Below are 67,910 nucleotides of genomic sequence, written 5' to 3'. Positions count from 1 at the left end.
TGAAGCTCCTCCCTCTGAGCATCCGTGCAGCCGCTGAGACAAACGTAGACCGTCGGCGCGTAGCTGTTGTTAGTGGCTTTATGTTTCTCTGCAATGAGGGAGGCCATGTGGGACACTGTGAGGCCGGAGAAGCAGCCCACCATCAGAATGTCTCCTGTCTCCGGTAAGAGGGAGCAGGCTGCATTGGGGCCAAGGCTGCAGGACTTATCCTACAGAAATATGAAGACAGTTGTGTAAAAACCAAGAAATTGCTCCTTAAAAGAAGATCTATGCAGGTTTAAAACACTTTGAGAAGATAAACTAGGTAGGAAAGTCACAGAGGAAAAGAAAATTCTTTTGAAAAAGCAAAAAAAAAACAAAGTGTGATTGAGACTCGTAAAAAGAGAGAAAAAATGGATGATTAATAAGAAATCAGTGTTGAATGTTTGATTAAATTTGGTCAATACTTCCAATTTAATTATGTTGTGGTGGTGTGGGTTATTTACAGTTTGCGTGGCAGCTTGACTTATAAGCAATAGAAATTTCATGATTAAACTGTCGCCTCTTTTCCAACAGGATCATTCTTTATGGCTCAAAGTGAAGTGCAGCCATTTGAGTGGAAGTGATGTAAAATATTTGCATCTGTGGAAAATAATCTCAGCTGGTGTGTGGACAAAGTTTTACAATCAATGTGAGCTTGTCCAACCAACACACATATCAAACCGTAAATACTGGGAAGACTGATAGGGCAGGGCAAAGTGCCACAGCTGCATAAATGTCTACAGAGAGGAAACAGAAATGTCCTCTTTCTGTACAGCTTGTACCTGGAGGATGAGTTTGTGGTCGCAGAGCAGCTTGGTGGTATACAGCTGAGCTTTCAGCTGAGCTGGGAACACCAGAGTGTCCCCGCAGTGGGGATCCTGGCAGAAAGTCGGACCCTCCAGTTGTCCAATCGATTGTACCTGCGAGAAGCCGGCACTCCTCAGTACACTCTGGACCTCATCAGGACTGGAAGCAAAGGTGTGGGGGGAACAATAAGAGCAGATTAGAGGAAGAGGAGGGATAAAAGAACAAGGTTGCCGCGAGGACAAAAGAGGAACACTGCTATCATAGATAATATTAGAGTGCAGAACTTACTTTTTGATCTTTCCAAAGACTTCAATAGTGTAACTGCTGTAAAATCCATTATCGAGCACACACACACAGAGAACACACAGCATTTGTCCCAACAGGTGACCTTTACAGTCCAGGAGCTGGTTGAGAGGTGTTGCTGATTAAATCTGTGCACAGGAGCAGGATTTACACCTACCTGAATCAGTCTTGTTGGAGCATATTCCCACACACACTCACACAGACACACACAGCAGTTTAATTGGCTGTCAGCTGAGCACCTAGTCAGTAAAACACTGCGCAGCACCACAAGTTAGAGTTTGGTGCATGTGTGCTGTAGGTGAATTCCCGTGTTTCGGTGCAGGTGTGCGTTTGAAAACGATCTGTTATCTGTATTTGTGTAAGACCAGCTCACCTGCACTTCAGTGTGTTGACCCAAGCATAAAGAGGCAGGTTGGCTGACATCCTCTGCTTCTTTTTCACACTCTCTGGCAGGATACACTCTATGGATAAGAGGTTGTTCTTGATCCTGCAGCGGGCAAAAGAGGCTGCCAGCTTGGTTTTGGACCTGCAGGCAACACAAGCAACAGAAACAAATTAAACAAGACAGTCAAAGGCATGAATTAATTTTTTCTAAGTTCTGTAAGGAAGTTAGTAAGTTTTTTTTTTTTTACTGTACCTAAGGAGAAAATTCTCCACATCTCTAACTTCCTGTATGACCTCCTCTTTTCCCTGGCGTTGCCGGGGGAGAAACTTCCTGTCCTGGAAGTCGTAGAGCATGACGGCGAGAAGGCTCATCTGATCGTCTGGCTGGATCACGAGAGCAAAAAGTACAATTAATCAGTGACTTAAATGACCTTTTACAAGAAAAGCACAGACACAACAAGACTTAAGCCTGCATGCCTGATAGACAATTTTCTCGCTTTAATAATGTTGGCCGGGCCTCTGCTACAACCTAGGAAATGGTTACACCACAAAAGTCAATTTATTCTTTGAGTTACTGTTCGTATCTAAATTTGGTATGCACGTACGTTTGTTTGGTGATTTTGAGACAGTTGGTTACCTAATATGAGACACTCTGCAGAGATAGTACACATCTGTACTAATTAAGAGGTTAGATTGTTGATTTGTTTTCAGAAAATGACGCACAAAATGGCTCAAAGGTGTCCTTACCTAACCCCACAGCTGCCACTTAATTAAACCAAGGAGGAAGTCTGAATTACGTCTCTATCTCTCCTCTGCACATACTTCTCTGCCTCCTTTCCTCCCCAGGCCTACGCCCTCTCTCTATCCCCACCTTTCCCTCCCTGAGGGTTGGAGAGCATCAGCCACATTAGCAGCAGATGGTGTTCCATAGCAGCAACAGCTTGCCACATCCTCACTGCTGGGATAATGGGCAGAGACGCCAGAACGCTACAAGGGTTTATGCTGGAGCCAAGAAATTAGCAAGCACTTGTTATTCATTCCACGGGCTTCAATTTCATTTTTGGGAAAGGTCAATTTCTCAGACAGGTTGTGGCAATCTACTTGTCCTGTCTAATCCTCCCTCGCCACATCGAGTTCTGCCTGAACTTTTCCCAGATTTAAACCCTTGAGTGGGGAGATTCCCAGTCACAGAACTCCCTGGCAACACTGTCCCATACTGGAAACGTGCTCATTTATTCAGTTCTGATCCACGTGTCAAATGTGGAAAATTAAATAGGGCACTGATTCGAAAATCTTCAAAAATTAACAAACCAATAACTTATTTAACAGTTAAACTCAGTTGGGTATAACGATACTTGTGGTTCGTAGCATTCCCACTGGGAACCAGCCTAGATTTCAGTGCAAATTTCTAGTAAAAGCAACAAAAATATAAATAAAATGATTAAGTATTTTTAAACAACCTAAATGAAGTTGCAACATCTTGTCAATTTTTTTAAAATTATATTTCATTTTGTTTTGGGTTTTGAGCTGAAGGAAAGACAACATTTATTATTGTAAATGTTTTACTCCAAAGTGAATTTGTACTTGTAGATGAAATGTGTGGAAACTGGAACTTGTAGTAAAATGGACTAAGTTTAATTAAGGACGGACAGAATATCTGGATAATTTCATTTTGGGTGTTAAGTCACTCCTAATCTCTTTAGGTAACCTCCACCCTAACATGTTAGGAAGAAGGCTGTATTTTTCTTGGATTAGCTCTAACCTATTACCTCTGTTAGAATCCATGTTTTGTTAATCGTGTTGAAGGATGGGTAGTCAGCAAATGAAAAATTAAACAATCCAATCTCTCTTGGCAATAACCATTGTAACATGGATAAACCAGTCTGTCAGGAGATTTTATTAGCTTCAGCACAAACACCATTTTTTTAATTTGGGGGTTTTTATTCACCATTTGCAGTGTTCCTTATACCGGCCACTGGCATCGGGAGATGACAAGGGTTTCATGTTCAAGTTGAAGCAGTCTGATTGTGTTGGGTACACTTCATACTGATGACCTTTGACCGCATAGTCAAATAAAAATGTAAAAAATCAACAGTAAAGTGGATTCAGTACAATAATTTCTACACAGGGCTCCTTTAAAGTTTTGTATGGCTCAGTTTACAGAGCCTGAATCTGTCAGGTGTGCTTTGCACCTGATATGTTTGCTTTGCCAGATTTTACATCATCACTCAGGCTATTTCTACCCTCCTCGGGATTTAAACCTCATTTTCTCTCTCCATTGTGATTGACTGGGCTGCAGGCTTCAAAGTCTATCTATAGCTTAGTTTTTTTTCCATGGCACTTTATTTCCAATACCCTCGTGCACTCCTTTTTATGGCCACCTTGTTCTCTCTCATTCACCCCTTCTCCTCTCTCTATCAAGGTTGAACTTTATAGAAGCCAGAAGTGTGAAAGAAGGTGAAAGAGAATTTTAAAGACTGCCTCATTGTCTCCAGGCTTTATTGTTTAGTAAGAAGGATGCAGAATAACGACCTGCCACTGACACACCGACATAGGGAGAGCCATTCATTTCGACCAAGGCCGTATTTTAGAGGGCTGCATGGGAAGTCTTACATCGGTGTGTGTGTTTATGGGCGCTGCACTGCAAACACAAATCTGACTGCTAATGGGTCGGTATATGTTCAAACTTCCACTACAGTTAAAACTGTTTGTGTACAATCTTTTACCCGTGACAACTGTTTTCCATTTTACAAAGTCGCCATCTCCTGCTGCCATTACCTGACATTCTCAAACGGCCCACTCCATGCACAATAGCTCTGTATTCTGTGCATGTTTTATCACCAGCCAGAATGTTAGAAGAAAAAAAAGCCCCAGAGGTCCTCCCCCTTTTCTATAGCTTATTTTATTATGGAGTGTTAGGAGTAGGGCAAAAGTACACGCCAATCTCCCCCAGAGGATACCTCTTGACTTAAGTAGCAGGGTGTACCTCCAGAGTCTAATGGCTGGTTCGTGGCCCTTTTGGGACATTTTCTTTTATGAAAAAGAGAGCAGAACAACAACATTTAGCACATTGGCTGTGGGACAGATGTAGGGTACAATTTGCAGAAAACATTTAAATGCTACAAACAAACACTGCTCCTTTTGTTTGCTGCGACATTTTGATTTTGTAACTGATAGTTTAGAGCCGGGTGTGAGCACACCAGGTGTGCTCAGCCACATGTCCCGGAGCTTAGAGAGTGTTTATCATTGACTTAGGGACAAAACACAAATGAATCGGTGGGCTTTTCTGAGTTTATGAAAGAAGCATTTTACTGCAAAGGTGCCAACAAAATACAAGGAGTATGTGGAGTATAAATATTCAGAGTGATGTTACCAAAATGTCCAACGTGCCACTATCCAGCAGCATGTTGGATCTGTGTTACATTACACAGATGAACACAATGGATTAAACATCGCAGACTGATGGACTAAAAAACACGGGGAAATTCACTTACCATTGGTTGAGTGAGATAAAAGCGGCTGTCTATCATAATATCCTCCAGCAACTCTTGATCTGAGCAGAAACAAATTAAGCCAAGGTTAGGTGGAACGATAACTCAAGTTATAATGAGGCTTTCACACACTAATTGTCTGAATGAGTAATGATGCTGCAAATTTGTGCATCTTTATATCAAAATCTAATCATCTCGAGGGAAGGAAAATTATATTTTATTTGCAGAGGGTAAAAGAGGAAAGAGGCAGAAGACATGACTCTGATGCAGTAACTGCTAAGGTAAGTTTAAAAATACAAAAGGACAATCCCACATCTAATGAAAAAAAAAAAAAACGGGTTAGAAAAACAGATAAAAGACAATAAGAGAAGCAGCCAAAGCGGTTCCTTGAAACCCCCTAAATGATGGTAATTCCACTTTGAAAAGATAATGCAATTAAATCGGGCTTTAATTTGCCATGATTAAATGCTTATTTGATGCTTAATTAAGCTAATCTGATTCTTCATCTGCCTCATTTCTTTCTTTCATTTGTTATGTCTGAGGCGAATGGGTGTGTGAAAAGGACTGATTACACTCGGGGCATTAGACTTAATAAACCGGACACGCCAAAACTTTATCAGAGAAAACAAATACAACGAGCATGAATGTCAGTTAGAATAGGCTAGAAGGAGTTAACGTGCGTATTGTGATAAAATTCTCGTTGTCCTCCATATTTTTCCAACACATACGTACCTGTATTATGACATTATATTACACAGATCTGTTATCTGTTAAGTCTTCTGAGGATAGTCCTTTTGTCATGAACCCACAGAGCAGCAGATTTCATTTTACAATTGCATCGGTAAAGCCTGTGAAAACAGATGCTGGAATTTCTTAGATACCTATATCATATTCTTTAAATTACATTTGAAAAATATAATAAAAATGCATAAAACATATAAAGGCTTACTATAAGCACTGCACATCCCCCTCATATACAGCCAATAATGAGGCTTGATTCACAGTTTATTTGTGGTGAAGTGGTTGCTACCACCACATCCTGGCACGTAATTATATAATATAAGAAAAGTGACATAAAATTACATTTCTGCCTTCTTTTTTTGTCAATACGAGCACCCTGAGCTTGTTGAAGAAAGGAATGCTTAGAAGCCAACTCGTGAGTTCAGTAACTGCAGATAAGGGTTGAGCGATGTGGGGTACACTCCCCAATCAAAGTGAAAACAGAAAAAAATACTAAACATTATGTTTTTAATCAGCATCTAACAGTTATCTGGATCTTGTTGTATCAAATTTTGCTTTGGTAGATCAGGACATGGGTCTAAAATGGCTGATAAGAAATTATCTCAACCAATTCATTATACCTATCTGATTTTAGGGGGCTTTATTGCTTTTTCCTAATTGTCATATCACTAAAGTAGAAATTGCCTCGTAAACGTTTTTTTGTTGTTGTTGTTGTTGTAAAAATCGATTTTTCCCATTTCTGAAAATCTAGTTTTCCATCTTGGAGTAGAAGAAATAGCCACATTATCTAGTCCATCCTGTTTGGATGAAAAAAAACAAAAAAAAACAGCAGCCTTAAGTGGCGCTTCCAGAAACGGAGAAAAAAAGGAACAATTTCTCTAATCTGTGTGTCTAGTGAGACAGAAAAACAGCTCTCCGTGTTTCTGTTAAGCAGCAAATAAAAGGTGGAAATGGAATTCATGTGTTTCTGTGAGTGTGAAACCACAGTCACAAAATGAATAAATGCGCTCGGCGAGCCTATTACATGTGTGGTCACCTTGTGCTTTATTTCCAACACAAACCGCATGCGGCGAAACACCATGGAAACCGCACACACTGCTGTTAACCTATCACAACAAATCACGGCAAACTGTTTGCTGGTTCCTGGCCAAATGTACGCAGGGCATCCCCAAAAGGGCAAGACAAACAGTCGTATCTGCTTGCAGGTAAAAACCACATGCACACACACACACAATAGGGAACCAAAATGTATGTTTCTTTGTGATAGAGCTTATCTTTAATTGAGGACACACAGGCATATGACATTAGCAGTGGTCTTTATGGCTGCTAAGGTTTAAAATTCTGCAGAAGGTCTTAAAGATAAGCTTTTAGCAGATAACCACTCACTGCCCGCTGCAAACCAGACCCCAAAGGGGGCCTTGACAGTTGGCTCTGTGGAGAGGTCAGTGGTTATCCACACGCTATAAATCACACACGGCAATTTGAGGGGAAAAACAGAGAAATTTCAGCCATAAATCACTTACAGCGGACATAACCAAATAGCAGACACATTGCTGGGTTTTACCTGAATGCAGAATATTTTAACCGTGTCAGTGTAGTGCAATGGTGCCTCAAAAAAAAATGACTAAATAAAAATGGGGGTGCCCTCCGATGTCAAGTTGGGGGTGAGCAGTATTCACGGCAGGGCTCATTTCGAGTTTGTGTGTTTTGTGGCTTCCATTCAAGCCTGGAACAATGAGGGGTGAGTGACTGATGGCGGCTGCAGTCAAACAAATTCTTAGTGCTAGACTGAACCTGAATCAGGTCCCCGAGTTTTTGTCTCGCAGCAAACCCAACTGAACATTAATCTGACTGTGGGGCAGGCTAAGAAAAGGTCTTTGCTGTAAGTTACACATTCCCCATTGGGCTAAAATGCTCTATGTATTTAATATTTGCTGAGGCATACTTGTTTTAAGTTCCGCGATCCAAGGTCAAGGGCAAAAACAGTATTTCTCTCTCATGCTGTAAGACCAGCATAACATAAGAAAAAAAAACTGTTGTGCTCAGACAGCAGCAGCCTCAGTAACTCTGCGGTCTGGCAGCCCGGTTGGACAGTATGGACAATGAAGCTGAAATACTCTCAGGGGCAGCGGGCAAAAAAAAAAAAAGAAAAAGGGAAGAAGAGAAAATGGAGGAGGGTGGCTTTCATGGCTAGAAACAAGGTCAATTAAATTTCTACCAGCAAAGACTCGCCAAAAAGATGACTTTACAAAGCCGAACATCAGCATAAACGTCACACTGCATGAGCGACTAATAAGATATGAAGACTTGACAATATAATCTGCCCCCTGGATCATTGATCAAAAAGATGGCTGCTCAGGTATGAAAAGGGCTTTTTTAGAAAGTCAAAAGAAGTCAAAAGTGTTTAAAAAAAAAAAACACAGAAGATATAAAGTACGGAGAAAAAAAATCACACATGAGTTGCAAAAAAAAAGCCTTCACTGCTAATATTAGTCATTAGGCACATTCAGCTTTGCTTTTGCACATAAAACGTCACATTTACAGCAGGTTTAACAGCCTCACTATGTAAGCACTGGCAGATAAGTAGAGCAGTGCTGTCAGCCCACAAGATTGAGCTTACTGAGCAAGTTTTTGTTATGAGCGGATAAGAGTTATAATCACAAGATCAATACCAGAGCTCATTGGCATTTTCCTCTGCATGTTTTTGCTGCTGAAGCATTTCCTCTAGACCTCAGCTCAATTTTGGATTAGTCACTGGAAGTGGCACAAGTGACACACACAGTTTACGCTTTGTGTGCGCGCATCCACCCCGCGTGGCTGTCAGCGTGCATACGTGCAACCAGCAAATCAATTTTCACACCAGATGGTGTCCAATTTTTTGTAGGAAGAGCAGAGATCGGATCGGTCTATCTTGTTTCATCAGCCGTTGAATGTCACCACGCAACGCAGCAAGCACGAGAACAGCGGCACGTCGTCAAACTAACGCACATCTCTGTGACAGACCTACAGTTACTTTAAAAACAAAAATGCTCGTTGCACCCGTTTTTACTCACTGCGTAGACTGGACTAAAAGGTCCCAAACTGTAGTACAAATCAAAATATGTGCAATTAGGAAAACTCCAAAAAGAAAAATAAGTGTAATGATTTCTCAGTTTCTCCTCTTTTGCCTGTCTGACACGGAACATAACATTTAAATAAAAAGAACTATCTTAAAGGGATAGCCCAGATAATGTGAGGTGGGGTTGTGTGGAAATAATATTAACAATTAATAGCTCTACTAACAACCTCGGTTTGAATATATACTGATTGATTAGCTGTGACCGGACTGCCGAGCTAACAGCTAGTCAGTGGTGGTGAGTGTACACAGGCATCCTCTCAGAGACAAAAAGGCTTGAAGAATAACAGTAAAGTTGTTATATATAGATATATTTAATGTTTAGTAATCTGCTCACTTTCACCTGCTGATGTAAGTATTATGACCTACAGCTGTAAAAGTCATCTAAGCTACTCCAGCAAGATGCTGGAGCTTGTGATGATGGATATTTCCGAGGTGAGTCGCATTAACGAAGGAACATGTAGGTCTGAGGCTTATCTGGGTTTGGGCGGATGGATAGTGAGTACGGAGAAAATCCTTCAAGGCTCTGAGGGTCTTCCTGCTACCTGACCTCTCTATCCACTGACAACACATCAAATCGATTTCTTCCCTTCCTGCAGTGGCAGTTGGCTCGCTTCCCCTCCCTTATCACCATGGTGATTACACACCCCTGTGACTTCAGTCACCCAGACCCCACCCTGGTTCCAGTAAAGAGATTATGTGCAAAATTGATTTGCAGCCTCACACGTTCCCCCACCCGGTCAGTCAAGCATTTCTTTTCTTTTTCTTTTTTTTTTTTGTCTCTTCCACATGCCCTTCATCAATCTATCTGTATTCAATTCAGCCTGTCAAATAACTCTGCCAAAGCTATTAATTATCATTTGAAATGGCTGTTTTGTCTGCTCGGAATCAAATAGGTTTAATCAAATAGTTCAAAGTGTTGCAGATAAATCAGGACAGGGGGTGATGAAAACCTCTTACAAGTGTCCTCACGCCCAAGAAAACGCACAACGCTCCAAACCCAGAACAGATCAGTAAAAAAAAAAAAGAAAGGGTTAGCGAAGTGACTCGCCTCTGGACCCTTTTCCATCGCTGTCAAGCTTGAGGGCTAATTTAGTTTTACAGACACTGCGTCGATGCAGTTCTACATGTTGTCACATTATATTATTCACATTTTTGAAAGGTGTGTTTATTTTTAACTTCAGATAAGACTGTAAAGACTAATAACAATAAAAACAATGAAAGAAAGCTTTGACTGTTATGAAGTGGCAGTTAGTGATACATATTATACTCCTCTACAACTGTGCTGACATGTGGATGTAGATGTAGATGTGTTATACTTCGTAAGCAGCTGAAAATAGGAGTCAGTAATAATGATTAAAGGTGCAAGTTTCCCAAACAACCTAAAGCTGACAGACACTTACATTTGAGCGTATTGAATGCCAGCTCGTAAGCCATTCGCTGCGTCTCCTCATCCCTGACCTTGGGCAGCGGGAGCCCCCTGTCTCTGCTGTAGTTTACCAACCGTTGTGCAGCGGGCTTCTCCAGGTGGTTGTTCTGGAAGACGACCGATGCCAGCAGGTAGACCCTGTCGGGGAAGCCCCGCTGACCCTGACTGGTGACCTGGGGCTCGGGTGGAGCACAAGGCGGGTCACCGACCCCTGGTCCGTCCAGCGGAGTCAGGTCCTTGCCGCTGGCAGCCTGACGCTCTCCCCTGGCAGGCTTGCACATGAAAACAAGACGTCCTCCAACTTTTTTATTTTTCACCATCTTTGTGTCTTCTCTCTGACACCTGGAAACAACAATAAATCTTGAAGAGCCAAATATAAGTGTAAACCATCCTGAAAGCCAAAAATAAATAAATAAGTAGCTGTGTAAGTGACATTTGTTTACATTGTTTTGTAACTTATTTGCAAAGTAGATTAAAAAAACATTACATAATAAGTGCAGCCACTGAAATTAACATTTCTGCTTTGAGTATAAAAGAGCACATTTACATTTTTTGTTTTGTATCCCCACTTTCAATTACAAACATAGCTTAATTTAAAAAAAAAAAAACATTTAATTTGAAAAATTGGTGTCTTGTTTTGCCAACTATGTAAAGTTAGCCCTGGCAGTGATTTAACTAACAGACGTGAGTCGTCGAAATATATTTTAACTTACCTTTTGTTACCTGTTTTCAAAAAAATAATGTAAGCTAGGCTACTCGTCTCCGCGTGCCTCCATTCTCCAGTAGGCTAGTTTACCTGTGGTAACGTTGTTGTTTAATTCGTTATTTGTAGTTTCCACGGTTCGTTAACAGGGTGGTAAAGCGCCCCCCGAGAACTTATTCAAACTGAAGAAGAAACTCTGCAAAATAAGGAAAAAATTAAAAGTTTAACTAGCTTGGTAAAATTCGTCCTAAAGGCAAACTCGCCAGAAGTCTGGCATTTTGGAACAGCGTGCTTCCGTCACCATGGCAACTGCACGCTAATTTCAATCTCTCCCTCTCCTCGCGCATCAAGAAGTAATAATCTCCTCACTGATGGAAGTCCTCTGATAAAAGTGTAGTTTTACTGAGCATTTCAGAGAGCTGATAGCCACACTGGCGAGAAAAAAAATCTGCTGCTGTTGTCCAGAAACTGAGATTTATTTATTTATTTATTTTTAAAAGGAGGCTCGGCCCTGAATGCAGGGGAGTGCAGGAAAAGTTTCGGGCCCAGGGCAGAGGGTTTGTACAAAGCCCCCCACCAGCCGGGGTCCACCCTTCTGTTTATTCAACCTCTACGTTAATCTATTTGAGTGCAAGCCACAAATTATTATTTGGCCTCACTAACATGGAAAAATTAGACAAATTCATATTTCCATATTTACTCATTTCTAAACAGGCCATCAAACCTGTAAACTACAAACATCACCTCCTACTGGCAGAAAACAACCCCCTTGTTTTTTAAATCAAAACAAGTCAAACTTCAAGCTAACCAAATGTTTAGGAAATGTCAACAAAGCAGCACAAGGATCTTTTTCTCCCCCTAATTTATATGTTTGGTAAAATTTGGTCTAAATTGAAAATAGACTTACAAGCATACCCTGGATTGGAGATAAATTATGATTTGAGTTGAAGAAAGGGTGAATGCCGAACTCTGTCTTTATGGTGCTCCTCCGCCCTTTCTCTGCTTGTCCGATTCCGCCATATTTGTTCGCCTACACAGACTAAGGCGAGCCTAAAGTAAGTCATCCGTGTGACTCAAGCTTCCAGGAAGTTTTCGGTGGATTCTAACGAGCGCTTCCTTTTCAGTGGGGGGGAACCGCATTTCAGAATTGCATGTCAATATATCTGGGGGAAAAAAACCACTGGAATAAATGCTTTCAAACTGCACCTTTTGGTATAGTTCAGGGTAATCTTTTTAGTTCTGTTTGATTTCATACTTCGCAGTGAGTAGCTTTAAGGCAAACTATGAAGAAACTGGATTAAGTGGAAGCAATATCGTCAAAAAAAAAAAAAAAGAAAGAAAGAAAAGCAAACGAAAGTAGGGCTCATGAAAAGATAAATGGTTCTCATAAAACTGCAACATCACAAAATTTATCTTCCCAAATATGATGCATTGTAGGAAATGTAATTTTCTAGAAGTTCTCAAAATTAGCTCAAACTTAAAAACTGACAGTAGTGAAATCCAGTGTGCACTTTAATACAACAGGATCATATTTTATCATAAAACACAAAACGGGACGATTTTAGTGCACGCCTGCTTTAGAAACACACGTTCTCACTTAAGTACGGTAATAAATGTATGAAATCTGCCTTTTAGGGGTCCTGTAATTTGGGGATGACCAGGCTAAAGCAGCATTACACCATTTATGAGATTCATTTGCACCAAATATGATAGTGTTGCAAACTGGACTTTGTGGAACATGCTCAATAACACCAGTATTTATTGCTATGAACACATGATTACGCTCTAAATTATAGCTGTGAATCAGCGGAGAAGAGCATTTATGCTCTGGCCTTGTAAAAGGATGTTTCAAAATCCTCCCAGGGTCTCTGATTCATGGAGCTCATGGCTGTAAATTCTGGCTTTACAGGTTTGTATTTGTTACAAGCAAAAATAATAATAAGAAGATGCTTTTTTTTCTTTTTCAAGTGGTAATTAAAAAGATAGTCCTGGGCTTTGGGGTTTTAAGGCTGTGCTCGCCAAGGAAATAGTAAATAATTAATTTCAAATGCCAAGTTCAGCATTTTAAAAACACCCATTGTTTTTACCCGCCTGTTCCTGTTTAGGGTCGGGGTGGGGGGCTGGTGGGTGAGGATGAATATGCCGACAGGTCTTTAGCCCATCACACATTTTGTTTCCATGATAATAAAAAAAAGTAAGTAAACAGATGAGGAAGATTAATGTACCTGGAGTCACGCTGCTCCTCTGTTTCAAAGACTAACATTACTGTAGAAAAATAAACCTATACATTATACATATAAACTAATTTTCTGGCAACCTGAAACCAAGGATGTGATGGGTGATCTCCTCTCCACATGTCATTTGTAAACATTAGACAAAGCAGAATATCCAAGAAATGTGCCTGACTTGATTAAAGAAACAGAGCCGTTTCTTCTCACCAACTATATTAGTTAACAGATTCTGACAACTAACCCTAAAGACAACATCAAGCATGTAGAAAACATTGTTGAATTCTTCGCTAAAATCCCACCAAAGACTCTTTATCTGTCGGCCTGAAAAGTAAAACTGCAGCCTTCTCAGCGATGCTGCCATTTCATAGGTTTGAAGCTGAATAATACCAGACAATGGAGCTCTGAGGAAATTTTTGCCCAGCACTTGGTAATTTCCCTAGTAGACCGTCCCTCAGAGCCCAAGCTGCTCCGCTTGTTCAGATCACATAGTTCAACGCCGCTCGTGCTTCGGCATGGCAATCACTCTGGAGAGCCGGAGAAGAAAACAAACAGCTTCTCCCCCATTTCAGCCAGATTACTGCAGAGAGGAATCCACGGTGGAGAGACTCCAGCACAATTAAAAGACATTCTTCCAGCTCCTCAAGCCTTTTCTTTCTTTCTTTTTTTCTTTTTTTTCTTTTTACAGCCTAACTCACTCTAAGTAATAGCTTTTATATTTAATTATTGAAGTATTGAGCACTGAGTAAGATGGCTCTTGCCATAGAATAACCTCCTGGAGGAGTGAAGGAACAGACAGACGACATCTTTCGTCATCTCTCAGTAATGAAATGCCATGAATGGATCACTTTGGAAGATAAAATGGCATCGGGAGCAACTTTAAAGTGTAGATTTTGTGCTCCTATGGTGCCACAGAAAGCTTCAAGCTGTAAGCCTTTTAGGCAGCAGAATAATACACATGAAGTGGGCGCCCTCTACTGGAAGATTATGGTACTGTAGTTATTACTATAGGGACAATACATCTTTTCTATCTAAACATAAATCTGATTTATATCATATCCAAACATAAATCAATCTGTTGATTTAATCCACATTTATAGACTTACCATATATGGTCAAATAAAAACAAAAATATCTAAATTTTAGTGCAAGTGCAGTTTAAGTGAGGTGCATTTAACTCAAAACTTAAAACAAAACAACTTGTTTATGAACAAGATTTGTATCGTTTATCTCTTTGTTGTTTCAGTGCTCCATTTGTCCTCAGGCCACTTCTTTTTTTTTTCCTTTTCAACCCTTCATTTATGTGTGCTTACACATCCCAGGAACACTTTTTAATTGGCTGTCAGAGTCCAAGGTGTGCGTGAGGTTTTCTACAAAAAAAAAAAAAAAAAAGTAGGGGTGCACTTCCGTTGCATAATTGATGCTCGCTATTAACTTACATTCTCGCTGGGCAACAAAGAAAGCTGGCCCATTAACTATTCACCGGATGATTTGAAGAGAAAAATGATTCGGTGGCTCCACTGTGCCTCTCAGTCCACAGGCATCTGATTTCACACTTGTGAATAAGGCATGTGCCGTCTCCACTGGCCATATTTTAACAGCAGAGCCCCTCGAATTTATTCAGTGGTCAGATGATTAAAGTACCAACACATCGATACCACGACTGACTCAACACAGGAGCACCATCAGTAGAAGTACGGGATAAATACTTATATAATTTATGTGTTACCTGTTGTAGAAAGCTCTTTAAATTACCTCACTTTGTAGAAATGGTCTGACTGGACTGATGAGCTAACAGCTAGTCCGAGTGCAGCTAAGACCAAAGTGGACTACTGTTGTCTAAAAACGTCTTCAGTCTCAAAAAAAGAAAAACTACTGGAGCAAACTCTTTGAATCGGCATCATTTGATATAGTTCTACATAACCTTTTGTATGTTTTTTTATAGTTTGCCATGAGTACCTTTAAAATTAGAACGCATTTCTTTAACCACCCATAAATATTGTCAAAGTTTGGTGCATTTAGCTTAGTTTCAACAAATAGTACGCCACATGGTACATTAAATTAAAGAAGTAATATTCGTTGTAAGTTTATGGCCAAAAACAACAAATGCCATTTGTTTATTTTCTATCCATTATGATCATCAATGCACCATGATTAACAAAGAAAACCCACATCGCTCATATATGTTTGTAACTACAGTATGTTTATAAAAAAAAAAAGTCTGTTTGTTGTTTTGTATTTGATCAATAAGTTTTCAGTGTTTCAGACGTGAAAAAAAAATCTGCTGCATCATTTCTCGCTCACTTAGCCTTGCCAATGATGAGGATGCTCATGAGGAAAACCATGATGAAGAAAATCCACATGAAGAACCTGTCCATCACCTTGGCCACCTTCTTCCATTCGGCCCCCTTGGCGCACGTGGCCCTCTGCTCTCGAAAGCAGTTAGCGATGTACTCCACGTTGCGCACCAGCTTCGTGTCCACATTGGGAATTGCGCTGGCGTAGCTGCAGAATACGCAGGGGCCGAAGGTCACGGCGGGGCCCTGAGGTGGGGGCTTTTTGTCTTCAGGGCAGCACGGGGGCTTCTGGTCCTCGGGGCGAACCTTTTGCTCTTCTGAGGAGCAGTCACTCATAAGGACTCTCCCGTTGGAGACGTCGTACTTTCCAGGCGCGAAGCTGTTCAGGTGGCTGCCCTCTTCTCTCGTGATGTGGTGGTGGACCCTCACGCTGTGCTGCTGCCTGGAAGGCTGAGACTGGAGGTGTCTGTGGCTCTGGTGGCCATCTTGGCTGCTGTGGCCTCGGGGCTTTCCGTTCGTGTGAACGTGGGAGTTGACTTTTTGGTGACTAGCATCCTCCTGGAGGCAGCTAGGCGAGGAGGAGGAGGAGGAGGAGCCAGAGGCACAGTTCTCCCCCACTTCGTACACAAAGAAAATCTTGGACATGTAGTCGATGATGAGCACTTTAGCCCAGTGTGGGACTGGTTTGGCCTCTGCGCCACAGAAGTGAATGTTCATGATGAAGATGGTGAGAGCTGTGGAGGCTGTGACCATGGTCATGGTGGCTATATAGTACTTCCCTGTGCAACAAATGAAGATAGAAGGCAAAAAGCTCTTATATTAGAAAGCTAAGAAGCCATGGTACTTTTCTGCTCTTCTTTGAAATTATTGCCAAAAAGGCCAATGATGTTTTTGCCCGTGTGCACGTGTTTGTTTGTCTGTACCCTCTTACCAATCAGCGGCACGCTCTCTGAAGGTGGCATGCTCTCGGCCACCATGAGCTGGAACACAGTAAGAGCCAGGAGGACCGTCACCCCGAGGGAAACCTTCTCCCCGGAGTCTGCAGGCAGGTAGAAACCCAGAGGAGCCAGGAAGGAGATCAGGAAGCAGGGCAGGAGGAGGTTGAAGATGTAAAAGGAGGAGCGGCGCTGCAGGAGCACCGTGTAGGTGATGTCCGGATACGGGTCAGAGCAGCAGCCGTACATTATGACATTCTTAGTGGCCGGCATCCCGTGGCACTCCCACTCCACGTTTTCCACAAAGTCCGACAGGTCGCCGCTGTCCATGCCCATAATGATATCTACCTAAGGGTTGGAGGGAGCGATGAGGCAGATTCTGAAATTCTTTTTCAATTTACGGGCAGATGTGTGCGAATGATCGTGGCGGGAAAGTGATTGTCAACATGTCTACCTGGTTGCCGTTGTAGGTCCAGGAGCCAAATGTGAGGTTACACTCCTGACTGTCGAATGGGAAATAGGAGACATCCACCACACAGGAGCTCTTAGTGATGGCAGGCGCATCCCAGGTTATCTCTCCATTGTAGCGCAGCCTCACGTTGGTGTCCATCGGTCCTGAGAAGTCATCATCGGCTCTGGAAGAGAACAACAACAAAAAAAGGCTCAAAACTCACCTGTGTGTGTGTATAATCGTGGCTTCAAACCGCTCCTATGTTTTGACACAACACGATGTCAGTGTGCAGTTTCTTCAAGCAGTTATTTAAATGATAACATTTAAATAATTGCTATATGCTAACAAGAGCGTTATTCGCCCAAATTCTAAACTGGCGGCTTGAACGTGTGTTTGTGTCGGGTGACGTACGGGCATACTTGTTATAGAGGACGAGGTCGGGCCTCCACACCAGGCTGCTGGGGATGTGGATGACATCCAGTCCGTCATAGTCTTCTTTGTTCCAGCGCAGGTAGGCATCATGCCAGGTCTGCCTGATCCACAGGTAGGCGATCAGCACCTGGTTCCTCTCATCCTTCACACACACACACACACACACACACACACACACACACACACACACACACACACAGTTACAATCAGATTCATGACAATACCTATTATAAGCTTTGTCTTGTTCATATATTGTGGATTAAAATGAAAAATATAGATCTTTGCTATTTCTTTACACTGAAGGAAGAGTGTGGAATGTGTGAAAGTTGAAGAATCCATTAGTAATCCTTTCAGCCAAATATTATAGCATGTCAGCATCTGTTTATTGTTGCATTTTCTAGTTTCTGGCACACCTTTGAAGCTACAGGTCATTCCAAGTTTGAAGATGTTTCCGAGCTTTCACAGACTTAAAACAGTTTTAAACTCTTGAGAATGGCAGGAGAAACCTAAAATAGAATCTGCTAGCGTTCCTTGAAGCAGTTTGTGGAGGACGCTAAAATGTGCTTCCAGTCGGTGTCCTTTTTTTTATAGACCGGTCTCTAGTTTAGCTTTACTTCTTTGACTACACAAGGTCTGCATGCAGAACTCTCTGTTCCGATAGTCCGTGTAACTTATTCGTCCCTTTGTTATCGCCGGCCACCATGAAAGGCCAGCGGTCATGTAGCTGCCTGTACCTGCGTGCATGTCTGAGCAAACGCACTGGATTATTTTCAGGGGTTTACATGATACTTTCATTTAAAGTCAGAGGCTCTGCAGCTGCCATCAGCTGACTCTCCATGCTCGACCAGTTCACCTCCATTACAAACTATAAGCAGCCACAGAGGAGTTGTGATAAAAGAAACAAGTGTCTGATTTCCATGTAAAGCTTGTTGTGTTTTCTCCAGACGCTTCATGAGATGCAACGCTGTGCCTTCAATGTAAAGCTAATTGAAGTACAATATCTATTAGGATTGTTTGTACTTTATTTTTTAATTAAGTCTCCGATTAAGCAAAGGGGAGCTCAGTCCATTGCATATATTTGTATATCTTCGAACAACAGACGCTAAATGTAGATTTAGGAGAGCGCCGTCTCCGGATCTCCTTTTCTGCTGTTCACCTGCACGGCTCGGGCAGACAGGCCTCAGATTATCATGACAACTGAAATCCAGACCCGTCTGTCAATATCAGGTGAATGAAGGCCCATAAACAAAGAACACACAAGAGCTTTGGGTAACAAAACACCCAGACACACACACACACACACACATCTATGGTTTGGTTCTAATTTGTGTTAACTCAAACGTAACACTGAAAATAACACACGTCTTGGTATGAACGCAGAGATATCACATTCAGGCGGAGTACAGACGCATGTTCACTGAAGCGCTGCCTCACTGAACCTGAACGGGAACCTGAACCACATGAATGACAGAAGACCTGGTTTTAGTTTTATTTTTTTTTACAACTAAAGGTCTGCCTGTCATTCATGAAGATCATCTGTTACAAACTCAACAGAAATCCAGAGAATAGTTGGATCAAAACTCCACATCCATGTTAGTTTGCGTTCGCCCTGGCCTCAGCTTACCGCGTTTACTTGAGTTCTGCCAAATTCGTTTAACCAGAGTGTACAGCTAGCAAGTTTTAATGAAGTGCAATTATTTGCCTAATTAGGTTTGTGCTGACTATTAATTTTGTTCTGCTGCTGTAAAACCACAGTGGGGTTGTGGTAATTAACAAAAACCAGTTACACGTTTAGCATCGAGACAGTAGTTATTTGATATTTATCGCCCACTACTGAAAAGCAAAGACAGAGCGATAATGTTTTTGCCCATGTCTGTTACAAAAAAAGCTCTCACCAACCACTGAACAAATTTAAATGAAATGTACTGGATATACATCTATAAGTAATTAACTTTGATGTGTATTCCTGTAAGGAATTACAGGCCTTTAATCACTTTAAGCTTTCGGCATTTAGGGCGTCTTTTAATTAAAACAAACAAAGAAATCTTCTCTCTGGAGATATTTTATGTTTAGGAAAGTGCTAATGTCTGATATTGTGTTCCAGTCTTCTCATCACTTCGAACAGGGTGTCCGACACCCTGAGCCGAACTTATGAGCTGGCACACACCATGTCTTTGATCTGAGAGAGGGTGATCTGTAAGGTGACGTTGAGAGGCTGGTCTGTGTCGTCCACGGGCCGCAGGGCGCTCGAGTAGTTCTCCATCAGGTCATTTAGGAGCTTGTGGGCGAAGTGGCCCTGAGCACAGTGAGCCACTGGGGGCAGGAAAAAAAGATTGTGTTATTTTACCATTTCAGGTTTGCAAACGATGCCTTTTTAATGTCAAGCTAATGTAAGTCTAGTTGATTGAGATTAGCTCATGTTAAAGCATTGAGGAAGATAGGAATATAGTTTCTTCTGTTCGTTTTCTTTCTTTCTCTTTATTTCGAACAGACAAAATAAATATAAGCAAGGAAAAAAAAAAAAATTTATATATATATATATATATAAATAATTACAATAAATTGTCTTGCCCAATTGACATGTAATCTTACATTATCTGTTCGAAAAAAAACAAACCTAAATCTCACATTCTCATCTTTAAATGTACAATTATTTAAACATGTTATATCATCAGTAGCATTATTGGTTATTGAAACACTCATCTTACATAACATATTTCCCAATAAGCTCCTTTTTAAACAGTTTTTTAAGCTGGTTTATATTTTTGGCAATCAAACTTTATTTGAACCATTCAAATATCAAAACCATCAGACTGATCAGGCCATGGCTTTTGGTGTTTCTAACTTTTACATTTTAACTTTATTTACAAAGAATCTCATCATATAAATACAGAGATTTCAATTGGTTCAACATAGTTCTCTTTGAGATCTGCTTCAGCGCCCTTGCTTTGTTTTTGTCTTCTTGTGCTACTTTTAGATAGTTTTGCTCACTTCAACTTTTACCAGGGGTTATGCTCATTTTAGCTACTGTTCTGCTTGTTTTAACTATTAATCAGTTTCAGCTTCTTCAATAAATTTAAGCAAACTCATTCATCCCTCAGCATTCACTGCATTTTTGCAGAAAATGTAAAATTCTCTAGTTAAATCCTTGATGTTATTTTAAAAAGGAAATTACTGTAGCCAAATCAGCATTGCGTTTGCCAGAGCAGACTGTTCAGCTCGATGGTTTAAAAGTCATGCAAAATTTAAGAGTTGCGTAAAGGCTGTCTTCTTCAAACCTGAGGCGATTTGAGAACCCAACCTTTGTCATTAATGACTTAAAATCTGTTTTATTCCTCAACAAACAAGCCCAACTGAAGACTCACCTTCAGGAAGCAGCATTGTCAAACAGATAACCTGGATCATCTTGAACATTTCTGGATATCTCATCGACAATCTAAAGGGTAAGTGGACTCCGTTGTCCTGAAAGTCCGGCGTTTCCTCCCCTGAAAGCTCTACATGATGTCCGTTGAACCCCAGTTGAACTCGGCTGCAGATAGCGGGGTTTCATCTGGCCCAAGTCGCCGCTGCTATCGCCGCTTGGCAGGGGAGGCAGCGTTGTCTGCTGGCCGGGAATAAAACTCTTGGCTATCACGTAGCAGGAGGAGGCTGAGGGGGAAACAGGATGCCCTCGACTCGTCGCTTCAGCACACACACACACACGGCACTTTTCGCCTGTCAGACATGCAGCCTGAGCTGGGGCCTCCGGGCGGCTTCTATCAGCAACCAACGGAGGAGGAAAAGGCTGGAAGTTTCAAAGAAAACATTTGATCAAACTGTTCTCTCAGCAGCAGCTTGATCTGTGGTAATAAAAACAAAATGAAGTGCATCAAGACATGCATACATGTTTTGAACAGAGACAAAAATAATTAAGCCAGTTTAAGAGCATCTTATCAGTCCTTTGAAATCTTCCAGACCTTAAAAGTTTCTGACTCGTGACGTGTGCAGCTTTGGTTTTCACAGGATCCACAAATTCGCCTTCAGTGGCATTACAATCGTTTTAATTTTAATTTCTCCTGTTTGGACGCCAGCTCCTAAAGGGTCATCAGACTTTTTGAGCAGCTGTTTCTAACATCACTGCGTCAAATATGCATCCACACCCAGTGGGAAGACGTCACATTAGTGTTCAGAAGCTGCAGCACAGAACAACAAAAAAATAAAAAATAAAAACCCAGAAGGATTTTTGGAACTGAGTAAAGTGAAGCGATGCTCAGTTTACTGCCAGAGTTTCTTGGCCAGATTTAACACAGAAGAACATGCAGGCCATCTGTAGCTGCGCACGTTCTCAGCTTACACAAATAGAAGAGGGGGGAGAAAAAAAAAGACCTGATAATTATTCTGAGCTTACAGACGCTTACTGAGGATCCACCTGTGCTTAAAAAAAGCTTCCTTTAATAAAAGTTAAACACATTAGCAGTTAAAGCACAAAGTACGCCTATAAAGAGAGAAAGTCTGACATGAATAGCCCGTACACATTCATCAGAACCGGTCCGCTCGCTCCACTTTTATTGCAATGTAAATCCCCGTCGGCTAGATTCCCGTTTGTCTAAAGTTAATTTACTGCCTCGTTTTTATTCAAATGTATGCAGATTCGACTGTACTTCCAAACAAACGCTGGCTCCGACACAACAGGAAGCACAAAGAGGTGCACTATTCATCAGCACTGTAACCGAGGGTAATCGTTCAGGAGGCAGCATTTTGATGCGGAGAGATTTGAAAACTCGGCACAACAGAGAACTCGTTGACGAGGATAAAAAGGGGGAAAGAAACGGGAGGGACAGTTTAGATTAATTTACACAGACTTTAATCTTTTTATTTACAGATGAATCATTGACATTTTATCCGTTGATTTAATTAGGATGATGCAATATATATATTTTTTTTCTTCCCCAGACTTGTCACAGGTCGTGTTACTACAGAACAACATTTTTCTTTTGTTTCCTTTCGGGTTTTAAAAAACAAGAATCCAAATGTATCCCTGTTGGCGGCCAAAACCAAATAAAAGTTCTCTCTCTTGTATTTTTTGTTTTGTTTGTTTTCTTCGTGTTTTTTTTTGTTGTTGTTTTGTTTTGTTTTAAATGCGAGGGAGAAGAACAGGTGAAGAAAGCCATGTCGAGCCACGTTTGGCGGTGGGAAGGTTTTTTTTTGTTTTTTTTTTTGGGGGGGGGGTGTCTCCTGCGGGAGCTGCCAGATGTTGACGGCTGAGGGGGGGAAAACTCGGGGGATGATGATGAAGAGGATGATGGCTACTGTGCGAACACCTTAGACACTTAATGAGCCGCTTTCCAGAACAAAGAATAAGCCGACCTAAGTAGTGCACTACGATACATGCTCGATTCATGCATAACAGCACAAAAATGTGATTATCTTCTCTTTTGATACCTATTTTACCTAAAAATGTACTATGCTCACAATGCAATACTTTGCTAGCAAGATGTGTTCGGATATCAGCATCTTGCCGCTGACGTCAAAAAATTGTAACTCTTTCAAACTAAAGTGCCCTATTCTGTTAAAGGCGTAACCCCAATACAAATGAGTGAGTGACTTTTCTTTATAGAACTAAAAAAAAAATGCATAAATCCTAATTTAAAAGGTTAGGACTTGACTTAATCCCCATTTTGAAAACAGGCCCAAAGTGTTTCGAATGAAAACCAGGTGCAAAAAAAAAAAAAAGCCCTCCTAAAAGGCTGGATTCTCTTCAACATAAAGGTCATAAGAAATAAAAAATAAATGCACTGCATAGGCAAAGGTACGCCGCTGACAGCAGCTTCTTGGACGAAGCTGGGAGAAACGGTGGGAGGTGTGGGTGATGCTAGTTAGGGGGGGACGGTGTGGATTGCTGATTTTAGCACTGAGTGGAATGTTGAACTGACTTTAAAAAAAATTGAGGTAAGAGCTGACAGCAGATGATTGGAGAGTGGTGCAGCGGAGGTGACGGAAACGTCGCACAGAGGGGATAAAAGGGGGGGCTGGAGAAGTGGTGGAGTGTGTCCAACGTAAAACAGAGGGAAGGGGAGGGGGGGTAGGATCGAGCAAGACACGCCTTCACACAGCAGGAGTTTGGAGGAGAGCGAGTGTGTGTGACGAAAGAGAGATGGACCCGGGGGGATCGAAGAGGGCGTCGAAATTCAGTTACTCAGCAGGAGCTCCGTCGCCGTCTCCACATCCCAGGATTTTGACGACAACGCCACTATAACTGCATTCTGTGGGCGAAGACAAAAACATTCAGTAGATTATATCTGCAGCAACGCTCAGCAGTTCAACGCACAGCGGGGGGGGGGGGAGAAAAATGTTTACGAATACGTACTTTTTCAAAGCCCATGGCACAGAGTTTGTCTATTTTGCGTGTGTACTCCGGACTGGAGACGGGAGCGCCTGCGTAGACGTGAGACCAGAGTCTCGCTGTCTGTTTAAACATCTCTGGATTCTGCTTGTACTGGGTGATGAGCAAACATGAGAAGCAGAAGAAGGCTTGTTGAAAAGGAATTCAGCACACTACTATCAACAACTGAAAGGTGGCGTAACTTTGTTTAGGCTGAATCAAGCTGTCAAGATTTGCATTTTGCCTTTCTTTTGTTGTGAAATGAACAGAAATAAAAATCCTAAATAAAGATTACATTACTGCCAGAGTATTTGTTACTAAAATAAGAACCTTCACAACAAATATTCTGAATGTAAGAAACAGGGGTGGGCAGTGATTTCTGTGTTCAAGTCGACAAAAAAAATGGGGAAATCTGAATAAATTAACTGATGTATAAATGTGACATGGTGTAAAAATATTGAATGGTTTTTTGTTCAAATCATCATGGATATTTCTGAAGTCTGAGTTGTTTAGGCAGTAAAAATTTCACTTTTTAGTATTTGTTCTGAAATGTTACCTTAACTCATGAAACTCGTCTAATTCTCCAAACTGAGATCACTTTTTCTGCAAGTAAGACACTAACTCCACACAACCCTACTTTAGGAGAAAAACAAACACCCTTTTACAGTTAATGGGTGCCACTGTAGTAAAGAAAAACCATACCAAACTAGTTTTGGTGAAAACAGATTGTATTACATGCGTCAACAGAGAGATATACAAGCAGTTTTAGATCTCATGTGCTTTTACTTTTTTGTATTTTAGGATTATTTGCTCATGTTTGGAATATTTATCATTTACTTACGTTAGTGATGGCCTGTCTGTACGTGTAATAAAAGCAGGTAAACTGCTTCCCACCTGGGACATTTTAAATTGTTTGCTGACAGTGGCGCGTCGCTGAATGGTATTGGAGTTGAAACGGTGATCGGTGTCCTTCATGGAGTAGAAAGTATTATCCACCGGCCTCCGCAACAAATAATCTCCAATGACTAATAATCTGAAAGGTGCATTCAAAACAAATGCTTCATCTGAGTTCTGAGTGACGCACTTTTGGTGACGTTATAATTTTAGGACAGCGCCTGTTGAACTTCTCCAGGTAAATGTTACAAGGTCTGGGATGTGAGGAAGGTACCTCAGTTTTTGCTACTTCAGTAAAGCAAAACTGTATGGCAGTGACATCATATTAACATATTACTTATGCATACAAATGTATGTGAAGGGCTTTAATCTTCTAATAGTTTGTATTATTAATTAGTCTGACAATTATCCTCATTTGTAGGAATGTATTCTCTAAATCATGGCACAAATAGGATGTAGGAAGTCCATGACGACCGATATATTTGGGCTTTGAGATGGCAAACTTCCAATATTTAGTAACTCCACAGTGCAAATGAGAAAGCATAAATACTTATGCAGACAAACCTGATTGGCTACCACTGCATCCTGTGGATCGTCTGGTTCTGCGGCTGCCAGTAAGGCTTGTAATGACAAAAGAACCGTCCTCAGTGTCATGGCTGCTGCCCTGAAACAACATATTAGGAGGGTGGAAAGTTAATGAGCCAAGAAAGAAAAAAGAATTCAAAAACTAAACTTCCATACTGGCAATTAACATTTGTCCATGCTTTGTGATGTGTATTAAAAACACTGAACAAGCCCATTAAATTTTCTTATAAATAAGATGTAGAAGAGATGACCTGACTGACTTGTAGAGAAGATTTATTGTTGGAGTGCAGATGGAAAAATGTGCAATTAGAGAGAATTCCCTAACATTTCAACAGAAATAGTGACTCGAGTGACGCCTGCTTATAGATCTAAGGGAAAGGCCTCCGTTAATAAAGTTAAATATTATAACAGAATGATCATGCTCAATAAGCAACTCATTAAAAAGAAATATGTACAGAGTGATGTTGTAGGAAGGTTGCAGCGCACAAACCCCTCTTTACAAAGATTACAGCACATCTGAGAGTTCAGTAAGGAGTGATCTGTAAAGTTCCAGCAACAGGATGAGTCATTTTTCATTATATTCTCAATTAACAGCCAAGTGCCTGGGAACGCATGTGGCATTCACCAAAAGTGCTAAATAGGTCTGAATTTTAAACCCCTACAGCAGGGGGGCATCTCTTGGCTCTGCCTGCTGCGAGGGCGTGGATATAGTTTAACCTCAAAAAGGTTAAACAGGAAAACTAATTAGATAAACTTAAAAGCATTGCTTTGGGTTCCTTTTGTTGACAATCGACTGAACTCACCTTTCCTTAATTTTCTCGAATCATAGTTAACATTTGAGCTCTAGATTATAGGAAAAATGTTGTTTTTTTTCCCAACAACCGGCCAATAAGATTGATCCCTAATTCCAATTAAAGGCTTTAAATTGCCTGGGAAGTTTGGGAAAAACAAACAAACAAACAATAAAGAATTTCTGCACTTCTTGACAGGAGTACCGCAAAGAAACTCCACAGCAGAGAGCCAAGAGAAACAGATGTCTAAAGACGCATCAGACGATCCTGACTGCCGGCTGCGAGTTTGGAGGATCAGCATCACGTCCCTCAGAGAGAAGGGTCCGATAAAAACAAACAAAGATTTATCATTTCAGGGATAAATGTTCACTCGTTCAAATATATTTATTTATTCAAATCGGAAGCTTTTACTTGTTTTTCTTCAACAGATGAATGTCAGAAGTTCAGTGTGGCTTTGGCCACTTTTGTGATCATTCAGCGCATATTTCTAGATCCTTGCGCGCAAATTAAACGTGACCTTTTCTGCTGACAATGCAGAACATTTCGCCACTTTCTTACCTCAGCCACGGGATCTCTTACTTTTGTTTAACCTCGTCATCATTTTACTCGTTTGTCTTCTTTTGTAAATGTCAGCCATTTCACTGTGCTTACTAAAGGACCTGCAGGCACTAACCTGTCCCGACATTTCACAAGTCAACTATTACTGTTTATTTAAAAAATAAATAAATAAAATGCTACTGAAACCTGCAAAACACCACGGTTGTGACCGTGAAATTCATAACAAGACTCGACAAATCTATTAAAAAAAAGTATGTTTAAACAAGGTAAACAACGGTGGAAATAAGGGTGAAACTTCTACAGTGGAAACCACAGGAAAAAAAGGAAAAATTTTGGATTCGATGTGTGATTTTCAGTCTTATATAAGTGGATAAGTATGGAGTGGGAACAGGGATGTTGGGATTAATTTACTCACCACTGATCTTTAAGAATGTCCAGACATATTGCACCTGTGACTGAGCTGATGTTGGGATGCCAGATCTTTGTGATAAACCGCACCTGAGACAATAAAAGGAACAATTTGCGGATTAGCACAGAGAGAGGGACTTCTTAAGCCAAAGGGGTATAAAAAAAAAGAGATAATTTGTTGCATCGAGAAATAATTCATTCTTACCTTGGGTGGATTGAATGGATACGTTTCGGGAATTTTAATTTCTAGTTGATATCTACCACCTGCAAAAACATAAATACAAGATTACAGAAATGTGACAGGGATTTTTCAAGTCTGCTAAACAAAGTGTTTTGAGTATTTTAAGCTAGCACGATTAGGTGGTACATGACATTTTGACCAGAAGAAGCCCCTTACCTTCATATGGCGTGTCAGGGGGTCCCGCTATCTCCCCTTTAAGTTCTGTGAAGTTCTCATCCACCAGATCTACTTTTATCTGGTTTTTGCTCGTCTGAAATGGCAGAAAGGTGGGGGAACATCGCTTAAACTAAGTGTACTACTCAGGTAATATAGCACACTGTCAAAACACAAATCTGCCTTTGAGGCGTGAGCTCCAAACGTATAAAAAGTTGACCTCAGCTTGCTTAAAAACTTACAGATCTGTGTGAAATTAGTACTCGAAAGTATGTTCACGTGAGTGCAGAGTGGCGATGACAGAAAGGGGGGCAAGTACTCCAAAACTACCGATGCTAGCAGCTAACCTAGCAACCACAGAAACCATGGCTCGTTTAATTCCATTAAAACGCCTATAGTATGTTAACCTGCCTTCAAGCAGCAGTTATTTCACGGCCCTAAACCTCATTATACTGGCATACAGTTAGCCAGCGTTAGTAGGTATTTGTCAACACAACCCTTTCAGGGAGTTAGCTAATGCTAGCAGCAGCTTCAACGGTGAGCCATCGAGTCGTCACCCTTCATTCAACCATAAAAAAGAAGAAGCGACAACAGCCACCCCTCGGAGAGCGGCCAGCGTGGCCAAACCAACCTCCTCGCTTTTAAGGACCTCCTTGAATTCCCGTTTTATCCTCTGAACTGCGATATTGGCCATGGCTTCCCCCGTGTTCCCGTCCGGTTGCGGCCTCGGCGCCGTCCGTCCGTCTGACCAGCTCGCGAGCGTTAGCTTCACTTTTGAAACGCGGCGTCAAAAATAAGAGCCTCGGGGTTTTCTCGCCGCTCGTCTCGTTCGTCCCAGTTTTTTTGACGGGGAGGTTCGATTTTGGAACGGGAAAACAGCTCAACGTGTGGCTGTCATGTCAAATGTGCAGCAACACAATGGTTGGTACCGAAAACATTTTAATACCAAACTGCATGCAGTCTGGAGGAGAGGAGGTCATGTGATCCGAGCCACCCTGAACGCCTCATCCCATTGGTTGATCACTATTCAATTTATTATTATTATTATTATTATTATTATTATTATTATTATTATTAAAGTATGTCACAAAACAAAAGTGGCGTCAATGCAAAATTATAAGTAACAAATAAAAGCTATAATAAATATTAATGATTATCATATGGTATTGTTTTAGATTAAATGCTTGAAGCTGTAGTTACACTGCTCTGGTAAAGGTGTCACAGAGTTAATGTTTGTGTCATACTCAGTTTCATAAAAAACTCAGGTCTTTTCTACTCAGATATTTATTCAGTAGCAATTTACATTGCATGATCCTGGTTAAAACAGTGCGCTTTGTATCTGTCATATACACTTCACAACAATTAAATGCTCTTAAGATGCAATTTTGAGGCAACACAAGACAAGCAACTACATCTAATTCTACAAAACTATAAATATGTGGCTATGAATATGCATTTCATTAGTTTCGCTTTGCTGGAGTCAGTACTGTCATAATGATGTTTTTTTCACACATGAGCTTAATATGGTTTTGATGCTATTTTTATATTTTTAACAAAAGATAGACTAGCAGAATTTATTTGTCCCGTCATTGCTTCACATGGTGTCACTAGGTGGCATTATTGTCCTGCACTTGGAGAATTACAGCAAGGTAACTGTTCAACACATGCTTGAATAAAGTTGAGATTACTTAAACAACTTACAAGAACTGGTACCACTCACCGTTAATATGAACCTGAACTTTATCACAGTTACACAGCACGCTATTAACATTGATAACGTTAAAATGAAATGTGCTAAAGTGAAGTTTTCTCTGGACTGAAGCTTTCAGGCACAATCAACAAATAGGTAATCCTGACTTCTCCTTTAAAATAATCTGTGTACCTCATATTAATATTTCTCAAGATTTGTGAAACAGCGATAAGTAAACAGTTCAGTACTTTTGCTATAAAGTCAACCCATTGCCATTTTGTGATCTCTGAAAAATACAAATGTCTTAGAATCTTTTTTTCAGGTAAACCTATAGGAAACGCAGCATTGTGCAGCCACACACTGCTTCTGCTACATGTTACTGAGTCACTTAACAAGTGGACACAAACACACTGGTGGTGCTCCCTTCCTTCACCTCCAGTTCAGCCTGCTCCTCTGTCTCCTTCGCGTTCGTCTTCGGTTTCTCCTGCTGGCGAAAACAAAGACAAGCGCAGCCATCACAGCGGCTGTTGTGAGGACGCAAGCTCCAAAAACCAGTTTCACTTTGTTCCTGTAGATCCATTCATCTGCGCTGCACGGCTGTGTCTCATTGTTGGCAGGGAAGCCACCGAGAGTGATGATTTTATTGAAGGCTGCGACGGAGGCCTTGGCTTTGGGTCGGTGTTGTGTTGAGGTGAAGAGGCCGAACAAGGGGGAGTGTCTGTCCTGGAGCTTCCACACATAGAAACCCTGCAGGTTGACCCGATCAAGATGGTAAGCTGAGAACGGAAAAAGGACATTGTCAATCAGCTGCAAAGAGACATTTTCTTATTCTACAACATGAGAAATTGCTTAAAACTCAAACATTTTTCTACTGGATGGCTGACTTGTGTAAGAAAAAAACACATTAACAAGGAAAATAGGGCACACCGGTTTCTCAGATAATAACAAGATCTTCAAATCAGATACCCATAATTCAAGATTTCCTTGTTTAAGCATTTCAGTTATCCAGGAGGCTATTTGTTTGTGTTTCAGAAATCTCAAACATCATTCTTCTTTAAGCAAATGACATCGCTTTTTCCATATATGCACATTGGACTTTCAGCTCCAGATATTAGTACAGCCTTTTTATTGAGAATAAACATTGTGAATAACAATTTCATCAGGGATGTCCAGTATTCAAATTGTAACCATAAAAAAACTATTTCAGACATTAGCAGTTAGAATAAAGACTAGCAACACATTAATCACAAATTAAATATTTATGTACTTTGGTTGTTTATTTAAAATGAAAATTATGACTTGTAAAAACTAAATTGTACTTATCTAAAATTGAGTTTTTCCTCATAAGATTTCTATTTCAAATACATGTAGTGTTTTTTTTTTGTTTGTTTGTTTTGTGTGTGTGTGTGTGTGTGTGTGTGTGTGTGTGTTTAAATTGGAAAAACATGCTTGAGTTTATTTGAAGTTGAAAGTTCAGCAATGGAAACTCTGATGTCATTTGTTCCAGGAAGAATGACGTCTAAGAAATGTGAAATGTTGACAGTAGATAGGACAGGTGACGTTTTGAACAGCTGAAATGTTTGTTTTGTCAAGGAAGACTTGATTTATGAATACGGTATCTGCCATGTGAAGCCATTAAGTGTTTAAATGGCTGCTTAAACATTTTAAATTTATCTTAATTTTCCTAATACAATCTAAGTTGTGGAGACCTTTAATTATCATTCTGACTAGGAGAAAAGCCGTTTTTCACAGCTATAAAAGTAATTAGAGAAGGGAGCATGCTTTGATTATATGTTACACTGGCCTGCCATATTTAAACAGGTAAAACATGAAAACACTGAGCAGAACTGCTCTTTATTGTTTGCCTTTCCCTCCTTTTTATGCCTTTATTATTTTCATGCCTTCTCATTAAGTCTGGGTTTTACTGTACGAAGAAGTAAGGCAGTTAAACTTGCATTATCTCTGTTTCAATATATACTCTTGTGTGATTACTCAACACATCCTGGCTACCCCTACCTTTGAGCGCCTCCTGTAGGTAACTCTTGAGGTAGTGCTGTCTGAATTTATCCTCAGCAGGAGCTGGATCATCGGTCCCGCTGCCTGTGACAATGATAGGCAGAGTCCTTCCGTACCGCTGGCTCACCCAGTTCAGCATTTTTCGCAAGCCCCAGGGGACCAGAGCCTGTCCCAGACTGGAGGATGGCCAGCTGGGGTCAGTGAGTATCGAGCAGTCATGGTCAGGGGCGTGCTCCTTCTGAAAGGTGGCCTGTGTCGGGGGAAGAGGAGAAACTAGACGAGTGGTAAAATGGCTCAGGGCGATAAAACTCAACGCTCCTCTCAGCTCTTTTCTCTCTGCGTCAGTGAAAGTAGGGAGAGGCGATTCAGGGAGACCCATAATTCTTGCTCGTTCCTCCAAGTATGCCATCATCTCAGGTGGGTATTTCCCCTCCCTCTGTTCCTCCTGGTATCCAGACCCCAGTAGGGGGTCCAAGAAGCGACCGATTTCAAACAGAAGGAATCTTTCTGCTGCCAGTGTGTGCGATTTTAGGAACGGGTTGGCAGGTTTGGCCCAGTCAGCATGTAGTGCAAGAGATATGAGTGCTTTCCGTTTACTGTATTCCCTCTCATACAACCTCCAGGCTTTCGCATGAGCCAGAAGGAGGTTATGAGCTGCTTGATGCCTCTCTGTTGCATTAGGGTAAATATCTATCAGCCTGTTTGGTTCATTAATGGTGATCCAGTATCGAACCCAGGTACCCAGCTCCTGATAGCAAAGTGCTGCGTATTCTTGAAATGCTTCCACTGCGTTGTTTGTTAGCCAACCTCCAGAGGCTTGCACCGGTTCTGGCAAACCCAGATTTGGAGCTCTGTGTGTTGGGAAATACATGACGACCACAGCCTCCAGGTCCAGCTTCTTGAGCTCCATAAGAAAACAGCGGTAGTACCTTTCAGAAGTACAGACGAAGGTGTTATTCTTTTGCAAACAAAGAATAAATTAGAAGACATTAACTTGAAAGTATGAATTCAGATCTTTGGAAGTGGAGTTTAGTGAAAAGGTTATGAACAATTAATATCTTACCTGTTGTAGATATCGTTTTGAACAACTTCAGTTTAAAGAAACCAAGTTTAAATCTGACTGTGCTGATAAACTGATGGCTATAATCTGTGTGGGACCAAGATAAAAGTGGATTGCATTTTCTTAAAAAAAAATACCCTGATCTCAAAAATGTTGCTGTTCATTTAATAGTTATTTGCAAGTGCAAACAGAAGTGGCTAGCTGTTGCACTTCTTGTGCAGCTTGGGGCACTGCTGCAAGAAAATCAATATATTCCTGCTGTAAAGACCATGTTAAGTAAAATTGTCTGCGGTATAAATGTTTATAAAAAAAGGTTCACATGAACAGCTATGAAATCTTTTATACTGAAGTCATCTTAGGATGACAGAAATCCACTCAAACTAGCCATCAGCTTGTCAATCTGGTCAGAATTCAACATTTCTCCAAATGAAAACAAAGAGCTATCTACAACAGGTAAGATATTAACTGTTCATAATCCTCTCACAAAACTCCACTTTAAAACATCTAAACTATCTCTTTTATCTGAGTCTCTGTTTGAAATCAGGTTGGATTTTAGCAATAGAATTCATTTTTATAACCTGAAATAATCAAATTCATCTGAATTAAGTTTGATTTTGAGATTGCCAGTGTGTTTGTACCTCAGAGCTTCAGTGTTCACAACTGAGCGGTCTCCCTGGGGTAAAATCAAAGACCAGTTCAGAGCGAAGCTGTAATGAGTCGCTCCGGTGGACGCAAACAGGCGAAGGTGATTTTGGATCGCCAGATAATCAGTGCACTGCACTGGTCTGGTGTGGAGCTTCACCCCAGGGATCAGTCGCAGCGATCCGTCCCCTGTCAGGTTCCAGCTGTAAACATGAGGGTCAGTAAACTGTGGGGAGAAAGGGAAGAAGCGGACCTGCAAAACAAACAGAATCAACTCGAGAAACGTGCACTTTTGCAGAAAATTCAGTGTGAATGCTGAGTGCTAAATGGTTTCGGTTAAATTTGTTAAATAAGCTGAAACTGACTTTCTATGAGAAAAAAATAAAGCTGTAAATACGGTAAAACAATTCAAAAAGCATAAGCAAAGTCATTGCCAGCATGTCCTAAAAAAGCTGAATTTTTAAATATTTGAATGACTAAAATAGCTGAAGAACTTACATTCCAAAAAATGTACAAAAGAAACGCAAACAGGAAAACCGTTTAACACAAATATTTTAGGCTGTTTTTTTGTTTTAGGCACTTCTTAGGCTGTCCTTCTCACATCTTACCTGCATGGTAGAGTCTGCGATACCCCAGTGAAATTTGCAGGGAAAATGGCCTTTAACCTCTATGGAAGATTCGTCAGAAGGGAAACCATTGTCAGTGATAATCTGCCTGTAATACTGTGCCGTGGTTTTGGGGATCCTGGTTCTGTTGGGTTGGTTAAAGTCAATATAGAAAAGGCCCCGTCTAATACTGTAGCCATAATTCCACTCAAACCCATCCACCAGTGACCAGGCTGAGTATCCAAACACCTTCACACCATCGAGCTTGATGGCTACAAAAGAAACAAAGGGACTTTTTTTGTTGTTTCATTATACTTTAAAGGAGTTATGTTACATTTTTGATTTCACTGGTTGTACACTTACCTTGTAAGACTTGGTTGATAAAGCGCTTCATCAGATAGATTGCCACAGTGTCTTCCCTTCCCACACTGGCATCGGAGTACCAGCTTCCTTCGGCCACCAGCACGTTCAGGTTCCCATACTCCAGTTTTATCCAGCTCAGGAGGCGGCGCAGGTCTGGGGTTAAAGTCTGCCCGTTGTGGACAATGTTCCTGCCCAAACGGACATTGTTTGGCCCAAAAGACAAAGCAAAAAAGTCTGCTGTTTTCTGTACCCAGAGCTTCTCCTCGGGGGTGAACGTAGGCATGAGATCTGTGTGCTTCAGCTTTAGAGACACTGGGTAGTCTCCTTCACCAAAGATGGGGTTGGCAAACCAGCCGAGAACAGCCTCTATAGACTGCTGACAAAGTGGAACACTGGCAGAGGTGGCTTGGCCTTTCTGAGGTTCCACCCAGTGGGAACCTAAAACAATGGATACTTTCCCCTTCTGAGTTGGACGGAAGTGACTGTTGTAGGTCTGCCAGGCTTTGGCGTGTGCCTAAAAATGACAGCAAACAAAATTTAACGGTTTTGCAAAATTACAATAGATTACAGTCTGTCTCTTGCATGTTGGCTACATTCATTTTAACTTCATCAGCTTTGGAATACTGTTACTCAAGATGCATGTATGTGGACCACACCACCATTTTTTACCTATATATAACATTCATAATTTCTGCTCTGACAATGTCAGTATATAAAATGTGAAATATGTCTGCCATGACTTCAAAATACAGCTAATTATTTGATATGTATTCACTCACAGACAGCACATCTCTGCTAACAATAATTCAGTTTCTTTTTTTATCTAAAGGTCTAGCATTGCTTGAAGGAATGCATATCGGACTTTCATGTTATAGTTTTAAAGAAAGATCATCTCATGATGAGAAATGATGGCGTTATGGCCATTTTGGTCAAAACTCATTAAAAGTTCTTGTGATGTTGTGAAATGTTGTTATCACTGGGAGTTAGCATGTTAAAGATGAGTCTCAGCCACTGCCATGTAATCTTTGGGTCATTATCTGACAAACTGAGTAAATTTTAGTCATTATTTGTGTGGTCAAAGGTTGACCATCTTGAATTGGATTTACTCCAGAAATCAGTAAGTTATAAATGTCAATCCAATAATTACTTTCAGAGTTTCATTAAAGTTCGTGCGGCGGTTCCTGCAACATTTTACTAACAAGCGGTGTTGATTGAAACAGTTAATTCTAAAGTTTTAAGCAAAGATGTTGCACAATGTGTTGTGCTCAGAGTATGTCTTGTGTATGCTGCTCAGCTACTACCACACCAAATGTTAGCTCAGTATCTGTTAAACTGACTGAAGGCAAAAGAATAATTACAGCATAAATATTACTGTATTTCTGAACCCAGATATCTGGACTGAAATGTGCAGCGAGAAAAATAACTGCTTAAAAGAAGTATCGAGTATTAAGTATTGCAGAAATTAAAAGATATGTTTTACGAAATGTAACTGAAAACTGTTTATAGGTTGTTTACCATACCAACAGATCCATAAAAAGAAGGCATTTAGATTGAGGCAAAACAGAAGCGTGCAGAAGAAACAGAGAATTAATGAGACCTTTCAGGCTGGAGCAGGAAATCATTATTTGCTTGTTCCACCTTCTCTGTGTTAGCTGGGAGCCTACCATCTGTGCCTGACAGCATAAACATAAGTGATTATTAATGAGGCGTATCTCCCTGACTTCCTGACACACACAAAAGTGCTGATGTGGTGGACTTTGACCTCAGTGTCTCTGCAAGTGTCCTGTTAACTTATCACAAACCTGTCAATAGAAATATGGCCAACCAGTCATCAAGGAGATAAAGCACCAAGCGAGTGGAGATGTTTGGTGTGTTTTCAGAGAAGCTGCATGCTGAACAAACGTTGGGTCAAATAGGACAACACGACTTATTGGAGCGCTGATGCGGTCTGTGTTTACGTCACCGTCCTTTGTTCCAACAGTCTTTTTTTTTTTGCACATATAAACATTCACTGACCATCATCATAAAATGATAAAGCTGTAGGGGTTCAAAGTTTGCACACAGTCTGTGTCTGTGTGTAATTGAATAAAATGCACAAAGTGGTTAAGAAATTCCGTAGGACTTCAGGGCTCCTGCACATTTTCCATTTTTAAAACTTCAAAATGGTTGGGTTTTTTTCTGTTAATTTTAAAGTCATTTTAGCTGTTTCATTTTAGGGAGTGTGTGTGTGTGTGTGTGGGCAGTGTTGTTGTGAGCGTGTATGAATTTGTAAGAGCCAAACACTCATATGAAGAATATCATAATACCAAATGACATATGCAGTTAAATGCATAAACACAGTAAATATGCAGTATGTTTTAGACAACAACAATCTTGACCTAAATCTAATCTGCCCACTTTTAGGGGGGTTTAAGCAGTTGTAAAATTTAGCACACACTTATACAACAACTGTGCTGGTTTATATGTCTGATTTACAAAACTCAATAATATCCAAACATTTTTAGAATTTAAACATGCACAGTATTAAATATATTGTTTGTTCTTAACATTTTCCATGAGTTTTAGAGCTCAAATGCTAAGTTATAGCTGTTGGGTCAAAGGACCAAATATTGTGTCAAAAGGCTGGACCCAGTGGTTGGGTTCGAGAGGAGCCATGTTTTTCACAGTCCACCATTTTAAACCAGAAGCCGAACAAAGCTGGACCTGACTACAGCTCTGCTTTACAATGTAATAAGTAAAGGTAAGACAGTAAAAACAACTTGTTAGATGTTTAACCTGGTTGGTTTTTAACAACTTTAGTTTGCACTAAATGTTGAGTTTGGGTCCTTAAACAACAATCGTTGGTGCTAGCTAGCTGACGTTAATAGCGGTTAGCGCCAGCAGCTAGAACCGACATAAGTTGTATTTAGTCAACAACCCAGATTTTGAGGATGTTCTTTTTAACTATTAGTAGCTCTAATTCAACAAAATAGTCAACACAATTTTGGAGTAGAAAACTCGACCCAGGATACTGGGTCAAGCACCCTCCATACCCCTACTTCCCACTGCCTTGTATGCCTTTTATGTATTAAAGTCACTGCATTTTCATTAATTACGTTGTAAAACAGTACATATAGGGTGTCACAACAAGGATTTATCTGTATTCCTGTGGTGACGATGTTCATTTTATTATAAAGTCAAGGTGAAAAATATTCTGCTTGTTTGAGCAACTTTTATAAAAGATGATTGCACTTTTGCTGCCTTTCCACACTTATCCAAAACTGGAAAGTACTAAAAGCAAATGTTATACTTTCCCATACTCTGTTGGAGCCCTGGGACTTACCTTGATCAGGTTGTGGGCAACAATTAAAGAGCCAGAAAGCCCCCCTGTCTCTCCGGGAGCGTGCACTCCTGTCCCGTACCCCTGCACAGCCACCAGGTATGGATTGTGCATCGTGAGCCAGTATTTAACACGGCCCCCAAATGCACGGAAACAAAATGCAGCGTACTCCTCAAAAAGCCCCACCAACGTGGCGTTTTTCCAGCCGCCGTATTTCTCCTGGAGCGCCTGTGGCAGGTCCCAGTGATAAAGAGTGACAACAGGCTCGATTTTCTTTTCCAGGATCCTCTCTATGAGGCAGCTGTAGTGCTCCACAGCTGCTGCGTTGGGTTCCCCCGTGGCATTGCCGTCAGGGAAAAGTCTCGGCCAGGAGAGAGAAAAAGAGTACGATCTTACACCTAAATATTCCAGCGCTTCCACATCTTCCTCCCAGCGATTGTAGCTGTCACTTGCCACATCTGCGTTCGCTCCGGTGTTCTGACCCCTGACAGAGGAGTGGGTGAAACTGTCCCAGATGGAGACACCTTTCCCATCCTGGTTCCAAGCTCCTTCCGTTTGGGAAGCAGAGGTCCCCGAGCCCCAGAGGAATCCTGGGGGGAAGTCATCATGAAGGAAAGACTGGTTTTTGATGAAGGGGCTCGGTTTAGGTTGCTGCCAGATGCTGCTGCCCTCCCCGGGAGAAGAGGCCACCTGGTTCCAGAGGAGCACCAACAACAGGAGGGATAAGGAGAGGAGAACAGGATGGGAAGGATGGTTCAGCATGCTGAAGGAGCCCACGCTGTCCCAGAAATCTACTTGTGGGTGACAGCAGGTGTCGGTCAGCTGCTCCTTTTTATCATAATAAATCCTTTTCCAGTTGACAGGGGAGCCATTGTGGCCAGAAGAGGAGGAATAATGAAAGGCAGTGAAGACGCATCAAGGTGCAAACTGGTTTTTTTTTTTCCCTTTCCCTCCCTCTGAGTACTTGTGCTACGGCTCAGCCCCTCCCCGCTCCATGTTCACATACAAAGGTTGACTCATATCTGTGCGTGCTCATATTACTGTACTACAACCTATCAGGCATGTGATGTTTACTTCCATTACTACGCTATTGATTGAGTATGTCGCTAAAAATGAAAAGACATATAGGGGGGGGGGGAGGTCACGAGATTTCTGCCTACATCAGGGAGCTGTTTTTAATGAGTGAGCACAAACACGGTAACAGAACTGACAGGCACAGTAAAGAAAGTCTTTGGGTCAATAATTAGCTTGCACTCTGATCTCAGCTTCATAACTAAGACGTAGACACACACACACACACACTGTAGACTCTTCATTATTCATTGGTCAAACCTTGAAAGTAACATTACGCACTGTCTGAGTCGACATTGTGTGATCTCGCATGATCTGTTAGCACTTAGCATATGTGTTGTGAATGACTATCAGCTACTACCAAGCCAGAGTTTAGCTCAATATCAGCAAAATAATTGAGTTATAGCCTTTTTTGTGTGTGTGTTTGTGCTTTCTCAGATCAGTTAGCTGTGGCAGCCATCTTGAATTGGGTTGACTTTAAAAGTTAATTGGTTGTAGATGTCCGCTTTTACCTTCTGCAACGAGCAAAAACTAGCTTTGTACATTAGATGACGGCGTATAGAAACATCAAGCTTTTTTTCCCCCTGTTTTAATTTGTTTTTATGCTTGGAACAGCGCTAACAACATTTGCAGTGTTCCCTCCAGATCTGATCAAATAAGGCCAGGTGAGAACAAACACAGCAGGTTATATGACCTTATTCAATTTAGCTCCCATTTCTGTGTGTGACCCAGTGCGAGGCTGAAAAACAATGCTGGGAAGTGTCCGTCTGTCTGTCTTTGACAGTCTATCATGAAAAATATTTTTATTCTCCTTCAATAAAGCTGTTTGTCTGGCAGGTAAACAGCGCAGTTAGCTACTACGCTTCAGGGCATCACAGAGATAAGTGAATTAATGAAGACAAATACTTGGATTGTCACAATACAAAATGAACCCCAGAAACTGTGCTGAGTGATGTTTCACCTGCTTATTCACACAACTTATGTTGCAAAGCTTTTAATCTTACAACTGGTGTGCATTTTTTCTGAAAAACTTCAGTTAATAAAAAAAAACAAAGAGACCTAAAAGTGAACTTAAGGCTGAAAAATCCCCCAACAAGTTTCAGTTCTTTTACTCCACTTTATCAGTGTCTTTTCTTTATTGGCAGGACTGGCTCTGCAAATAAACAGGAAGTGAAAAGAGGAAGTAAACATTAAACATAAATGTAACGGGTAGAAGATTTCGCTTGTCTTTTTCCTCCCAGCTTTCTTACTTGGTGCAACAGATTTACAGCAGAGGCAGATCCTTTCTCATAGTTAGGATTTTTCTTTACCATTTTTAATAGATTTTTTCCCTTTTTAGTGGAATTCAAACGTCCTCAGCAGAGATCTTTCCATGTTTTATGTTCTCTTCAAACTTCAGTCAGCCATGTATTAATCCTAAAACATCTGCTGGGAAATTAAAAAAAAAAAACATCCGTTCCCCACTTCAGGTTGGTGCACTCTTTTCTCTCTTTGGATTTAAAGTCTTGCTGAAGTAGTACTTAAGTGTTATTCATATACACTGTTTCAAGATTTAGGTTTTGTTAGTTGTCATAAGTAGAAGCGAATGAGCTTCTACATACATGTTAAAACTGCTGATTTGAAAACACTTTGTTACCATGTGGCAAAACTCTGCAGGTCAAATTGTTGCACTTACATTAATTAAAAAATACTCAGATGGCTCAGTGATGTGAACCACAGGTAAAACTAAAGCATTTCTTTTATCACTTATTATGTTATTTATTATTTGATTTCACTAAGTCTGATGTTCTGTTTCTGTTAAAATACTTTTGGACAGGATAAGTGAAAGTAGGCTGAATGTGACTTCTCTACTTTACTGAAGGTTATCAAAACAAACCCAACAAAACATGTTTTTTCTGTATTATTTCAACGAACACCTCTTGTAACCAGTAAAAAAGATGGATTTATAGCAGAGATGTTGTGTTAGATTTTATTACTGTTTGCTGGGAGTTTCTGGTTAGCTGAAATGTATCTGTACCTTCTTCTTTTCTTCATCCAGAGAAACAATGAGGCTTCCGTCTCTTGTCTTCTGGGCAGCGGTTGTTTCCGCGGGGCTCAAGATGTGTGCTTCATCTCCCGACAGCATCGTAGACCGCTCGTCCAAGAACCTGTCGTCCGTCCCAACAGACCTGCCACAAACAGCCGAGTCCCTCGACCTCTCATGCAACCGCATACACCGGCTTCACAGAGGAGACTTTAAAAACGTCCCCCTCCTTAGGGCCCTGAACGTGTCGTGGAACGGTTTGGAGCTGATCGATGCGGACGCGTTCCTGGACACGCCACGTTTGAACCGTCTGGATCTGTCGCACAATAGGCTGATGAACCTGTCAGCTCAGCAGTACCTGCTGCACACAGGAAGCCTTGTGGTGCTCAGCTTAGCCTGGAACAAGTTTCTGAACATGACACTGGGAGTGGAGTTCAGTTTTCTGAAAGAACTGGAGAATCTGACACTTGGAGCAAAGGACATCCGGGTCGGTGATTTTAGGAATCTTGCTGAGCTAAAGCTACAAAGCTTGACCCTTTCCCTGGAGGAGGAACAGGATTATGAAGCAGGCAGCCTGATGGATGTTCATGCTCAGAGCCTTCATATCCTCTTCAATAAAGGGGAAATAATCCTCAGTCATCTGATTGCTGATGCTTTGTCTCTCTTTGTTGACGTAGAGTTGAAGAATCTGACAGGAGGCTACAACATTCTAACCACGCAGCTCGGTGAGGTCGCAGAAATCCACACAGCTCGTCTTTTTCTCAACAACATTCAGATTGACTGGAAAGACTTAACTGAATGTGTCAATGCTGCCCTGCGTACATCTATATCCCATATGAGCTCCAGTGATGCCGCTATCACCAAACCGCCCTTTTTAGACACCAAAGAGACCGAGACGTCCAACATGACATCCTTCACTGTCAGAGAGGGAGTTGTAAAGTCCTTCTTCTTTGTGCAGGAAACCATGTACAACTTTTTTATCAACCTGCCAGTAAAGCATCTCACAATAACAGAGACTTCAATCATACACATGACTTGTCCAAAGAAACAGAGTCCTATCCTCGAGCTGGACTTCTCGTACTGTGCTATGTCTGACTCCATTTTTTCCAGAGAAGAAAGTCAAACAGTTGTTGAATGTGAGACTCTGAGCAACTTAACAAAGTTGACCCTTCGAGGAAACAATCTGAAGAACCTCCAGTTACTGAGTAAACGTCTGAAATACATGATTTCACTGCAACAGCTGGACATTAGCGTCAACTTTTTTGTTTACGATGGTTCGACCGAGTGTTTGTGGCCACAGAACATCACGGTTCTGAACATTTCCTCTGGAGGTTTGACAGACTCTGTCTTCAATTGTCTCCCAACAGGCGTGGTGATACTGGACCTGCAGGACAACCAGATTTCTGTGGTGCCAGCAACCATCTTGAAACTCAAAAACCTTGCTTCCCTGAATCTAAATGCTAACAGGCTACGAGATCTGCCCACGTGTGATAACTTCCCAGGACTGATAGAGATTCTGCTGAAGTCAAACTCCCTCCACAGCCCCTCCCTGAGCAAGATGGAAAGCTGCCCCGGCCTAAAACTCCTGGATGCCAGTCACAACCCGTTCACCTGCACCTGCACTTTGAGGGATTTCATTAGCTTTGGCATTGAGGCCGAAAATAACGTAGGTCCCACAGGTATTAAACTGCTGAGTTGGCCACATGGCTACAATTGCTTCTACCCAGAGGATGTCAGAGACTCCATGTTGAAAGGATTCTGGATCTCTGAGGTCTCCTGCAACGCACGCGTCCTAGCAGCCACCATTTTGGTTCCTGCAGTGGTGCTAATCAGCACGGTTTTCTTTCTGTGCCAACACTATGACGTTCCCTGGTACACTGGCATGATCTGGCGATGGACCAGAGCCAAACACCGGGCGAGAAGGAGACAGGTTCGACCAGAAGATCTGATTGGAGTCGAGTTTCATGCTTTCGTGTCCTACAGCCAGCATGATGCCGACTGGGTGAAGAATCATCTCATTCTCAACCTTGAAGGTCCTGCAGGGGGGCTCACAATCTGTCACCACGAAAGGAACTTTGTGCCAGGAAAAACCATCGTTGAGAACATCATCAGCTGTGTGGAGAAAAGCCGGCGCTCTGTGTTTGTGCTTTCTGCAAATTTCGTCAAAAGCGAATGGTGCCACTATGAGCTGTACTTTGCCAGCCACCAACGTCTGGCTATGGGTCTGGACAACATAGTGCTGGTGCTGCTCGAGCCTCTGCCCCAGTACCTGATCCCGTCCAAGTACCACCAGCTCAAGGCCATGATGAACCGCCACACTTACCTGGAATGGCCTCAGGACAGAGGCAAACACCGGCTGTTCTGGGCGAACCTCAGAGCTGCCCTACAGGCCGACCTGCCAGATGCAGCAGATACACAAACATTGGAGTGACTGAGACTTCCAGAGGAAAGGAAATGTAAAATGGACACTTAGAGCATTTTGTAAAAGGAAACCAGAAAATAAAATATTTGTATGTTCTGGAGACAAATCAAAATGTGTAAATTTGCTGTACAAACAAAACTTTTGAATTCTAACCACCAGCAGCAGTCATAAGCAACACTGCCACCTCCAGGTCGAATAGTCTGATGGTTTCCTTTGGTTGCACAAATCATCGACCGATTGATATTTTTATTGAGTAATTAACATTAGATATTAACAAAAACATTAACCAAATGTGTATATGTACAGAAAAATCCATATGTGTAAATACACACACCCTATAAAAACATCTGGACAGAATTTATACAAAAATAAACATTTAAAAGTGAAGATTTGACACAATCTGATCCTTTTCTTAGATTTTATTTTACTAAGTGGAATTTTATAACATAATGTGCTGTATTATAATTTAACTGAATTATCTGTGTTTGAATCAGGATTTGTTTTTGTCCTAATTTGGATTTATGGTTTGATCTTATTCCTTGTACACTGCACTGAGGTGACCTTTGGTGTCATTTGGCACTATGTAAATAAAGTGAAGTGAACTGAATTCAATCAGACTGCATTGTATATGGATACATTTGGTTTACTGAAATGTCAACAAACTGAAGAACTGTGAATGAAGCGGGGTCGTCACAATGCTAAAGAAAAAACCGTCCCAGAAACTCGCCTGGCTGATTCAAGTCTTATCCACACAAGTCATGTTGCAACACGTTTCTCTGAAAAGAACTGAGCTTTCACTGTCATAGCACACACACACACACACACACGCAAAAAGAATATTTATAATGACAATAATCAAAGAGAAATTTCACGACAAATCTCAATAATAAAAATAAAAAAATGACAGAGGCTTACGAAAAACAACAACAGATTTTAAGTCTTTTAGTCCCCTTCGACAGAAACTTTTTTTTTTTCAATAATAAGATCTGTTCGGTTAATAAAAAGGAAGTGAAAAGAGGATATAAACATAAATAAAACAAGACTGATGAGAAATTTGTTTTCGGCCCATTTCCTCCCAGCTTTGCAGCTCAGTGCAACAGATTTACAAATGAGCAGAAGCAGAACCTTCCACAGATCGCTGCAGTTTGTCTTCTGGCAAGAAATGCTTCTTTTTTTAGTGTTGTACATTTATATTATTGTTTGAACAGGGTTTATATATATATAATTTCTCTCTTTCTCCTCTGCAGTTTAATTCAAAGTTCTGTTTTTTTTTTTTTATTGTTAACTTTAAACCTAAATCAGAAATACATTAAATGGTAAACTTCTGCTGAAAAATCCAGGCAAACATCTGGCCTCACCAGGTTAGTGCGCTCTTTTCTCTTTGGATTTAAATCTTGAAGTGACATTTATGAGCTGCTCATGTGAACCATTTCAACATTTAGATTTTTTTTTAGTTGTCAAACAGAAACGAAGGAGTTTAAAAACCTTCAAAGGAAGCTTTAGTTACGTTCACATTAAATCTGACTTATGACCGCGAAAATAAAAAGGAAGTGGTGGAAAATACATGTAATTAATCTTGTTGCATTCAAGAAAATCATATAAAGGTAAAAACTTATCAGAGGACATTTACTGACCAATAAGTCTTTGTTACCAAGTGAAAGACACTGCTGGTTAAATCACTTTTACATTAATGCTCTGGACACTCAGCTGATTCAGTCTTAGCTGAACCCAAAGTGTTCCTCTAACAACTCATGATCTTGAAACGTTCGTAACATTTTGTTTGCTGAAAAAGTTTTAAACAGGATATGAAAGTAAGCTGAATGGAACATTACTCCTTCAGAGAAAATTATCATAACAAAGTCCCAAAATGAGAAATAATCATTAAGTTCAGTCAACACCTCTATGGCAGCAGAGATGTTGTGTTAGATTTTATTACTGTTTGCTGGGAGTTTCTGGTTAGCTGAAATGTATCTGTACCTTCTTCTTTTCTTCATCCAGAGAAACAATGAGGCTTCCGTCTCTTGTCTTCTGGGCAGCGGTTGTTTCCGCGGGGCTCAAGATGTGTGCTTCATCTCCCGACAGCATCGTAGACCGCTCGTCCAAGAACCTGTCGTCCGTCCCAACAGACCTGCCACAAACAGCCGAGTCCCTCGACCTCTCATGCAACCGCATACACCGGCTTCACAGAGGAGACTTTAAAAACGTCCCCCTCCTTAGGGCCCTGAACGTGTCGTGGAACGGTTTGGAGCTGATCGATGCGGACGCGTTCCTGGACACGCCACGTTTGAACCGTCTGGATCTGTCGCACAATAGGCTGATGAACCTGTCAGCTCAGCAGTACCTGCTGCACACAGGAAGCCTTGTGGTGCTCAGCTTAGCCTGGAACAAGTTTCTGAACATGACACTGGGAGTGGAGTTCAGTTTTCTGAAAGAACTGGAGAATCTGACACTTGGAGCAAAGGACATCCGGGTCGGTGATTTTAGGAATCTTGCTGAGCTAAAGCTACAAAGCTTGACCCTTTCCCTGGAGGAGGAACAGGATTATGAAGCAGGCAGCCTGATGGATGTTCATGCTCAGAGCCTTCATATCCTCTTCAATAAAGGGGAAATAATCCTCAGTCATCTGATTGCTGATGCTTTGTCTCTCTTTGTTGACGTAGAGTTGAAGAATCTGACAGGAGGCTACAACATTCTAACCACGCAGCTCGGTGAGGTCGCAGAAATCCACACAGCTCGTCTTTTTCTCAACAACATTCAGATTGACTGGAAAGACTTAACTGAATGTGTCAATGCTGCCCTGCGTACATCTATATCCCATATGAGCTCCAGTGATGCCGCTATCACCAAACCGCCCTTTTTAGACACCAAAGAGACCGAGACGTCCAACATGACATCCTTCACTGTCAGAGAGGGAGTTGTAAAGTCCTTCTTCTTTGTGCAGGAAACCATGTACAACTTTTTTATCAACCTGCCAGTAAAGCATCTCACAATAACAGAGACTTCAATCATACACATGACTTGTCCAAAGAAACAGAGTCCTATCCTCGAGCTGGACTTCTCGTACTGTGCTATGTCTGACTCCATTTTTTCCAGAGAAGAAAGTCAAACAGTTGTTGAATGTGAGACTCTGAGCAACTTAACAAAGTTGACCCTTCGAGGAAACAATCTGAAGAACCTCCAGTTACTGAGTAAACGTCTGAAATACATGATTTCACTGCAACAGCTGGACATTAGCGTCAACTTTTTTGTTTACGATGGTTCGACCGAGTGTTTGTGGCCACAGAACATCACGGTTCTGAACATTTCCTCTGGAGGTTTGACAGACTCTGTCTTCAATTGTCTCCCAACAGGCGTGGTGATACTGGACCTGCAGGACAACCAGATTTCTGTGGTGCCAGCAACCATCTTGAAACTCAAAAACCTTGCTTCCCTGAATCTAAATGCTAACAGGCTACGAGATCTGCCCACGTGTGATAACTTCCCAGGACTGATAGAGATTCTGCTGAAGTCAAACTCCCTCCACAGCCCCTCCCTGAGCAAGATGGAAAGCTGCCCCGGCCTAAAACTCCTGGATGCCAGTCACAACCCGTTCACCTGCACCTGCACTTTGAGGGATTTCATTAGCTTTGGCATTGAGGCCGAAAATAACGTAGGTCCCACAGGTATTAAACTGCTGAGTTGGCCACATGGCTACAATTGCTTCTACCCAGAGGATGTCAGAGACTCCAAGTTGAAAGGATTCTGGATCTCTGAGGTCTCCTGCAACACCAGCCTTCTAGTAGCCACCATTTTGATTCCTGCAGTGGTGCTGATCATCACGGTTTTCTTTCTGTGCCAACGCTTTGATATTCCCTGGTACATTGGCATGATCTGGCGATGGACCAGAGCCAAACACCGGGCGAGAAGGAGACAGGTTCGACCAGAAGATCTGATGGGAGTCGAGTTTCATGCTTTCGTGTCCTACAGCCAGCATGATGCCGACTGGGTGAAGAATCATCTCATTCTCAACCTTGAAGGTCCTGCAGGGGGGCTCACAATCTGTCACCACGAAAGGAACTTTGTGCCAGGAAAAACCATCGTTGAGAACATCATCAGCTGTGTGGAGAAAAGCCGGCGCTCTGTGTTTGTGCTTTCTGCAAATTTCGTCAAAAGCGAATGGTGCCACTATGAGCTGTACTTTGCCAGCCACCAACGTCTGGCTATGGGTCTGGACAACATAGTGCTGGTGCTGCTCGAGCCTCTGCCCCAGTACCTGATCCCGTCCAAGTACCACCAGCTCAAGGCCATGATGAACCGCCACACTTACCTGGAATGGCCTCAGGACAGAGGCAAACACCGGCTGTTCTGGGCGAACCTCAGAGCTGCCCTACAGGCCGACCTGCCAGATGCAGCAGATACACAAACATTGGAGTGACTGAGACTTCCAGAGGAAAGGAAACAGAAAAATAGACACTTAGAGCATTTTGTGAAAGGAAACCAGGCATTAAAGGGATAGCCTGGTCATCATTATAATTATGTTGTCAAGTAGTTATCAACAGCTAGTGACATCAGTCATAGGAGTATTTAGAAAAGGGCAAAAGTCTTCATCCAGGATAAGCTAATGACTAGTGAAACAAGGGACTGTTTTACATAAATTTTTCTATCTTGAAACAACTCCTTTTTAAAAAACAACTTACCAGTGTATAAGAATGCTCCCATTAAACCTCGGCACTTTCACACTGGTCTGTTGTTTTTAAGCCTGACTAACCTCAGGCGGCCTCATTTGGCTAGCCTAACCTGAACAAAGATATGCCCTTTATGAAACCTGGACAATATTACTTCAAAAATGACCAGACTATCCCTTTAAAATCATTTGTTGCTCTGGAGACTAATAAAACAAATGTGTATTTTTTGCTGCTTCTTTAACACTTTCTTCTTTCGAGCTACAGCATCTAATTTCCAGTGATTTCTTTATGAGCAGATAAGGATTTGATTCTTGTACAACACACATATCTCAAATTACCATTTAACCATTCAACTGACATTTAATGGAAAAACATAAAGTAACAATTTGATCAAGACTGTAGCAAAAAACAAACTTTACTAAAAGAGTATTAATATGCATTTGATTCTTTTCTCGACAGCAACTCGCAAACAACATGAAACGTTGGCCTAAAGCACATTACTGTAAGTTAACACCTCAAGATTGTTCTCTCAGGAAAGAAAGCAAAACACAAACAGTACTGAAAACAAGCAAAAATCATCATAAATCCAGTGTCATCCCAAGCACTTTTAAGACAAGAAGACTTGGGATTTTATTCCATTAAAGAGTTTGATGACATATAATAAGGACAAGAAAACTAAAAGTGTGTTCAGTTCTTGGAGTTAAAAAAAAATTCAGTCCAACTTGATTAATACTGTACAAATAAAAATAATTATATCCCACCGGTCAGATGTCAAGGAAGGGACTGGATGATGATTATTTTCTCGTTAATGCAGAAACGGTGGAGCACATTGAGCAGGTTCTCCCCACAACGCGACACCTGCCTCTCCATGGCCAGACGAAAATCTTCCTTCACTCCTTTGGTGATCCCTCGAGTCACTGTGTGGTGTCTGCAAAAGAAAAAGAATTGAACAAAAACATAATAAACACGACCACGAATCTATATTTCCTCACAAAAGTGAGCTCTATCTGACCTATGTAGCAAAGACACAGTCATGGTAGCAGCACATTACTTTTGCCTTCCACACATAAATCAGCCAATTTAGTTTAAACAACATGTTAAATATAACAAAGCAAAACCATAAAAAAAAACATGTCCACAAATGAAATGAGATCAAGTGTCATGAAACAGCAAAAAACTAAATTGACTGTACGACAACACCAACATCAGCCTCGTATAACAACAACAGTGATGACCACAGAAAAAAGGAGCAATGACTCAAAAAACAAACGCCAACAGGAAATCAAAGAACAACTGACTCTTGATGTAAAATGACAGGCCCAAATTAAAACTGGGGGGGGAGGGGATGACAAGCCTTGAAGCTGGGAATGAAGGAAGGGTGACTGGTGTGAGGGAGAAGGAGGGGGGGAGGAGGAGATGGGGACTGTGGAAGGAGGGGCCTGGGGTACCTGTCCATTGTCTGCACCCCTTGTAGCAGAAGGGTGTTTAACTCCACCCCCAGGGCGGGGCTAGGGTTCCTGAGGGACAGCAACATTTAACAACTCTGTCAGTGACGTTTCATTCAGGAGTCTTAACTGCTACAGCAAACGAACCGAGTTTCACAACAGCGTTATTTTGTTTTCGCCAAATACCCCTCGACCTTACAAGGCCCGCTCCGTTTACAGTTCATTCACGTTGGAGCTAAATTTTCCCCACAGACCAAGTCTATGCAGATCATCAAAAAATAGCAGTGTTCGCTTTAAAACAAAACAAACACGAAAACTGAACAGGAAAGTGCAGAGTTACCAAGCCGAATGCAAAAAAAACAAAACAAACAAAAAAAAAAAAACGATTCAACCGTGGTTTGCTTACTTAATCAGCATGCCCTGGTTCGGCAGCAGCTCCAGCTGGATTCGGCCCCCTTCTGGAGTACGCAGGTAAGCAAACTCCTCCAGCATGTCGATGTCTGAGCAGAGTCATGAGCGCACGGAAACAAACACCCTGGACGTGATAGCACAGTTGGGTTTATGGGCAGTCGGTTTCCACTGCATTGTGTTCGCGCGAGTGGTTACGAGGAAAAAGAAAAAGGATACTGGTGACGTAGTTGAAGAAATTCTCGTATTGGAAACTGCCTTGCTGACAGATTTTATCCACCGCCTTCAAAAACAGCATCTCGCCCTGCGGCCAGTCATGCTGCAGGAGCACTACCACGTGGCCGAGAGACAGGTCGTCCCGATTGTCTGCGAAGGCTCGGAGCTAGGAGCGAGGGAAAAACAAACCAAGACACTCAAAAAAGGTTCGCCGACGAAGACGGAACTGATGCGTTCTGATGAATTACACAGATGCGACCTATTAAAAGTACCTTGAAGCAAGCAAGCATCAGCTGGAGACAGAAAGGTAACACAGCTTTGCTGGTGCAGGGGAGCAATCTCAGGTCATTACCTGGTTCAGACGAAAGAAAACTAATTAGACCTTTCTATCACTTATAGAATACTAGAAAACCTTTAAGTTATATATTCTGTATGTAAGAAAAACAGGTATTGCTTAATCTGGAGCATCTATGTTTTGAAATTACTGAGTTAGTACAAACATATTATAATACCATCTTCGATAAAGATAATATAGATTTGTATAAAATACTGAGATGACAGAATCAGAGGGTGGAACCAGAAAAGTGCACCTTTCCTAGTTTTGGTTTTCATTCTGCCCTGATCGTCTGTGGATTTGATCGGCTCCTGGGTTGGAGGAAGCAGTCCGCTGACGACATCAAGCAGCTTCTCACAGGCCATCTGTTTAACACGCACAGTTCAACACATAACATGCTTGCATGGAAGGCTTTTTATAATACAGTCCAATAAAATAAGCTGATTGTTTTTTTTTGTAATGCGACTTATGAACATCTTTTTGTTAAGATAAACCCTTTTTAGGCAATGGCAATGACCATTTTTGGAAAAAAATAAATAATTTATGCCTAAATACATGAGAACTGGATGCTTGACATAGTGCCCATTTTTGTTTTTTAATCTAACCCAAGCGTTCAAAAATTCTAACCAACAGTGTTGTTTACAGCTGCAGCTGTAAACAACACTGCCACCTTCAGCCCAAATGATGTGATGTTTCCTTTTTGTAGCAAATAACATATTATTCCCAAAATTGCCAAAAGTGTGTTTGTTTCCTGTAAGAACAGCTGAAAACAAACAACAGTACAGAAGTAAAGCCTGATGCACTGTGTGCTTGGTCTGCACTCAGAATAGAAATCCTGTAAAAGCATATGTTTACCCTGTACTCTCCCAGTGCGTAGTGGCAGGATGCCTGCTGTATGAGGGCCCTGTGGTGCTCCAGACCGGCCTGACCCGAGGGGCTCTGCTGGCCAGGCTGAGGCTGCTGTACTGCAGCCATCTGATGCAGGCTGGAGAGGGCCTTGCGATACTGGCCCTGCAACAAGAAACACACAGACAGTATTCGTAAGGCACATGTGCAGAAAGATATATAAAAAATGCATGCAACAAGCAGAGAGTTGTATGTAATTTTTGTTCCTGCCTTCCAAATTAGATAAATAAAAATCCATCTCTTTATAAATCCCAATCTTAGCAGCATTTCCTCCCTAAGTTTTCTATTCAATACATCAAAACATTATATATTTTGACCTGAAAGTAACTCAGTGAAAGATATGCAACTATTGATAATTCATTCATTAATATGGTAACAACTCACAGCATAACCCCCTTTAGAGCACTCATCATAGTAGAATAAGGATTTAAAATATAAAAGTAAGAATTCTGTTTGAGCAAACACTTGATTATCATAAAAAGCAGAGTTAAAAAGGCCACAGGCATCTTCTCACAAAGACTGAAAACAAATTGTGACCCTTACCTGGTATATAATCATGTCAGTGAGGAATATTCTGAACCACAGCCAGCTGTCCGTCTTCCACACAGCACAGATTTTTTTAAACTCTGAGAAACATCAAGAAGAAAAGTTCATCTAAAGGAATAAATATGATTTCATGTTGTATTTGTAGCAACTTAGATAAAAATGAACGGCACAGAAAAGTGTACCTACAGCTTTTGTAATTGTTGTGGTAGATAGTTTATGACAGTGTGATGATATGACTAGAGTCTATCAAGGTGTCAACAGTAAGAAAAAAAAAAAAACATTAGTGGCGCTTACCAACTTCCAGACCATCATGGGAGTGAAGGAGGTCCCAACTTTCTCTCGCTGTGCGGAAACTCTCCAGAGTCTCTGACCAGCTGGGCATCTCCATCTTGTTCACTAAAACGTGTCGGCCTCGGCCTTTCCCTAAACCTTCCTCATCGTCTGAGCTCTACGAAAATGCACACAGGAAAAGTAACGAAAAGTAAAGAAGAATACAATAACACACATTGTGGTCATTTAATATGTGCATTTAAAAAGGTATATGTGCAATGTTTTCAAAGAAATTTAGTCATTTTGGGGAAATACAACATTTTTCTACCATCGTCTTCTCTCTCCCATCAGCCAGTTTGCGTTTCTTATGTGCATGTTTCAGAGCTCCTCGATCCATCTCTAGATCCCTGTATACCGAACTCAAATCCTCCACCAGGATCCACGGCCCCGAGTTCATCGAACTGACCCCTACAAACAGAAACAAAAAAACCTTTCCGCTTAAAAATGGTAGAATTGGGGAAAACATGAACAAACTGTGAACGGCGCATGCAAAGACAGAGTCTGACCCTGGAACAGTGCAGGCTGTACGGCTGAGACGTAGAGGAAGGCGCTGCGGAAGAGCACGAGCGCTGCACAAATGACCACCTGACTGCAGCAGTGGGATCTGGTCTCTCCTTCCAGACCGGGCAGGTACCGACACAGCTCCTTCACTCTCAGCAACATGTCCACGTAACTCCTGCAGAACACATGCAAACACAAAACATACTCCTTTTCAAAAACTAATGTCTAAAATTAGAATAAAAACTGTACTACATTGCCTTGTTTATGGCTACATTTGGTTTTTGGTTTATTTTCAGACTTGCCTCTGACAATAACAACATTAAGAAAAGCAGTAACTGTGACAGCAGACTGAGTTTACCTCTGTCCTTTGTCTCCCTGCCACTCGCAGCGTGCACCAACCACAGTGACGATATCAAGCAGCCTCTCCCAAGGTTCTGCTACCACTGAGGATTTTTCCGACAGGCCATCTATGACATACCGCTGAGAGCCACGAGAAATGCCGGGTGACTTTAAAGTCCCACTGTCTTGGGTACCTAAAAGACATTTGGGTAAAATCATAAAGGCGCTGAATAGGAAATGCAGGAGGGTGGAACTCTTGAAAGGATCAAACTGGGTCAGACGGGGGAAAAAAAAACAAAACATAATCAGCAGTTTCAGCGCAGTGTAGATGTACCTTGTAACTGCCCATCAGGTGATGGTCCACGAGTAACATATCCGATGTAGAACTCAGCAGCTTTCAGGATATATTTCTGCATTAGGCTTGTTGGCAGGCGCATGTCCATGTTGTTTATGACCAAAGGAAGAACATCACACACTGCAAAAATAAAATTAAAAAAACAACACATGAACAGTTGTTGTTTGGTTGTTTTTTTAAATGATTACATTTAATAGAAAGGACAATATTCACTGACCAAAAAGTTTCCTGAAGCAGTTGACAGGTGTTTCCACACTCTCTGATGCCTCTGCCTCCAACAGCGTCTCTCCTAAATTAACCTGACAATACAGCAGATTGTTACCATTTAATGAGTTATACTGGAGTCACATCTCAAAACACCAGAGTTAATGTATGAGTACACACCCCATGTTGGACCACAGACTCTGGAAAGCGCTTCAGAAGGAGCAACAGCATCTCTGCTTTCTCCAGTGTGTTAAAACATTGCTCTGTGGCTTTCAACAGCATTTCACATTGCACACGACCAGGCAATGTCTCAAAAAGCCCTGGGGGAAGACAATAAGACGCGCTTTAAATTTCTAAAACACGTCTCATATGGCAAGCACAGCTGGGATGTGAATTAATGCATCAAACTCCACTTACCTCTAAGAAACTGTGCATGTTTGTCCTGAGAGTCACTGCGCAGGGCAGCTGTGATCACACTGATCTCACGCCAAACTATGGGCTGATCTGGAAAGTTTATGAACCTAAAGAGTCGACAGATTATTGGAAAATTTATGCTGAAACCTGTACAGTCTCGACACATTGGGGACTTGATGTGAAAACTCTGACACACAAAGCTGTAACTCACATGTCATACAGCAGTCTCCCTGCTGAAGCTGTCTTCTCTGCATTCCGTTCAATGTTGTACATCTCATACTGTGAACAAAATTTCAAGAGATTCACGACAGAGCTGCAACTCCAATTCCATTAAGCAGTTTTGGCAGATATCTTATATTACCTGTATGCTGAAATCTGTTGGGTAAAGAGTTCTAGCTGTTATGAGCCAGGCTTTGGCCGCACAGGGATCCTCAGAGACCAACTCTCGGGCTCTTTTGACCAAAAACTCGCAGTCTTTTTGCGCTGACATTTTACATTCATTAAATTTGGCACACGAGAAAATTACCACACGAGAAGCAGGTCGGACTGCAGTTTAAAGTATGCAGTTCAATAACACGCGAAACCCTCAAAAGCTCAATTAAAAAGCGGTTCTGTGCAAGTGTTTTGCTACAATTAGCATCATGGTTAGCAGCTAGCTTTTGGGCATTAGTTTTATGTTGACATCTTTGGGAGAACTATTCAGCTAACAGCACGCTGTAATTCAATAATGTTACATAAATATCACAATTAAATATTATAATAATCACGTAGAGCAAAATGAAAACCTAAATACCCGTGAGTGGCCAACAAAACTAGCTTAGCCTTTATTTACCAAAACGTTCTAACTTTGCGACACTACGTCACATCCTGCTTTACGACTAACGTTCAAGGGTAGCCACCTAGCTAATCGCTTTAATACAAGAAAAACATTAAAAGTCCGTGCGTGTGTAGGCCTAATCCATCAAATATAAATTTCACAGATACTTCTCCCTCTGCGTGCCGTGCAATACAACATACTAATTACGCAAATGTTAAATATGTTTGAAATTCGTAGCAGCTTCATCTGTGTGTTGTCAGAGATGCAGCAGTGCGCAGGCGCAGACGACGCTTGGCTGTCACCAACTGCTGCTCGAGCTCCAGACACGACCTACAGCATTGGCCCAATATATCCTGCAAAAAAAATAATAATAACAATAATTTTCGCTCTGTCTGACCAGGGACAGGACAGCAACTGGTTTATGTTCGCTGCAGGTAAAGCCTCGTTTATAAGCTCAGGGTTTTTCGTGTCCTCACATTTAGTAGCTGTAGACAACCAGCACCTAAGCGTTCTGCTCAAGCTAACTTAGCATGCTAGGCAACTGCTGTCACTTTAGGAAGGTTTACATAAAATATAATCCTCACATGTGGCTGAAATGGACAAAACTGACTGCTGCTGTAATCGAGTTAGCAAGTCAGGGGCAGCACCGAGCTAGCTAAGGTTGAGTAGCATTCTGTGTGGCTGTCGAACCGAGCATGAGTCCTATTTTTTTCTTGTTTGCTTGCTTATTTGTTTGTTTCTTAAGTTTTTTTTTGTAGCTGTTTCACACGGGAAGTAAACTCATAGTCTCGTGTCCTATTTTCAACGAGTTGGCTTTAATGTTTTGTGCTTTTTGCACAAACACTAGCTAAGGAAGCAGCTCTTACTAAGGGCGTAAAAAAAGACCCGAGATTTGTGTTGTTTTCTTCTTTTCATACACCCTGATTCCCCTTTTTTAATGTGTGTGTAATGAAGAAGTACCTCACCACTGCATGTAGCTGCAACATCGAAAAGTAAATAATTACGTAAAGTTAACTATCCAGAGTAACATGCAACAAGTGATTGGGCAACCTCTTCTTGTAGGCTGTGTTAGCACTAAATGCATGAAAAATGTAAACTTTTAGAAACTTTTCAGAGGAACAGTGTGCAGGGAGGTCTGTACAAAGATGCATTACCTTTCAGAATTAATATTTTTGTCTCTTTTGCGTCACATAATGTATATAATTATAACAAACCAATCCAGGAGAATTAGAAAAAGCCATGTCTGGGACTTGTAGTGGTTATATTAAAAAGATATTGTAGACTTTGCTAGAATCTGTAGGCACGTGTCAATCTGGTTTGTCATACTGGCCTGAGGGCGTGTGGGAAGTTTTCGTTTTGGCACGATATTGTAGCTTTGCCACCACCTTGTCTTTGACACAGTAATCGAGTAAGTTCTAATTCAGCTTACTCGATTGCTATATTCAGTGGGATACTTTTAATTTAGGTTGGGTCTTGTTTTTATTGCAGCTGATGTGTTCCTTTTTCTCCTTTATTTTCCTCATGTGAGTAAAGTGTGCCGCTAGCTTCTTTCGTACTACTAGAATGCATTTGAATGTTAATAATCACGTTATATACACGGTTCTTGGTGCACATACAGTGTACTTTGTGTGACTTTATGTGTATTAGCAGTTGAACTGTCTGTCCATGACTAAGGCCGTCACTTATCAGGCTGTTGTGCAACGATTCTTATCAGCTGACAGTTGAAGCAGCTTGTTTGTACAAGTTTAAGACGGGTGGTTGAAACAGTTCAATCAGCTTTAGTCAGGGTTTCATATGAAAGGTTAACGGATATTAAGTACATATTTAATATGTACAATAATTACAGTAATATTACTAAACATACAAGGAGTCGTTTCAGTTTAATGAATGTGTATTTGTAAAGTTTCTGTTGTTTTTATGTGCTCTTTCAGTAACTAAGGGTGCCAGTGCATAAGCATTGAAGCACTCTTATTTCTGTTCGGTTAAAAAAAGATTTTGTCCTGTGTCTCGTCGCACAGCTCTGAAATAAAACGTGCAAATTATTCATCAAAACGTACAGTTCGATGGGGGTAGTGTGCTATGGCTTTTGGTAGCTTTTGATATTTCCATCATAACCTGTTATAAGCAAAGCTTTTTGAATGTACTCGATTGACGGTGTTTATTGAAAGAGGATAAAAGCAGTTATTGAGTTGTAATCTCTTTCCATCTCTTGTTTTACAGCAGTTTGCAGAACGCATATAATGTTGGAGGATCAGACTGTGCTCTGAGCCTCCCATGGCTGTCAGCACCATGGACTCAGAGTCAACCCGGACACCCCAACCCCAGTCTGCCCTGGCAAAAGGAGCCCCCTCCCTGCTGCCCACTGGGGTTCTGAGCACCAAGTTGGGTCCTCAAGGGAAACACTATATCTGTGGTTCCATCGCGGCTTTCACTAATATTGTGATTACCTTCCCCATTCAGAAGGTGCTTTTCCGTCAGCAGCTGCACGGTGTGTTGGTTACTGAGGCGGTGCAGCAGCTCCAGAGGGATGGGCTGAGGAACCTTTACCGAGGCCTGCTCCCCCCGCTGCTTCAGAAAAGCACTACGGTGGCCATCATGTTCGGCCTTTACGAGGACTTCTCCAGGGTGTTACTGGACCATGCCGGCGGCAGTGGCGTGCCGGTACTCGTCACGAGAAGCTTCGCCGCGGCCTTGGCGGGAACCGCGGAGGCCGTCCTCACGCCGTTTGAGCGCGTGCAGACTCTCCTCCAAGACCACCGGCACCACGGGCGCTTCAACAACACGGCCCACACCTTCCGGACACTTCTGACCGAGTACGGCGTCAGGGAGTGCTACCGTGGCCTCGTTCCCATCCTCCTGCGCAACGGCCCGAGCAACATCCTCTTCTTTGGGCTACGGGGGCCGATTAAAGAGCTGCTGCCAAAGGCTACTAACAAGGCGGGTCACTTGGTTAATGATTTTGTGTGCGGCGGGGTGTTGGGGGCGGGTCTTGGCATTATGTTTTACCCACTGAATGTGGTCAAATCCCGAGCTCAGTCTCAGGTGGGCGGAGCCTTCCAGCCGTGCAGGACAGTGTTGTTGACAGTGTGGAGAGAGAGGGGCGGCAGCGTGGCCAGGCTTTTCAGAGGGGCCCATCTCAACTACCACCGGTCACTCATCTCCTGGGGGATCATCAACGCCACCTACGAGTTCCTGCTGAAGCTCTTATAAAACTGATCAAATGAACGAAAGTGGTGATGCAGAGAAAGCATTTAAAGGGAACATTGAGAGAAACTGTCTTGAAAGGGCGAAGTGTGTGTTGTTGCTGTCTGGCACTGTTAGTGGGACAGAGATCCCATCAGGGATGGAAGGGAAGGAGCACTTCTGTCAGGGGCCAGACGTTTGTAAGATAATCACCTGCCATTGTTACTTTTCAATGTTGTCAGTGTATTATACCTAAGACACACAGTTCAGCCTTCACAAATACTGTGCCAGAGTCCAAATGATAAACTCTTGTTTGCTTACGTGTACCAAAAGTTGAGATAGCTTTTTTCGTTGGTTTTTTTTTTTTTTACAGCTTCAAAGAAAAATGACCTGATTTGATATACCCTTTTTATGTTTATGTGCTATGGTGTGTTTAAAAAATAACATCCCCCTGTTTGGCAGACCAAGAGCACTTAACTCCGTCGAGCTAAAATTCTGCCACTTCTGCGCGTTCGATCGTGGAAACGAGCGACCAGCCAGCGCTTGGGGCCCCTTTTATTTCTCGTCTTAACTCACTGGGAGCGCACGAAATGCTACAGAAAAATGTATGAAACCATAAATTCAAATGGCAGGGTTTAACAATATTTATTACCACACGTGTGGCACGCAGAGGCATTTTATCCTGACTTATTGTCTCGAGGGCCACAGGACAGGTGTGTTGTTACTGGAGTTAACACAGACGCTGGTTTTACGTGTCTGTGAAACAAGCCGCACCCAGATTTTTCTGTTTTTAAAAGGTTTTTAAATAAAGTACAGTTACGTTTAAACTTATACTGTAACAAGTAAAAGATACAATTTTAATTTTGGTATGCACGATCCTTTTTTCTTTATTCTTTTTTTGAACCAGTTCTCCGTCATCGACCGTCTTTGCTCACACTGTGGTGTTTCCTCCCCTCACGCTTGCTCTCCCCTCTCTCTGTAACATCTGTTGACATAATGGGCTCAGATTTCAAGCTTGAGTAGATGCAGTCACCACGCCGCGGCTGTGAGTGCGAACGACGGCCCAAAGAGGAAAGGCACGCTGCTCGGATATTTGAGAGACCGAACAGTAATGGTAGCGAGTGAAGACGAGGACAGAGGGTAATGTTCAGTGGCACAAAAAGCTCAAGCAGCCATGTAAATGGATCACTTGGCCTATTTTTCTTTATTTCTTTTCTCCTTTTTTTTACTGCCACAATTATATTGGATTACATGGTATTTTCTTTTGCAGTTTCTTCTACGAAAGGAAGGTTTTGTATTCTTTCTTTACGAATGAAACGTCCTCGCTGGTGTTAAATATCATTGGTTATCGTTTTTCTGAAGGACAAGTCACTACGTTGCTCTGAAAATGTCAAATGATTTGCAGTTAAATCAGATCTTTGAAATCAGTCCAATAAAAGTACAAATAAGTCTGTGTTGCGTTGGATGTTTGAGAGGTCGAACGGGCTGATGCTTTGATCGTCTGCGAGTGAATTCCAAAAAATGCTCTCCAGGTAGTCACGCATTTGGACGCTGAATGATTGTGGTGATGGTTGCGTCTGCATTTGGTCATATTGCACATGTCATGTCCCCTTTTCCTGCTTTCCACTTTCATACCATTTTGGTAGTCCGTCTAAAACAGCATCACTATATAATGAAAAGTCAGTACTCGGTCATGATGAGTGGAGTTGACGCTTAATGTAATGAAACTGTTCTGGCAGCAAGATCAGGCTGATAGACTGTGGGCATTGTTGAGTGCTACTGTCCAGATTACCGCAAGAAGTCAGACTGTAGGTAAAGATCAGATTAATGACAGTCCGGTGTGTGGACTTTGGCTTGAGAAGGGTTGAGCTGCTGCCAAGCGGCAATCTCAAGGTGAAATCTTAAGAATCTCCTTTAAAAAACACGGGTGAAGATTTCCTTTTCTATTCGAGACATTACCAAATGAGGAAAGAAATGCAAAAAGAGGAGGGAGAGAACAAGAAGCACCAGCTTCAAAGGTAAACACTGGCTCTGCAGACGTGTAGCAACTTATCACGGAGAAGGAAATCCCCCAGTAATCCTCATTAAAAGTTCACATGTGCCAGAACGGCACGGCAGAGGAAACAGTCTGAGTTCATTCCCTCTGCCGTTTGGAAAACATTCATTAAACAGAACTGACTTTTTCTGCTAAAACTCTGCAGACCATTAATGTAACTCAAGATTTAAGAATCACTCCGATTAATTTAACACGAGTACATAAAACTGCACACAGCTTCGACCCAAACACTCAGTAAAGCAAGTCCATTAAGGTCAGTGTGTCATTTATTCCCAAATATTACATTTTGTTGTTACATTAATTTTGTTGTACGGAAACATTGCTGCTTCTGTAGAAAGTATGAAACTGGTTGGTTTATTGTACAAAGAGAAGAGGATGACACAGGCACTCCTTGTTATTTGAGCCTGCCTATTAAAAGACAAAAAAAAAAACACTCAAGACATCACAAAGGATTTTAGTTTAGTGCTGTGATGGACAAAGCTACCTGACGTCATGGCAGCTGGAAAAAATTGGCCTCAAACAAAACACTTGCCTTTTTTCTTTTTTTTTTTTTACAAGTCATCTTAAAGAATCCATTTATTAATGTTTTTGAAGGATTAAATACACCCCCTCTCTCTCTCCTTACCAGCTGTTTCTGTGTGTGATCTTCATTTTGCTCAATCCTCTCATCATACTTGTACAGGCAACTGCTGGCTGATTGGGCTTAATTACCCGCCTGTTGTCAAAGTACAACCTCGATTCCAAAGAAGTTAAGACTGTAAAATGGAAAGAAAAACAAAATGCAATGATTTGCAAACCCCAGAAACACACAATTTATCTTCAGTGGAACATGTATAAGAAACAACTGAAAGAACATTTTGTTACTAATTTAATTGGCAACAAGGTAATATGAGGACTGGGTATTTAAAAAATATTTTGGAGAGGCTGAGTTGCTGAGATGGGCATGGGTTCCCCAGTCTGAAAAAATGCATCTAAAAATAATTTGGAGAAATCTCTGAACGCAAAGGACAAGTCAGTATTGGATGCCTGTGATCTTTGGGCGAGACTGCGTGAAAAACAGGTCTGATTCTGTTATGAACATCACTGCGTGGGCTCAGGAACACTTCCACAAATCACTGTCTGTAAACACAGTTGGCCATACCATCCACAAATGCTGATCAAACCTCCATCATGCACAGAAGAAGCCACATGTGAACCCTGTCCAGAGTTCATTTAAAATGGACTGAGGTAAAGTGGAAAACTGTTTTGTGGTCATACGAATCTAAATTTAAAATTCTGTCCTGAAACCAGGGTGACTCCAAGTCTTCTGCACTAAAGAAGACGAACTGTCCAGCAATCGGTGTACATTTCAAAAGTCGACCTCTCTGATGGTATGGGGGTGCATTGGTGCATCTGACATAGGCAGCTTACATATCAGGAAAGACACCATCAGTACAGAAAAGTACATGTAGGTTTTAGGAAAACATGTTCCCATACATCAAAGACCCAGGACTGTTGAGCAGCTAGAATCCTTCATCAGACAAGAACGGAACAACAATACCTCCAAAACCTGCAGCAGCTGCTTTCCTCAGTTCCTGGATGTTTACAGACTGGGAAACATGACCTGGCCCCAACTTTTTTAAAGATATGTTGCTGCCATCGAATTCATAATTGCCTTGTTTTTTCTTTAAAATTATACAATTTCTTAGTTTTAGCATTTGACATGTTTACTATGTTCCATTGAGAATAAAATACGGTTCTATGAGTTTTGCAAATCATTGCATTCTGTTTTTATCTACATTTCACACAACGTGCCAACTGTTTTGGAACTGGGGTTGTAAATCCTTCAAGTGCAGTGGCAAGTTCAATGTCAAGCTGATCGAGTAATCCACTTAGTAGCAATTCACATCAGATTAAACAACGGGCCTTTATAACGACCATGCTGATGCCATGCAACTTTGCAAAATGTCGTAATCCATAATGCAGGCATTTAAAAAAAAAAAAACAAGCCAAAACGTCCCAACATTCCAAACAAGGAGAGCACCCATGATATTCAAACACAATGCATTTGCTGTTGGTTTTAATGTCAGCAGAAAATGAAAAGACAATGTGCGGGGTTTGATGAGTTTATGTTTGCATAGCCATAAACGAAGGTCGGACAGATAAATCAACAGCTCTGTCTGTTCATATGTCACTGTGTTCATAATAAAGTGGTATCCTAGGAGTAAACAATAACAGGAAACAGTTGTGGCTCAGTGTTTTTTTTTTTTCTTTTTTTTAAAACTTTGGATCTTTGCTACATCTGGACAGAGTTTAACAGTCTCCCTTGTGCCAAGTCACAGACATTTTCAACTACATAAATAAGGTCCATTGTTTTGCTTCCTGGGCCCCTCCCCAATCCCCACGTTTCCAGAAAACATACATATTTGCATGAAAATGTAATACTGCATACATTTGGGTAATGGGACTATTTCCAAGACACATTTACACGAACCAATATGGACAAGAAATGGGGTAGAAAAAACATTTTTACACAAGGTCACATGTCTCACAAAAAGGTGCAATCTGTAACAGTCAAAAAGTGCTTTCCCTGCTGTGTGATGGTGTCGTTTTTGTAATCCCATATACCTGTGACTGTTAAGTTAAAAAGTTGAACTCTTAAAAAGGTGCAAATCTTACACAAATAAAACAGGTACCGTATTTCAAAAAGTGTGATAAAGTATACCTCTGTGTTTAGTCTGTAAACGTACCGCAGTAATAAAGTTGAAAATGACAATTTACAGATTACACCTTGTCGAGTGGCAATAACTTCAATGCAGCAAAAACAAAATAACATAATACTGTCTCAAAGACGAGGGGGGGAAAAATTCCAGTGACATCCATATTTTTTTTTTTTTTTTTGCTTTTATGTTTTACTTACCAGAGACCTGCACATTGCAGATCATGGTGCAGAGATAGTAAAAATAAATACATAAATACATACATGGATAATCCATCCATCCATACGTACACATTGTATCATAAAATAAAAGAATTATAAGATAATTATAAAATTCGTATGTACAAATGCATAGTCCATATGCATTTCATGGAAAGATGCAGAGAGTAGACCTTTTCTCTCTACTTCAGGAATATGTGTAGTGTCGGTGCTGTGATGCGTGTGGCACTTGTACAAAAATACGAGAGTTACAGGTCAGATGGCTCTGTGCTGTTTCTTCATATCTCCCCTCGACAGTCAGTTGGCAATAAATGTTCACAGGTTAAAAATTAAGAGGTACACGTCCAGGTGTGTCTGTGGCTTCCAGCGCGGGGGTCCGGAAGAGTTGTGTGAGTGCGAATACTGATGAGATGAGCACAGTGCAGCGTTTGGCTAGTAGCCTCACTCCATCCGTCTCTCCCTGACCCTGTCCCGAACCAGACTTGCTCCCAACCCCAGCGCCAGTTCCAGCTGTCTCAACGACCCCAACAAACTCTCGGTACAGACCGACTATTTCCTTCAGCTTGTCCATAGGCTGCTGTCCATCATCGTCCTCATCCCTGTGGACCTGTCTTGCTTTTTGGCAGATGTTGCAACCAGGACAGGGATTTGTTCGCAGGCAGGCCGCCGTCAGCTGAACCAGCGCACTGAAGCTGTTGGATAAAGAACGCAGTGCTTCATCGGGAGCCCAGCCAACACGCGTGGCCCGTTGACACCCGGATGCCAACCGTCGAGCCTCTGCTTGGAGAAGACTCCTCTCAGGCTCTGTCATGGTGGCAGGACTTGTTCCAGTGCAATTCTGGCTTCCCACCGAGCCAGTATTGTCTTCAGTCGCATTATGATTTAGATCTGGCCCTACTTTTATGCCTGTGCTTTCAAATTTTGAACTTTGTTGTGACTGATCGAAGGTTTCGCTCTCTAACACTAAAAGAAGCTGATCTATGTCTTCACGTAGAGAAGCAAAGCCTCCCTTCAGCCCGCTGTAGTTCTTGTTGGTGAAGGAACGAAGAGGACCGCCAACAGAAACTGTGGGTGAAACGGGACACGAAACAAGAGGACTGAGTTCAGAAGATGTAGTGGAGAAAGTGGACAGTGGACGTGGGTTGTCCCTCAACAATGAGAGAATATTGGGTTTTGGAGAGGGCGTTGTTGGAGACGGGACGGTGGCAGTTCGAGCAGGTTTGGGGCGTATGCGGCGAGAGAACTCATAGACCGTGAGCTCCTCATCAAAGCTGATGCCATCCTCAGTGTCGCCACTGAAGCAGTTGGCATAAACAGTGCGACAGCCGCAAGCCTCCCGATGTTGCTGTGGCGGAGTAGTGTCTGCTGCCGAGGAGGTTGGTGAGTCACCTCCAATCTGCATGCTTGTAACACCTCCTAACCCCACTGCTGAATGAGGACGTGACTGTGGCTGCTCTGATGAAACACTGCCACTGTGTGAGCTGCTTCCTCTGAAACTCAGGTTAGGGTGCGAGCCATTTGTTCCATTGGCCCTTTTCATATGCAAACTTACTTCCTGAGCCTCTTTGATAGTTGCTATGACAACCTCAGCTCCATCATCTAAAATGTTTCCTTTGCTTCCAGATTTTAAGGCCACTGTCTCTTTGTCCTTAACAGGAGTTTTGTTTAGGTCCGATAAACCACTTGCAACAGACAAACCAGACCCAAAGCCAGATGTGTCCCCGTTGATGGAGCTTGAGGAGGGATAGTCGGGAGTTCCTAGGATCTCCTGGGAACGAGTCATATACCAAGGCAAGGACTGGATCTTCCCTCTCAAAGCAGAGGCTGGTAGTCTGCCTCCCAGGCTGGAGGAGCTCATTCTCAGGTCAGACCCTGAACCAGATCGTCCGGGTTCCTTACTTTCTAGGTCCTCAACGCCTTTAGAGTTGGCTGAGATGGGGGAGGTGGTAATAGTGTGGGGTGCGTCTGTGTTTTTTGGCGATAGGCTCTCATGACTCAAAGAGACCCTCCGAGGTCCTGACTGGATGCTGCCATTGCGGCTGCTCCAAGGGTGGATTCCATTAGGTGGACTGACGGCATCTTTAAAGATCCCTTTGTTTGGGTCCGTGGGGGAGACAGGAGAGCTAGCAGGCAGTGACAATGGGTGGAAAGTGATGGTAGACGTGGGTTTGGGGGGGACTGGAGGAGGAACAGCCGGCTTTGTACCTGAATTAGAGCGAGAGACGGAAGGTGGGTTTGGTGCATTTTTCGTCAATACGTTAGCTCCACTGATTTTCCTTTCAACTTTTGAAGTTTCCTTTTCGTTAGGAATCGAGGCTTTATCTTTGGAAATATGAGATCCATTTTCACACACAAGATTTTTATTTTGTTTTGGGTTGTTTTCTTGTCTTTTGGGCTTTTCCTCAGGTTGCGGTGTTGTAGCTTGTTGAGGCTGTTTGCTGCTCCTCACTGCTGTGATCAGGGATGACGACAGAGACAATCCACCCAAAGTGACAGACTTAAACTCCATGGTGTCTGGTTCCATTTCCAAGAGTTCAGAAGACAGATGTCCAGAGGCGTCCCCATTGCACTGGGCATATGCTCTCCCATGTTGGGGTGATTTGGGAGGAACTATCTGAGGTTTGGGAGGCAGTTGGGGCTTAGGTGCCACTGGTGGTTTGATCTTAACTTCAGGTTTCTTTGAAAGGCTGGGTTGTTTGTTGACTAGTTGATTTGCTGGGTCTTTTGCCATCTTGGATTCTTTTGTAATTTTATTGGATTGGGTTTTATTGGCAAGAGGAGCTGATGGTTCCTTCCCAGGGACTGCTGGTAGACCATTCCAGGTTCCACTCAAACGATTAGCGTTTCGCCGGTCAGCCAGTTCAGCATCTGTGAGAGACAGACAAAAAGAAAATTAACAGAAACAGAGAAAACATCATTTGAATAATGCATTTTTTCCCATTTCCTTAATAACAGCCATTTGTAAAAAATGTTGTTGCAACTTAGAAAACAATGCCAACATAAACATTGGGAACTTTTTCAAAAAATAATTCACCTGCAAAGTTACATGAAACACAATATAACAAACCTGAAAGATCAGGAACTGGTGGAGTAAATCTCTCCCGTGCATCAAAAAACTCATCTTCTGAATCCGAGACAATGTCCTTTACCAAAAGAGCGGGTTTGGGGTTGGGTGAAGGAGTAAGAAATAGACCCTCTTCATCCTTAGACAGACGATGCTCAGCTTGCCCTGCTTTATTTCCAGGAATTGAACTTGTCCTCACTGGAACTTTGGGAGGAGTCTTCTTCTTTCTCTTAATGGGCAATCTTTCAAAAGGCGTGCTGTCAATCATTCTCAGATCTCTTGAACTAGGTATTTTAGAAATGCGTCTGAGTTTTTGGACTCCCAAATCTTCCTCCTCTTCTTCCTCCTCCTCCTCCTCATCATCACTTGTGGCACCAGAAGGGCTAGACAGGAAATCAGCCTTGGAGAGCTCAGCAAAGCAGAGGCAAGAGTTATCATTGCCACGGTAATTCAGGTTGGTGGGTCGCATGGGCCCTTGACGCTTTGGCTCCAGGAGGTAGGGGTGGTGACTGTCCACGTCTGAAAGGTCCTCGCCCGTGCGTGGTCCACGAAGAGGGTCTAAGCGAGCTTTGGCTGCAGCACTGCTTTCCTCCAGGGCAGCGCTCAAAGAACCGCTGGACAAGCTGGAGAAACTGCTGGTGACCCGTGGGTCAGTGTGGTACCAGCTGTTCATTTCTTCATCCATGACTTTGAATTTACGCAAACCACTTCCTGTTGCTCCTCCTTCCTCTTCACTCTCATTTTCCTTGCTATCTGTGGTCACTATTATTTTAACTTCCTGTTTGCCTTTGTACTCCTCTCGCTCTTTCCTCTCCTCCTCTTTCCTCTTTACTTCCTCCTCTCGCCTCCTTTCCTCCCAGTCTTGACTTGCTGGATCTGGGCCCTTGTAGTTCTGCGAATCCATTGGATCATCTTCATCCGTGGAATCTTCTGAGTCACTGCAGCAGCGAGACACATAACCTAAACGCCAGAGAAGCACAGCAAAGAGCGTTTTAGTACACCTGTAAAAGAGAATCCCGATTAATTACTATTGTATGATATAACAGTGTTTCCTATTCGTACCCATACTGGTTGGTGACATACATCGCATGTGATGTGATGTAAAAAAGGTCTATCATCATGCCAAAACCAGAAAGTGATTGTTTTACGTAAAACCGTTTTTGCTCACTTGATAGGGATTCATAGCACACGCCCTCTACTACGGCGAACCTCCCACACACACCTTCTTCAGCAGGAATCCGGTGCACCCTCACTTTTGGGCGCCCCAGACGGAAGACATTAACACTTGAATCCACCAGGAGTTTGCAGTAGCCTCCCAGTAGACACCCTAAGTCTTTGGCTGCCTGAGAATCCATCAGTAAGGCAAATGGCTGAAAAGAGGGAGGGCATTGTAGAAGATAAGGTAAAGCAGTAGTGATTAAAGCCAAAGGGTAAGAAGGGAAAGGCAAAAGAATAGACAGAAAGAGGGAGACATGGTCATCTTTGTGTCAGTGAATTAGCAATGCATATAGCTACCACCAACTCCCTTAGGCTGTGCATTGTTGCACTGGAGGAATAATAGGTGACCTATATTTATTATAGCATAAACCTTTGTGCACAAAAAGTGTGCTGAGTGCACTTTTACTTTTGAATCTATGTCAGCTTGAACATCTTTATGAAAAATCAAGTATCTCAATGAGCGTGTCTGTGCGTCCAGTGTGTTTCATACCTTCATGTCATGTAGTGAAATCCGCAGCAGGCTAACTTTGTCGGATTCTGATAACAGCTCCACTCGGCTGATGTTGCTGAACTCAACCAGTGTAGAGATCATGTTGAGCTTGTGGTTGATGATCTGGCTCATCCCATACTTGGCTCCAACCAGCAAGCTGACCAGCACTTCCCTGTCCTGAAGCTGAGTTTTGGAGGAAAGTAGAAAAATGCTAAACAATGGATTTTAAAGTTCATATTTTAGCAAAACTAAAAAAAAAAACCTGCTCTTTAACTCTTACCATCATTGTAGCTGTGTAAGATCGTCCTCCGTAGGAAATGAGCTCTCCAAGCTGAGTGAGGTAGGCCAATCGAGCCTGAGTTGCTGATATTACCTAAAAATGACATATAGGAAAAAGAAATAAGAGTAGAAGTGTAAAAAAACTGCACCTCATATCTTTTATCCCCTTTTAATTACTTTCCCACCCACCATTCACCGTTTTCTGAACCTGCTTCCACCACTTTAAACTCCCGGGAGATTAGCAGTTGCTGTACACTGCAGCTAAAAAGTGTCCTAAAGCCACTACAAAGCTGTCACTTTCTGTTTTGTAATGCCTGTCGGTGCTTCCCTACGCGCAGCTGTCAATCCCCATCTACCTTCTGGCGTGGTTCTAGCAGAGACTGGATCTTTTTGAGGTGGTAGCTGATTGCTTTCCTCAAGTCCCGTTCCCTCATATTGCTCAGAAGCGTAGGAGAGATGAAGCTGTCCAGGCCGAACTCCTTCCTGCCAACACCACATACACAAAGGAATTAACATAATGACAAAATTAGCCCGGTGGCTGCTAAAACAAAAGGCCAACACTTTTTCATTTTATACAAAAGTTATAAAAAGTCTTAATAAAGGTGGCATTGTGGTAAAGAACAAGTCATCAAACAGATAGCTTTAGTTAACCTCACCTTCATATGCTAACTAGTTTATTTGTTAC

General features: G+C 41.8%; 9 protein-coding genes across 14 annotated transcripts in view; 3 read left to right on the top strand and 6 right to left on the bottom strand.

The window, feature by feature from the left end:
* Window positions 1-12,313, bottom strand: part of LOC108242319 (putative methyltransferase NSUN7) — a 19,192-nt gene extending 6,879 nt beyond the window's left edge. The window contains exons 1-7 of the mRNA XM_017427100.3: window positions 11,005-12,313; window positions 10,266-10,633; window positions 5,010-5,068; window positions 1,769-1,899; window positions 1,505-1,657; window positions 804-987; window positions 1-209 (exon numbers count right to left, since the gene is read on the bottom strand). The exon at window positions 1-209 is cut by the window's left edge and continues 29 nt beyond it. Of these exons, the coding sequence (XP_017282589.1) occupies window positions 1-209; window positions 804-987; window positions 1,505-1,657; window positions 1,769-1,899; window positions 5,010-5,068; window positions 10,266-10,611 (1,082 nt within the window). The 5' untranslated portion in view covers window positions 10,612-10,633; window positions 11,005-12,313. The remainder of the gene's footprint in view (window positions 210-803; window positions 988-1,504; window positions 1,658-1,768; window positions 1,900-5,009; window positions 5,069-10,265; window positions 10,634-11,004) is intronic.
* Window positions 12,314-15,198: 2,885 nt separating this feature from the next.
* Window positions 15,199-22,031, bottom strand: LOC108242416 (neuronal acetylcholine receptor subunit alpha-9-II). Its single transcript, XM_017427221.3, has 6 exons — window positions 20,703-22,031; window positions 19,505-19,650; window positions 17,325-17,479; window positions 16,909-17,089; window positions 16,451-16,802; window positions 15,199-16,298 (listed from the first exon to the last, which is right to left on the bottom strand). The coding sequence occupies exons 1-6, from the start codon at window positions 20,764-20,766 to the stop codon at window positions 15,523-15,525; spliced, it is 1,674 nt and encodes a 557-aa protein (XP_017282710.1). The 5' UTR covers window positions 20,767-22,031; the 3' UTR covers window positions 15,199-15,522.
* Window positions 22,032-22,370: 339 nt separating this feature from the next.
* ube2ka (ubiquitin-conjugating enzyme E2Ka (UBC1 homolog, yeast)) lies at window positions 22,371-28,298 on the bottom strand. Its single transcript, XM_017427222.3, has 7 exons — window positions 27,960-28,298; window positions 27,332-27,425; window positions 27,140-27,198; window positions 26,942-27,024; window positions 25,157-25,256; window positions 23,684-23,812; window positions 22,371-23,579 (listed from the first exon to the last, which is right to left on the bottom strand). The coding sequence occupies exons 1-7, from the start codon at window positions 28,020-28,022 to the stop codon at window positions 23,505-23,507; spliced, it is 603 nt and encodes a 200-aa protein (XP_017282711.1). The 5' UTR covers window positions 28,023-28,298; the 3' UTR covers window positions 22,371-23,504.
* Window positions 28,299-28,596: 298 nt separating this feature from the next.
* Window positions 28,597-37,964, bottom strand: klb (klotho beta). Its single transcript, XM_017427099.3, has 6 exons — window positions 37,027-37,964; window positions 33,705-34,218; window positions 33,345-33,613; window positions 32,733-32,989; window positions 31,035-31,963; window positions 28,597-29,794 (listed from the first exon to the last, which is right to left on the bottom strand). The coding sequence occupies exons 1-6, from the start codon at window positions 37,783-37,785 to the stop codon at window positions 29,448-29,450; spliced, it is 3,075 nt and encodes a 1,024-aa protein (XP_017282588.1). The 5' UTR covers window positions 37,786-37,964; the 3' UTR covers window positions 28,597-29,447.
* Window positions 37,965-39,337: 1,373 nt separating this feature from the next.
* On the top strand, window positions 39,338-43,445 carry LOC108242335 (toll-like receptor 1). Its single transcript, XM_017427126.3, has 2 exons — window positions 39,338-39,563; window positions 40,133-43,445. The coding sequence occupies exon 2, from the start codon at window positions 40,140-40,142 to the stop codon at window positions 42,546-42,548; it is 2,409 nt and encodes an 802-aa protein (XP_017282615.1). The 5' UTR covers window positions 39,338-39,563; window positions 40,133-40,139; the 3' UTR covers window positions 42,549-43,445.
* A 922-nt stretch (window positions 43,446-44,367) lies between these two features.
* tlr1 (toll-like receptor 1) lies at window positions 44,368-47,366 on the top strand. Its single transcript, XM_017427119.3, has one exon. The coding sequence runs from the start codon at window positions 44,545-44,547 to the stop codon at window positions 46,951-46,953; it is 2,409 nt and encodes an 802-aa protein (XP_017282608.1). The 5' UTR covers window positions 44,368-44,544; the 3' UTR covers window positions 46,954-47,366.
* Window positions 45,639-54,102, bottom strand: ints10 (integrator complex subunit 10). Of its 3 annotated transcripts, XM_037977332.1 has the most exons (19): window positions 53,563-54,102; window positions 53,413-53,480; window positions 53,205-53,308; window positions 52,968-53,107; window positions 52,801-52,882; window positions 52,563-52,703; window positions 52,248-52,422; window positions 51,895-52,064; window positions 51,657-51,796; window positions 51,353-51,506; window positions 51,056-51,138; window positions 50,462-50,617; window positions 49,863-49,971; window positions 49,545-49,624; window positions 49,276-49,438; window positions 49,055-49,148; window positions 48,652-48,720; window positions 47,965-48,131; window positions 45,639-46,917 (listed from the first exon to the last, which is right to left on the bottom strand). In XM_037977332.1, exons 1-18 carry the CDS (start codon window positions 53,689-53,691, stop codon window positions 47,975-47,977), a joined length of 2,214 nt encoding a protein of 737 aa, XP_037833260.1. In that variant the 5' UTR covers window positions 53,692-54,102; the 3' UTR covers window positions 45,639-46,917; window positions 47,965-47,974. The 3 variants fall into 3 exon arrangements, with proteins under 3 accessions (XP_037833260.1, XP_017282599.1, XP_017282600.1); XM_017427110.3 differs by lacking the exon at window positions 45,639-46,917 and having other exon boundaries at window positions 47,544-48,131; XM_017427111.3 differs by lacking the exons at window positions 45,639-46,917; window positions 48,652-48,720 and having other exon boundaries at window positions 47,544-48,131.
* A 196-nt stretch (window positions 54,103-54,298) lies between these two features.
* On the top strand, window positions 54,299-60,297 carry slc25a51b (solute carrier family 25 member 51b). 2 transcript variants are annotated; one of them, XM_017427200.3, is made up of 2 exons: window positions 54,299-54,452; window positions 56,239-60,297. In XM_017427200.3, exon 2 carries the CDS (start codon window positions 56,293-56,295, stop codon window positions 57,226-57,228), a length of 936 nt encoding a protein of 311 aa, XP_017282689.1. In that variant the 5' UTR covers window positions 54,299-54,452; window positions 56,239-56,292; the 3' UTR covers window positions 57,229-60,297. The 2 variants fall into 2 exon arrangements, with proteins under 2 accessions (XP_017282689.1, XP_037833261.1); XM_037977333.1 differs by lacking the exon at window positions 54,299-54,452 and adding an exon at window positions 55,398-55,541.
* Window positions 60,298-61,484: 1,187 nt separating this feature from the next.
* frmpd1b (FERM and PDZ domain containing 1b) overlaps window positions 61,485-67,910 on the bottom strand; it is a 27,667-nt gene continuing 21,241 nt past the window's right edge. For 2 of the 3 annotated variants that reach the window (XM_017427194.3, XM_017427195.3), the window contains exons 12-17: window positions 67,582-67,708; window positions 67,227-67,319; window positions 66,947-67,129; window positions 66,407-66,608; window positions 65,242-66,198; window positions 61,485-65,042 (exon numbers count right to left, since the gene is read on the bottom strand). In XM_017427194.3, the coding sequence (XP_017282683.1) occupies window positions 62,497-65,042; window positions 65,242-66,198; window positions 66,407-66,608; window positions 66,947-67,129; window positions 67,227-67,319; window positions 67,582-67,708 (4,108 nt within the window). In that variant the 3' untranslated portion in view covers window positions 61,485-62,496. The remainder of the gene's footprint in view (window positions 65,043-65,241; window positions 66,199-66,406; window positions 66,609-66,946; window positions 67,130-67,226; window positions 67,320-67,581; window positions 67,709-67,910) is intronic. The other variant, XM_037977331.1, reaches the window with a different exon arrangement.

The sequence above is a fragment of the Kryptolebias marmoratus genome, linkage group LG9 (genome assembly GCF_001649575.2).
Source record: "Kryptolebias marmoratus isolate JLee-2015 linkage group LG9, ASM164957v2, whole genome shotgun sequence".
NCBI lineage: Eukaryota > Metazoa > Chordata > Actinopteri > Cyprinodontiformes > Rivulidae > Kryptolebias > Kryptolebias marmoratus.
Note: the sequence above shows the minus strand (reverse complement) of the source record. Positions and strands in the feature narration are given on the sequence as shown.

What these genes read in the sequence shown, in the direction of transcription:
- klb (XM_017427099.3), bottom strand. Translation starts at nt 37,785, where the DNA reads ATGCTGAACCATCCTTCCCATCCTGTTCTCCTCTCCTTATCCCTCCTG. An exon ending in TATCAACCAAGTCTTACAAG is followed by an intron (nt 33,614 to 33,704) that starts GTAAGTGTACAA and finishes TTTCTTTTGTAG; the next exon opens with CCATCAAGCTCGATGGTGTG. An exon ending in TCGCAGACTCTACCATGCAG is followed by an intron (nt 32,990 to 33,344) that starts GTAAGATGTGAG and finishes TTTGTTTTGCAG; the next exon opens with GTCCGCTTCTTCCCTTTCTC.
- slc25a51b (XM_017427200.3), top strand. Translation starts at nt 56,293, where the DNA reads ATGGCTGTCAGCACCATGGACTCAGAGTCAACCCGGACACCCCAACCC.
- tlr1 (XM_017427119.3), top strand. Translation starts at nt 44,545, where the DNA reads ATGAGGCTTCCGTCTCTTGTCTTCTGGGCAGCGGTTGTTTCCGCGGGG.
- LOC108242416 (XM_017427221.3), bottom strand. Translation starts at nt 20,766, where the DNA reads ATGAGATATCCAGAAATGTTCAAGATGATCCAGGTTATCTGTTTGACA. An exon ending in GACAATGCTGCTTCCTGAAG is followed by an intron (nt 19,651 to 20,702) that starts GTGAGTCTTCAG and finishes TCCTGCCCCCAG; the next exon opens with TGGCTCACTGTGCTCAGGGC. An exon ending in TCTCTCAGATCAAAGACATG is followed by an intron (nt 17,480 to 19,504) that starts GTGTGTGCCAGC and finishes GTGTGTGTGAAG; the next exon opens with GATGAGAGGAACCAGGTGCT.
- LOC108242335 (XM_017427126.3), top strand. Translation starts at nt 40,140, where the DNA reads ATGAGGCTTCCGTCTCTTGTCTTCTGGGCAGCGGTTGTTTCCGCGGGG.
- ube2ka (XM_017427222.3), bottom strand. Translation starts at nt 28,022, where the DNA reads ATGGCCAATATCGCAGTTCAGAGGATAAAACGGGAATTCAAGGAGGTC. An exon ending in AGGTCCTTAAAAGCGAGGAG is followed by an intron (nt 27,426 to 27,959) that starts GTTGGTTTGGCC and finishes CTGCCATTTCAG; the next exon opens with ACGAGCAAAAACCAGATAAA. An exon ending in ATGCAGTGGTAGCCAATCAG is followed by an intron (nt 23,813 to 25,156) that starts GTTTGTCTGCAT and finishes CTCATCACCCAG; the next exon opens with TACAAGCAGAATCCAGAGAT.
- ints10 (XM_037977332.1), bottom strand. Translation starts at nt 53,691, where the DNA reads ATGTCAGCGCAAAAAGACTGCGAGTTTTTGGTCAAAAGAGCCCGAGAG. An exon ending in ACCTGATGGGCAGTTACAAG is followed by an intron (nt 52,423 to 52,562) that starts GTACATCTACAC and finishes AATGTCTTTTAG; the next exon opens with GTACCCAAGACAGTGGGACT. An exon ending in CTGACATGATTATATACCAG is followed by an intron (nt 50,618 to 51,055) that starts GTAAGGGTCACA and finishes TTCTTGTTGCAG; the next exon opens with GGCCAGTATCGCAAGGCCCT.